This window comes from Tauraco erythrolophus, chromosome 7 (assembly GCF_009769465.1).
Source record: "Tauraco erythrolophus isolate bTauEry1 chromosome 7, bTauEry1.pri, whole genome shotgun sequence".
NCBI lineage: Eukaryota > Metazoa > Chordata > Aves > Musophagiformes > Musophagidae > Tauraco > Tauraco erythrolophus.
The window spans coordinates 37,476,707-37,548,795 of NC_141471.1; the positions used below are offsets into that span (position 1 = coordinate 37,476,707).

Below are 72,089 nucleotides of genomic sequence, written 5' to 3' on the forward strand. Positions count from 1 at the left end.
ATCCTGTGGAGTGAAAGATGCTGTGAAGAGTATTGGTAGAGAAGTTGGGCCCTTCCGACTGTAAATGGCTGAATCAATCTTGCAGCCCTATTTTGGTCAATTTTTGCTCATTACTTTTTCTCATCGTTGTAATTTCAGGCAACTACACCCTTCTCTGCTTTTATCATACAATTTTGTAATTATCAATATGAAAGAAGGAAACACTTCTTTGGCAGGCTGTTTAGAAAAAAACCCGCAAAACAGCAAAACCCACACCATAATAAATCCCAAAGTAGAAAGGTTGGGAAGGTTTGCTCAGCAGCATGGACTGCTGGAGGTGTTCCTTGCTTCCTGGGAGTAGGTAGGTGGGATAGGACAGGTGACAAATTTGGTGCATCATATCTCTGCAATGTGTCACATGGATTTTATTTCCATGCATGTGGTATGTAGCATGCATAAGCTTTTGGCTTTTGTAAGCAGAGAAAGTAAGAGATTGTTTAAGATATGGCAGTTTTCTTTTTTCTTTCTTCTTGTTTGAACATTTTGCATCATCATCTTATCTCAAAAAAAACCTTAACTTTTTTGTTCTCTGATACTAAAAATACTAAGAGGAAAAAACAGCCATGTGTCCTACAGGAATTTACTGAATTCTTGGCAGGATAACTCTTGGGATAGAGAAGCAAATCATGCTGTAGTTGCCTGTTGACTACAGAGAACTACGTGCACAAGTCTAGTGCATGGTATTGCTCTGGATCTGTTGTTTGTCTACACGGTACAGTTTGGGCATGGGTTGGTTGCCTGGGTGTGGGTGACCGATGCCTTTCATGGGGCTGTCCAAGGGGATCGAGGACGTCTGTATGAGGGTGGCATCATGACACATGGCCTCCAGTTGATCCACCTTGTTCTCGCACAGCAGCTGAAGAGTAAGTAGGACACCTTGTGAGCATCCACAAAGACATTGAATATTTATGTTGGTTATCTGAATCCTACTTGTCCAGATTTTCTGCCAGGACAGAGGGATTGGTGCAAGGTTTAACGAAACAATCCAGTAACATAATTGCAAATGGTCCTGCATGTCCCCTCATATCCATCCAGCGGTCCTCTTTTGACTTGGAGAACTTCAAAATAATGTTTCTCTTCTCAAGGTCTAATTAGTCATTTGTCTTCACAGAATCCTTAAATGCCCTTGGGGCTTCTGGTCTCACAAACCAGTTTCCTTTTGGGCTTTGCTGGGCATGTTATATTCATGCGGTCTTGCTAGTACTGCATCACAGTCAATTCAAAATGTCCCCCAGTACCACAGAGGAATTCATCAACAGACATGAACCCTGCAAAAACCTTTACAACTCAGTGGTCAACCTGTGGGCCTGGCCCAATAGGAAGGACTTGATGGGTTTGAAAGGAATTTCCTTTTTGCTCTAGCATCTTCGTGTGACTGACATTATGGATTTCCACAGAGTAGTTTAGCAGGATACATACGGTTGAGTTTTGTTGTTTAAGAACAAGTAAATCGATGATTTTGTTACAGATCTTCTCTCTGGTAACTCTTGTATGTAAAAAGAGAACACAATTTGCTTTCCATGTCTACTTTTGTGAAATGAAGAAATTTGTGTTTTCTTGGTATTTAAAGGATTTGCGGCTTAAGAAAATTACTTCTTCCTCTCCCGTTCTTCTCCAGCAGAGTTGTCTAGGAGGATAAACTCACTCACAGGTATCCTATGCCTCAAACCAAAACAGAAGTTTTTGCTCCTGCAACAAAGCATCTATTGTACTACAGAGCTGACAATGAGTAATATACCCTGACTTCTGTGTGTGTGGTGCGGGTGCTGCCAACACATCCTTAAAGTTCAAGTTCTTGCCCTTCCTCTCCCTCAGGGAAACCCTAACTGCTCACCTACCTGGCTCCATGTGTACCACAACAGTCACCAGGTTATAACTTTGTGCCTTCTAATAGTCTCATTGTTTTAATTGCATAATGGTGATGTGTGGTTTTAATTAGTCATAACTTCAGTACCCGTTTTAATGAGGTCTTCAGCTGTCTTCCCAGAGGGGAAGGCTTTGTCTTCTCAAGAACGGCGTGCCTCTTCCCAGAAGAAATGAATTTCTGCTAATGAGGCATGAAAAGGTGAGGTGGCAAGTGGAGTGTTGGGGAGTTTTACAGGGAGAGGAGAAATAACTGTGAGTTGTGGGTGCCAAAGAGTGTTTTGATAATGCCAGAGCCTGTGACCTGCTGGGCGTTCACGTGTGTGTAAGTAATTGCTTCGACACGTAGTGTCATTGCAATTGTGCTGCTTTGAGAACAGTTGAATGTAATAGCCTTGTCTCCACGGCGTGGAGGAACACAGCCCAACATACCTTCACGTATCTTCAGACATGTGAAATACAGAGACCGGTGTTTAATGGCTGTGACACCAGTTGGTCTGTTCCCCAGGAACTTATGACTGTGCTGCATTGGTTATGTCTGTCTGCTCATGGTGAAGACTATTGGAGTTGAATCAACAGCGTTGTTAGGAAGACAGGAAGGCAAATAACTCATTCCAGATGAGATAAAAACCCCTTGTCTTCCCCTCTCTGGGCAGATGAAGGTGGGGGCTACTGTGAAGATGGTGGAGAAGGCAACCAGGTGGCTGGCTTCAACAGTCCCTCCACCCGCCCGACCAAGATACTGGGTTTGGGCAGCAAGATCCAAGAATCAGAGAGGATTTTTAGCCAAAACTGTCCCTTTGGGGATTTTACAAAGAACTGTTTGACATGCATAAATACTTTGTGCAGAAACGAAGCCTGCTCATCCACAAGGAAGCTTTCTGGTTGCTATTTCGCTTGTCATCATGGATAGATTTGGAAGGAAGGTCTGACCTTCTGGCCAGGAAAAGCATGCCTACAGTAGATGTGTAGTTCTAGGCTAAACTTACAGAAGGGATGCAAGATTCTCTCCCAGCTGAGGTCTTTTTGGTGAGCTTTGCACAGCTGAATTGCAGAGATTTAATGCAAATCCTGGTTTAAAATGTTATTAGCTTTAGGTCAGCAAAGAAAGCATCTGACTTCTCAGGACAACTTCAGTATATGCATCAAACTGGTAACTACTGCAAGATAACTGTAAAGAGTATTTGGAGTACTGTGGACTATCTTTAAGACAACATAAAGTCTTCAGTCAACAGATTATTTTTTTTTTTTCTCTCTTTTGCTATTACGTATTTGAATTAAATACAAGATTTGAAAAGTAATACTAACATGCTGTACTATAGCATATGAGTATAAGCAATGATTTTCTTTCAAAAATGATTCTTACATATTCTCCAGGCTCTTCACAGCCACAGATCTCTGTCCCAGTCAAGTTTCTTACATTACATATCCTCTTGTAGAGTAACATATTTTTTTCTGCTTGGAAAAAATATGGCTTCGGGATGTATAGCCACTGAAACTTAATTGAGAAAGGCTTACAAACCTGAGAGCTATTTCTTTTTTTAAATATACTCTAATCTCTCATAAAAGCCTTGTTCTTAGGCCCTGACAGCTGTGACCACTAGTGTGTTTCTGAACACTACAGAATTATTTTGTCCACCTGAGAATCACTAGAGCTTCCATCATTCTAACCTTGGGTGTTAATTGACTTGTCCCAGGCATCTGAAATATAAGTCCGTTGGCAATGTGGAAAATAATTGGGTTGGGTATATATGATTACCTGTTCACTGGATTTCTGGGAAAGCTTAATTCTAAGGAGTGCTGTCTCTTCCCCATAAGCTCAGCTAAACTAAATAACTTTCAACCTCAAACAGCCTTATTCTCTCTGTAATGCAGATGAAATTCAGGTTTTCAGGCAGTCGTTAATAGCTCTTACAGTTACAAAAGATGTGTTGGTTTTGGGTTAGATGACAACCATTCTCCTTCTTGTTCTACCGCTAGATCAATAAAACAGACCTTGTCAAGGAGAGCATTATCCTTACAGAGTGCTTTCCAAGTGTATATAAAGAACTTGCCTGGATGTAATGCCCTTCAGGATTTGAAACTTGCCTATAAAGCAGAGTGCATCATCGGTAATGGTTATTACCATCGCCATTGGCCATAGTGACCCAATTGCCTCAGTTCTGCAGAAAAGTTACTGGCAGTGACTGAGTAGGCTGGACACCTGCAGCAAGGCTTTCCTCTATGAGCGTTCAGCTGCAGGAGATATGTGGTAACTGGTACCTTCTGCTCCTGCCTCATCTGAGTTGTTCGTTTCACTGTATTGCCTTGATTGCAGTTTTGTTCTGAGATGCGTGTGTAGTGCTGGACTGAAAAGCCATTGTCTCCGCAGCATCATTGTGTTTCTGCAAAATGATAAATCTAGAGAGGGTCTCTTAGTGGTTGTGAGGTCCTAGCAGTCATGTGATAGAGGTTTATTATGGATTTGCCTGTAGGACCACAAAGTAGGATTTCAAATATGTCCATACGTAAGGTTTTCAATGGGTTTAGCTGAAGGTGTGATTATATAAACTGACACTTGTTCTTTTTTAAGGCTGGATTGTGCTTTTTTTGGCCTGGAGTAAATATATTTAAGTGAACCTGGAATAAGCTTTACTTAAACAATGCAATCTTAAACCAGTTTCATCTTGGTCTATTGTTTTCCTGCAGGCTTGTGATACGGTCTGAACTGACCAGGTCTAAAATGAACTTAAATCTGTGCATTCTGTTTGTTTAGGCAGCACCTGCTCCGTGAGTGGGAAGTCTTTCTCCTGCAAAAGGCAGAAAAAGTCCTTCAGATTTAGTGGTCTGCTTGAATTCATTGTTGGAAAAATGTCATGTGGGTTTAGACGCTGTGAAAGCAAGCTGTAGGATGTATTCATCTTACAGGCATCAAGTTTTCTACCTTTATTCCTCTTCCTGCTTGACCTTGAGCCAGCGTTTGTTCCAGGCTGGTTGGTGACTCCTTTGACTTGGCTGTGATGGCAGAGCGGTCAAACCCAAGTTCTACTTTCCTTCTCTTCCTCCCATTTTTGTGTGTTGTCATGTCTCCTGCTGTTCTCTCACAACTTCTGAAAGGAGTTTTCTGTACCAGAAATCTGCCTCTTGTGCTGACAGTTGGCCAAGGGCTGATGCCCTCTTATGAAGTCACAGTGCAACAGTGGGGTCCATAATCGGGGCAAAAGTAACCAAAATCACATCTTAATGTTTAGTGGACACAAAATAAATGAGAAGCAGAAAATCCAGGGATAAATCACTGATTTTCAGCCAGCCTTTCTTATTGGTCAGTCTTATGAAGAGTTCCTCCTGCCAAATGCTGTTTGCTCCTCAGAATTATCTGCTTTAGAAATGGAGTAACGCTATTTAGAAGCTATTTACTTCTAAAATACTGTTTTCATGCCACTGGCACAAGCTAGCTCAGAAAGAGAACAAAGCCTATTGAACAAACAAGCTGCCCAGTTGAAATCACTGTTGAAGTTAATACATTCTTAAATGGTTAATTTAAGTGTTGATAGATCCAGATCATAAACCAGAGCAATATATAGCTGCAGCTACGCAGATGCAACACCAGTAGGTTTTTTTCAGTAATGATGTGCCATCTGACACCTTCTCCAGGAGAAAAGAGCCTGAAGAGTGAATTGCCATTGTGTGAGAGGCTGGATGGCTGATCCAGCTGAACTGTTGTAATCTCCCCTCATGGGCTTGGTCAACTTAAAGACCCAAGAAACAACAGTTTGAGTGGAGTTGATCAAAATGCTTGGAGAGTGCTTCATGTTGCCTGCAGTACTTTTTATCTTCCCCATTGATTTGAGCTGCGGTTGTAGAGACTGCTTAGGATTGGTCTGTCTCAGAACATTACTACTTGACTACTCATTCATTTTGACTGTGTCTGTGCTCGGTCTTTCCCAGCTGTCTCCTCGGACACACGTAATGAGGACTGAGACTTCTAATTATGGCCAAGACTGTTGCTTCTACTTCACTTTCCTCTCCAGGGACAAGACTAGCACTTCCTAGATGGGACCAGGTGGTGCTTCACAAAAACAGCTGTTTTGGTAGAAGAAGGAAATCCGCAGCAGGAAGAAAGCCAAGCTGAAACATGTTAGTGCTGCGTAACAGCAATTCAAACAGCGGAGGAAAAATCCTATCATGAATTAAAAGCATTTGAAATAAGCAAAAAATGAGAAGTTTCTGACATGTGAGATTAAAAATGTACCGGGGGGTCAGTCAGGAAGGAAAGGGTCAGGTGATGTCAGCGTTTGCATTTGACAGACTGAAAAAGAATGTTGTGATAAGCTGCATTGCATTTTGATTTTTTTGCTCTGCTTACTCAGCAGGAAAGATACAACTGCCATCAGCCCTTCTTTCCACATGATAAGTAAAAATTAGAGTGATACCTCGAGGAAGATAATATTTTTAAGGTAACTTAATTTGATTTAATGCAATGAAATATTTAATTCTTGTAAGAAACATGAAGTTTTTGGAAGAAAGAAAAACATACATTCTCTGAACGTAAACCCTCCTTCCGAATCAGCATTTAAGATTTTTTCTTAGGATTTTGATCAGTGTTCTGAAATGGTGATACTTCAGTGTCTGTTTACAAATCTTTCTTTGTAATCCAGCTTGTAGATGCAACAGTGTCTAATGTGTTGTTTGTAACTGGCATCGTATAAAAATACCTAGGGGTGGCTTATCTGTCCGTGATCTTATATTGCTGGTTCTCGTTGGTGTATCTAACAAGGTGTGCTGTGCGCACACAAACCGTATGTGTGTACATCTTCACTTGTCACTTCTGTAACTAAACAGAACTTCGACTTGGAAAGTACTTGGGTACGATGTCAGCAAGTGGTTTTAGCCTGGAAATTACATGCTGCTTTCCCTTTTGTTTTCGAAGGTAGTTTTACTGCCAGTGGTATGCCCTGTTTGTGTAAGAATCGGTAAGAAGTCTGGTGTCTATCCAGTATTTTCCACATTGAGTATGGCTATAGTTGAAAGATGGTTGCGCTTGCCAGATTGCCAATGTTGCTGTTTCTTCTGAAATCAGTTTCTCCTAGCTCAAGGTATCTCAGAACTATTGTGGAACAAGCACACTACTGAGACTTTACCTCGGAGGTCACCAATGCTTCCCTTCAAAGACTGCCTCCTCTCTTTGTTGGCCTTCTGAAAATGCACTGGCAATAAAACCTGCAGTTATTTACGCTACAAAATAATTTAGTGTAGTTTAAGCTACTCATTATCCACCGTAATGCTTGGAAAGGGTAGCAAAGGCAGGCTCTCATGGCAGACCTGCTTGACAGGCTGCCCAGAGAACACAGGAGCTGGAGAAGGGACCTTAAAGATCATCTAGTTTCCACCTCCCTGCTGTGGACAGGGACACCTTCCTTTAGATCAGGTTGCTCAAAGCTTCATCCAACCTGGCCTTGAACACCTCCAGGGATAGGGCATCCCCAGCTTCTCCAGGCAACTTGTTCTAGTTTCCCCTTCAGAGTGAAGAATTACTTCCTTAGATCTAATCTAAATCTGCCCTCTTTCAGTTTAAAGCCATTGCCCCCTTGTCCTATCACTACACACCCTTGTAAAAAGCCCTTCTCCAGCTTTCTTGTAGGCCCCTTTTAGGTACTGGAAGGCTGCAATAAGATGTCTCTGGATCTGTCACTTCTCTAGGCTGAACAACCCCAACTCTTTAAGCCTGCCTGCATAGGAGAGATGCTCTAGCCCTTGGATCATCTTTGTGGTTTATTACACAGGGCTGATGATGATCCGCCCTGAGTAATAACTAATTAGCATGACAAAGACTGGCACGTACTGTTCTTTCAGTGTCTTTACCCACAATTACCCTTCTCTAACCATTGCCTAAAAGCCCAGCCTGCCAGCATTAGCCTTACTGGTATTGTCTAATGGGAGAAAAAGAAAGTAATAGTTTCTCTGACATCAGCAGCCCACCAAAACTGCAGAATATACCTGAAGCCCTTTGGTTGAGCATATGTCTGCAGTTTGAGACTGGAGAGAAAAAAAAAAGTGAAGAAACATCTGATCCTCTCTCCTGCTGTGAACAGATTTCTTGGGACTTCTTCCTTGTTTATCTTTAGGCTTTTAGAGGTTTCAGAGAGGCTTGATGTGCGAGTCATGCTGCTGTCCAGCAATATGGTATTAAGATGATGCAATTCAAAGTGTCGTATAATACCACTGTAATTGGCAATGTGACCCATACCTGACACTGCAATCCATGTCGTGTATATATTTTGGAGAAGAAAGGGAAATTCATACGTTTGATTAACACTCTGATTCTCATGTCCTCTGAAATTAATGGAAATTTCTGTGATAATTTTTTTAAATGGACTGAATTAATTGTATTGATAAAACAGGTCTCAATAGCTAGGGAGGTTGCAGCACAGGGGAATGGCTGGTTGGGGAAAAACAATAACATATTGTTTAATGAGGAACTGTGTTATACCCGGTGGGCCATAAACAGCCGAATGGAGTGAAATCCTGTAGGAAAAGAGTAGTTAACTCAGCATTGTGGCAGCAGTGCCTGGAAGTCAGAATTTTAAGTGCAGCCAGAAAGGCATGATGTTGGCTACGTTTCTACATAGCATTGTGGTTGGAGGGAAGGTGTGTGAATTCTGTCAGTGGTTTGAAAAGCTCTTCATCTTTTAAAGGCGACTTAGACACTGTCCTCATTTCCTGCTCAGCAACAAAGTGATTCTGCTGCTACTATAATGCAGTACTGATGAAATGAGTACCTTGAGCTGGAAAGTGAGATGGATCCTCTCAAGGGATGCTTTGTTTTGTTGACTTCACTAAGTGGTTTGCAGACGCCTGAGTGCTCTGCACGGTTTAGATGAATCATATTTTTCTCTCTTCTAACGAGTGGACCCGTATAGTGATTTGCTGAGAGAAGGCGAGGCAGATTAAGTGGCAGGGCTGATGAAAGAAGGAAGGATGGTCTGTGACCTGCACAGTCTAGTTTCTGCCCTTGCCATCCTGTTTATGGACAGAAGGGAGCTCATTACTCCTCAGGTGAGCACAGTTGAGTTGATCTCGGGTATTAAACTGGACCAGGTGAAGTAGAAGGCATCTGCTTACACTGAGGCTGAATTACTCTGCATTGAGTAGAAGTCATTGCTTGGGGAATGGCATTTGCATAGGATTTTTCCCACCAACAAGAGCAGTAGTTCTGTGATGGCCATGTACCCAATTCCTGTAAATGCCAAGCTATGTTATGATGTAGTTAGTTTGGCATCACAGAATGATACATTTTATATGTATAAGTGTATGCTACCTATATATAGTTTTCACATTATTTTCTTCAAAACTGGGGAATAAGCACTCAAATTTTCGCCTGTTTCTTATACTGAGGTTCCAGTACGAGTCACCATCTAAGTCACAGCTGGACTAGATGGACCTTTCAGTTGATACGTACAGTATGGCTGGTCTTATGATTTCAGACAGTTTTGTTCCATGAACAAGTTAACATTGCTTTCTGCCACTTGTAATCCTTTCAGTTGAAACCTATAATATTTCATCCATGCTTCTGGCTAGCTGTGAGCTAGTACTAAGTGGGGATTTAGCTCCTCCATTTCGTACTTCCTTGCAACAGCAGTGGCACGAGTGTCTCAGGTTCTCTGCTCTGTGCAGGAGTTGCAGGAGATGCTCTTTCCCCTGCCAGAGACTGAACTTTCAGAACTAGTCCAGAACCTGAGACTTCTGGACTCCTCGAAAGAAATGTGCGTGATCCTATCCTGAATCTAAGTACTACTTATGTTTTAGCATGGGATTGAGTTTATTGTATCCTTTTTTGAACTCTTGAGAGCTAGCATCTTCTTTTCTTACAGCTCTATTCTTCTTATCCTTCCCCTCCCACCATCACCCCCTGCATGTGTATTTTCCTTACAAATCCGGATGGATGACTTGCCTTTCAGGAGCATAGTGTGGCTGGGTGCCCACAGGCATGTTCTGTGATAGTGAACTCTGTGTACCAATGCAGCTGAACTTTCTACAGGCTCTAAATTAAAATTCTTAGGACTTTTTTTTAGTGTTAAGGTAAGCAAAATGTAAAATACAGGAAAGATCTTTAAGTATTTAGAAGATTTAATTGTGATCTCTCTCTCAGGGTCACACTGAAGCCTTGAACAGAAGTTTCTTTTGATATTGATGATGGGAACAACCTTGAAAGCGCAGCTGAGGACTTTGCTTTTGACTGAACAGGACTTTCAGTCATCACCAAGGTCTAAAAATAAATCACTCTTCCCTAATAAAGCTTGAGGGTGGTCGTTTAGTTGTATGCTTAGAAGTAACCAAGGTGGGTGGATGGATAATTCTTGAGCCGAAGATCAAAATTTATTGCTTGAGGGGAGACAGGCTGCATGGAATCCATGAGCACTCCCAGAGCGGACAACAGCATTGCATAGAGGCACTGCCCAGCAACGGGTGAGATCATGAAATTTCAGTGTGGCAGCTGGGAGGGCTTGTGTTTGCTTGTGCTGTTCTTATAGCAAGTTGTTGTGGTTTTTGTCTGTGGTACTGTTTGAGTTCTATCTTTCAGTTTGGGATTGTAGGGGAGAAGTTACTTCCGCTTTTAAGAGCAGTCCATTTATGTGATAAAAGGGTATTTCCAAGTCATATTAAATTATTTATTTTAATTTAGATTTTAATATATTTAATCAATGCTAAAAATGAATTAAAATTATTTAAAATTAAATATTTAAATTTATTTAAATATACATTTATAATAATTTATTTATTATTTACATTTTAAATTATTTAAAATTTATTATACTTCATAGTGATTGTCTACTATCCGTAAGAGCAGCACTGCAATTTACCTATTATCCCTAAGAAAGCACTGCAATGCTCATTTAGCTTGGTAATTTTTTTTTTTACTACAGGAAGTATGAGAAGTCATCCTACGTAATCTTTTTGCTTTGGGTTGTTGTTGTTGGCGGTTGTGGAGGCATTCTGTGGCATTCATTGGTTAGCAATTAAGAACTGTCAAAAATATGTACTGCAAGGAGCAAGGTTATTAAGTATATGAAACTGAGTAATAATAATTAAAAGTCTTCAGTCTGATAACAGACCAGAAACAGAATGAAAACTTACTGAAAGCCAATGGGCTTTTTTCTCATTCACAGCAGAAGAAGCATTTTATCAAACTACAGATCTCTCACTACCTTTTTTGATTCTTTTCCCAGCACTGGTTCATTTCTCTGTCAGTGGAAATTTTTTATGAGTAAAAAGACCAGCAACCTTCTGTTCGTCATCTGAAGGCTGCTTCTTTCTGTCACCAGTATTTGGGTAGAGTTTTTCTAAAGATAAAAGGCATCTTCTTACGCAGACGGTTGAAGTGTTCTGCTTCAGTGACTTATGTGTGTTACAGAAGTCCTAAAATATGTCTTGCTACCAGACAGAATACTGCATTCAGTATGTTTGCAAGTGACTGCAGTGTGACTGGGGTGATCTTGGACTTGCTGAAGTGTGTATAGGAAAAGGTAGCTTCAGTGGGCTTGTCTTTTCTTTTTTTTTTCAAATTACTTGATGAAAAAAATGATGCATCCTAAATATTTTAGGAAGGTTTTTTGGTGCTGAAATATTCATTTTAGTCATTAAATATTTAAAATTGCAATGGCTGTTTGCAGTTGAAAGTGTGCTTTCTAACCTGCACCAGCACATAACTGGTCATTAGAAAGCTGAAGACAAATAAAATGTGTATTCAGACCTGTCATTCACTGACAGTGTCAGGAGTGAGATATTTTGGGCTTGCATAATTTCTTGCTTAAAGCAGTTAAGAGACAGGAGAGAAAGAGGCTGTAGAATCTGATAGAATAAAGATATATAACTGAAAAAAAAATTGAATTGTCATTTTAAAAACAAAACACATTCACAAACAGAGCAGAAAGGGAGAAAAAAGCTGTCGAACTATATAGGTTTTTAACTGTACCCAATGAGGAGAGGTAGCAGGCAGAAACAGCCCTTCCTCTTCTGACAGCCTGAGCCCTGCACAGTTTTTTTTCTGTGGTGTGGGCTTGTGCTTGCCAGAGAGGTAAAAGCCATTTATCTCCACCAAAAGAAAAAGCTCCTCACATACTTCCATATTAGCAGCAGTTACAACTGATGAGCCAAATTCTTGCCCCTCCTTGCTGAGCTGCTGGGTACTGCTGAGCCTGTGCAGCAAGAAGTGCTGAAGTGCTCTTCTGTGCCTTCAGCCCAGAGCATATACACCAGTTAAACATAAATATGTTGAGCAAAAAAAACCCCCAAAAAGTTATTGGAATGTGTTTTCAATAGTTCTCTGTGCTTTTATCAGTGCAATCCTAGCTACAGAAGTGAAATGGTGGCCTTATCTTTATGGAGATGGAAGCCATACTGATGGTATTGTTTGAGATGTCTGAAATCCCATGCGTTGACATCTCTATTGGATATAGAGTATCCTATTTTGATATAACTGGTCGTATACAAACTTGACAAAGACATGCTTGTTCCAAATAATTTATGGTCAAAGAAGTATGTGCACTTATCTTTGTGCTCTGTTTTGTTAAATAGGTAGAGTTGTATTTGAAAGTTAGGCATGTTTGTAAGAGGTGTTGGGCAGGGGTGGGGTGTCCAGAGCCCTTAACTAGGCTTGACCTGAAGCTGTATAATAACAAGAGTGGCTCCAAGCTCTGTAGCACTAAACCTTAGCAAACCACCTCCAAAAATGTAGCTGTCTTCCTTACACCTGTGTGAATGTTTTGCAGCCAGCTGACAACAGCTGCAGAGGATTGCCCAAGAAAGCTGCAGATCCACCTTACCAACGAAAGGTGCCTGCCCAGAGAGATGCCTGAGAGGATTTTTGCTCCAGCTTTTCCTACTTGAGTGGCATCTGTCCTGAGCAGAGGCCAGTGTAGAGAGCCGTACTTCTGGGGTGAAGGAGGGATCCTGCTTGGGTCCTCTCGGTTTGGAAAGAGGAGGCTGATGTTTAAAAGCTGAGATGGCAATGAGGATGTTTTTGTAGCTGGGGGGTCAATGCGAGTGTTTGCTGGCAGTGGCTGGATGGCATGTAGAAGAGGTAAGGGGGAAAGGGAAATTGCAATTCCTTTTTCCTGTTATTTTTAGGCAGGCAGTGTATAAGCAAGCCAGCAACTGAATAAAGCTGCCTTGCTCTTCCCATGTGGGTACCTGTCCTGAGCAAACCAACTGGTGTACAGGACTGCTGAGGTAGGTATTGGTGTTTCCAGTGAAAGAGTAGGTTTAAAACATAAGTTGATAATGGGATTTTTTTTTTATTTGGCCTAATTATATGCTTCCCTACATAGAGGTTTTAAACGACAGGTGCCATGAAATTTAGCCTGAGTTTTTGCTAGCCTACAGGATCCGAACAGTTTGTCTCTCTGCTTATCTCCATTTCCGAGAAACGGTTGAGAGAGCTTTTGATTCTGCTTGCTCAGATGTTTTAGTGGCTCCTGGACCTCAGCTGCAGCCACTCAGACCTGTGCTTGGGTGCCTGGGAGCAAGGCACCGGCTGCATTTCCTCGGCTCTGTCTGTGCATGGGGGATGCTGGCTGTGCAGAGCTGTCAGGAGGTGGGGTGCAGGATGAGCCCTGGGACAGCTCTTGGAGCAACGAAGAAAGCACTGATTTCCAGAGAGGACAGCATCATTGAACTGTCATGTATGACAATATCCTCAGAAGGGGATTAACCCAGTGCTTCCGAAACAGGATTTTTTTTAAATGAATGAATTCTTAGATATAGTTAATGGAAACATGTTTTCTGGTATATAGGCACTGAGCCTGGCTCTTTACACTGTCTGCTAATGTCTAGCAAAGTGATAATGACCTTCAAGTAATTACTAAATGCCAATCTGATGTCTGCTTTGTTGTTTTTTTCAGGTTGATTTTTATTTTAATATAAACCAGTGAAGATGACACCAAAACACGAAAAACAAGTAAGTCATGTCTAAGCTTAATAAAAAGGATTCTATTTGGTGGTTGTGGATTGAATTTTGTTAAGATTTGTCTGGGCCTGATTAGTTGTATTCTTCATGCTTTAAGTGCCAGGCTACAGAATATTCTGGAGTGATGCAGTGCCAGTTTCTTCTGTTAAAATTTGATGGAAGAATCAAATATTCATTGGATCAGAGAGAAGGAAATTAAATGACTAGTGCATAAGGGGCTCAGACACTGAGATAGGAGAGAAGGACTTGGATTTCAGTCTTTTCTTCATCAGTCACTGGGGAATTTTGGTTGGGACATAATGGTTGGAGCTGGGCCTGAGGTCTGATTAACAGACGCATGGACCACAAAAATCACACTTGCATGTTCTTTTACTCTGTCTCAATGAATGTTAAAAGTTTAAACAAATTATTTTGTCTCAGCTGTTAGCCTCTTATCAGCCTTATGTCTCAGTGTGTGTGGAGCAAAGATGCCAACACTCCCAGTGTGAAAAGCCCCGTGTCTGTTGTGGTTGATCCTTTTACTAATAGACGACCTGATGGGGAAACTTTTTTTCTCGGAAGCTTTGTGGAAAATGACTCTTTTGGGGTTATTGACTAATCAGATGTGTAACAGTGGCACCATGGAGCATGAGATTATCACCTGATACAATCCTGAGCAGAGATTTGAATTAAAATGCAGCAGGAATGAATGAAGCAAATAATCTTCCAATGCAAGATTACTTTTATTCCTCTTCCTTGTGGTAGATTTCTTCCCATATTAAAAATAGATGTTTCCATGTCAGATTCCTATTTTCCTAATAGGAAAATGTTAAAAATAAACTTCTCAGAAACATAGTTTTTTGTGGTCAAATTCTGTATAGGAGAGCTTCTGGCTTATCCTTGTCTCTGAGCAATCCATTGCAAGGTGCAGAAATATTTCCAACAGGAGAAAAGGGGAGGGAAAGGGAAAAAAAGAGAAGGGGGGAAGGGAAGAGAGAGAAATGCTTGTGTTTGCTTCAGTTGTTTTTATGGTATATTCTTCCTGTTGAGATAAATCCTAATGGGAGCATTTCAGTTCCTGGTGTTTGTGTCTACATGACCCCAGTGCTGCCCTTTTTCCTCTGCTGTCAGCACTCGTGCTCTTTGCACAGGACTTAACCAGGAGGGAGTAAGTGTAAACCTGCCTTGGGGGTCACTTTGGCCATTTTGTCATTTATGTGTGAGCCTAACTACTTGGGCCGCTCCAGGCCTTGATGACAGGGGAGCAAAATGCCACTGGTGCCAGGCCTAAACTGCCTGTTTTAACCAGGAATTAAAAGGCACATCCAGCTAGAGAAGCTGCTCTGTTGGTTTCTGGTTCTGAAGTAGTTATGACTACTATTTGTAGTAGTTATGAGTGGCTTTGGGGCAGATTTGAAGCTCTTCATGAGGGTGTTTGGACCAGTGTGGCTGCTGGGATTCATATCAAACTGTACTAGCAGTTTGGATAGAAAATGTTTTGCTTATGAGTTTAGCAGTTTCCAGGGAGAAGGAATAAATGGAGATGCTACTTTTCCCAGTAGCTTTCTGTTGAGTCTGTATCGTTCCCAGTGCAATAGGCCCCCACGACCAAGCTGGGGCACTTTGAACTGTCAGCAGTAAATTCTGTTTTTGAGATAATTGTTGCACTTAAGCACACATATCATTCTTCAATGCATTATAGACATGCATGTATTGTGCCCCTCAATTATAAAAAACAAAGCCAACAAACCAACCAACCAAACAAAAACCGCAACAAAATGGGAAGTATATATAATGTGGCATAATAGCTAGATCTGAAATTCTGGAAAAACCATGCAGAACTGGGTGGGGAAAGAAGATACTTGAAAAGGATTGCAGCTGATGAAAGTAAAAAGTCCCTGAAACCTTGCCTGTCTTCGGGCTTTGCTTCCTGGGTGGTATGGCTGGTCTGCAACGCAGTCTTTTGACAAAAGATGAAGTTAGTCTTCATGTGGGCTGTGGGGGGAGGAGGTCAGTCTCGCCTCCCCGAGGTGAACAGTGTTTTACTTGAAGATAGAAATGTCTATTTAGGGTACCCTAAGTTTGTCTAGCAAGATGGAGAGGGAAGGGAGAACATACAGAGGAGAAAGGCAGTTATTACCCCAAACTGATGTAATCTGGTGACTGTTCATGACCAGTGAATGCAGGATGGACTGAGTGAAAAACAGCAGTCTCCCAGAGGAATATTCTGCCACCTAACTCTGCCTGGATCCTGACATAGCCTATGTGTCAATATGGGCCTTTACAATACTACTTTTTTAGGGACAGGGAGGCATAAGCAGCGTTTCTGGAAGTGTATCTGCATCTATGCTGGGCATTTGATTAAATCAATGTTGTTGTCCCAGTGGAGTCCTATGTCCTGAGAAGGCTTAAAGGTCAAGAGAGAAGAGACAGTCTATGTGTGCAATGCCACTGTTTCAGAGCAGCAGAAACTGTAACGCGAACTGGGATTAACGCTTCCTGGATTTGAGATGTTTGTAGAGGAAGTAACCCTAGATCTTGAGAAAGGCTGTACATTTTTGGGTTTTATTTTCTAGTTGCTTAATGTTTATCTTGCTTCCTTCTGAACTCAGCCTCTATATTCTTTGGCAAATAAAGGAAAAAAAAAAATTCTCAGTCTTCTACTGAAATCATGGTGTTTCAAATCGGAGCCGACACTGTGCGAGGGTTGCGGTTTGCTGAGGTGCTGTGCTCTACTGCAGATCATTTTCACTCCTGAGTTGGTGATATACTGCCCAGACACCTGCCTTCCATGGCATGTACAGCAGGTCTCCTTTCTGCTACAGGCAGAGTCTGAAGGCTGCTTGACTTCCTCAGTATTGAAACTCTCTGACTATTGAACTGGAAATTAAAAGTATACAGGGCTTTTTATGTAAATCATGTGGTCTGGAATGATTTGCAAAGTAACTCATAGCTAATGCAACTTTTTATCGTAACACTTTGGTAAAATAGAGGTCGAAAGAAGCATTTTGCTTTGAATGTTATTTCGATTCTGTACAAAGGAGAGGGTTATAGAAGGTTACTTGAAAATGAAGTAATTTGGGGAATCTGCACAAAAGGAAGGACAACGAGAAGCCAGTACAGCAGTGGATGAGGGGAAGGGTACTGAGGTTGGGTTTGAGCAGGCTACCTGCGGTTGTGACTCCTGGGCTGCAGCAGTTGAAGGGAAGAGGAGAGTGGTGTCCCTCTAAAGTTTCCTGGCATAACTCCTCTTCTTCCTGCCTTGCAGGACTGATGTGTTTAGAGCTCAGGAAAAAAAAAAAAGTATGTTTTGGATAAGTGGTTGCAGCTCTGGGGAAAAGTGAAATGCAAGGAAATAGGAGACTGGAAAGACAAAAATTTGGGAGAAAAGACTATGGATACAGAAAGATGTTACAGTGGGTCTGAAAGTATGCAGTGTCTATATATGTATGCTAAATATGATAGTGAGGCAGGAGGGGAAAAAAACAACTGAAAAATGGTTTTCTGTCCTTAGTTCAGCACGTTTTTCAGGAGGGGAATAACTTTCTCCTGCCTCTAATGGAGTTTTCTTGTTTGTAAAGGTGTGGCCCGAGCTGGTAGAAGTGATTACAACTCTGTTCATTTGTTCCTTTCATGCCATGTTGGCATGGGCTTAAAAAGCTGCAGAGAACACAAAGCAGAGGACAATTGGGCCTCCGGTGCTCTTCAGCAAGGGCAGAGGTGATGAGAGCCTTTCAAACAGGCTTTCTTAGGCAAGGTGCTCATGGCACGCACCAAATGGGTATCCAGCAATGATGTAGAAAGCACTTCTGTGACCAGGGACTGGGCTAGGTGAGATAAGGAGCCTGTGGCCTGAGGTTTTATCCCAGGAGCAGTACCGCCTGGAAATCAACGTGATAGATTATTTTATCCAGACTGTGAATGCCTCTATGCCAGGTACAGAGTGCACTGGCTATTCAGGAAAAAAAATAATAATCTTTTCTGTCCAAGGTTGTCACTCTTCTCCTGTCAGTTGATTGAAGGTTGCTGCTGGTGGCATGCTGAAGTGTCTGTGGTGGGGGAAGAAGACTTGTCTGCAGAGTAAAGGTTTCTTTTCTGATATCTGTGGTTTGGACATGGAGAGAAACATTTTAAGAGCTTTCTGGTTCAAGATTTCTTGATTTATGCAAAGTCGTACTAAAAAGCATGTTATTTACCAAAGACACTGTCATTCCTCCCACAGTTGATTTCTGTACCTGAAGATCTTGCGCAGTGCCTTCCTCTCGGGGGGGGGGCGGGGAGGGGGGGGGGGGTCATAATGTACCACTTAAAACGATATGGTTTTCTTTAACTGAGTCATTGTTTAACTGGTTGGCTCAGCTCTTTGGGTGAATAGCTTATTTAACCGACTGAAGTAGGCAGCCTAATCATTTGCTTGGGAAATAGCACGTAGCTAGGCACGTTTTCAACCCTTTATATTTTAAAGAAACTTTTTCCATCCCAGTATGAATGTACAGATTTACCAGGGTTGGTTTGTTGTGGGTGTTTTTTTTGTTTTTAAACACAATATAACTTTTCACATGGCCATTATCTAAGGATACTTGGAAGCATGTGATTCTTCAGCCTTTTCCAATTCCTATTAGTGATGCCCAGTTACATTACAACAGTAATGCCCACAGGCCTCTCGCAGGCGTTTGGGATCTGTCTAAATTGTTTTATAAATGTAGGAATTAAAGGAAGTAGACTATATATGACAACTTCTACGACAAATACGGTACGTCATTGTTCCTCAAAGATGAGAAATTATGCTCTGCAGTGTGGCTGTGTTGCTTCCTTGGGTAGGTTGATGGTCAGACTGGGAGGGCAGCACCTGGATACTGCATCCTTGGGTGTACTTCGTGGCTTAAGTTCCTGGTGTATTGGAAAGTGTGGGTAGCAGAGGAGGATTCATCTCCTTTTGCATGGCATGTGCGACACTAGGCTTAAGACCTTGAATTCCCTGTATTGAATCTGTGGCCGGGGCAATTCATAGTGGTACATCCTTCTCCACTGGACTGGAGTGACTTGTTTCAGGCATAGAAAAAAGGTCAGTTCTTCAGCAACTTGTGAGGGTATGGAGCACTCACCTCTGATCCCTGAAGTCAATGGCTATAAATACTTGATTAAAAAAAATGTAGATACAATGTTGAAAGAAATTTAGGAGCAAATAAAATGCTAAATGTATACATGGGGTACATGGAGGAGGTTTGTAACATGTTCTTTGTGAATGTTGACTACGAGGGTGGGAAAAGCCAAAAATACCTGCCTAATTCTCTTACGTGTGTGACTTTGAATGCCAGGTTTTCAGCTTGTAGCTACTGAAATCACCAAATCTCCCATGCATGAAACGTGTATGACTTTTCACAGCATTACTTAATCTGAAATATTCCTTTTCAGTTGGCAGTTTGGCAAGGAATTTCCCAGACATGTGGTATAGCTCATATGATTCATTGCTTTTTGCTTCTCCTTTTACAGGGTTGCAAAATGCAGTAAAACACCAGTTCAGCTTTTAATCTGAGCACAGTAGCTTGTGGAACAGCAGAGCAATCAAGAGAGTCTTTCAGACTCCCTTTGTCTTCTGAAATTAATTACTTGATTTTATTATGCACTTGCAGGAATTCGTAACTGTTTTGGTGCGAGACCCCAGGACACAAAAAGAAGACTCATGGCATTCTTATGTAGACTATGAGATATTTATTCATGTAAGTATCAAAAATATCAGCGTGGATTCTTTGGGCTCTTTATTGCTGTTTCTGTCCAAGCCAGAATTCTCTTTGCAGTATTAATGGAATTTCTTTACACTGCTTCTGGGAGGCTGGAGGATTTTATTCTCCTGTTAACGACTGAGATGCAGTGGAACAGGTAAGGTGGGTTGGCCCAAGGCTGTGCAGAAGGTCTGTGGCAAAGCTGGGAGGTGTACCTGGTATTGTGTTCACGTGTGTACTCCACAGTGTCTTGCAACAGAGACTATTCTTAGCTTTACTTATCAATGAAAAAATTGTCATAGTCAGTGATGTCCTACCATTCTAGAAGTAGCTGGGTGTTCAGGTATTCATGGGAAAACAACTTTCTTTTCAAGTAATTATCTGATTATTTGTATTTAAATTCTCCTGAGTTCTTCTTTTTGCCAAGTTATTTGGTTGCTGCAGTGTGGTTGTTTTCAGTGTACCTTGACATTCATATTATGCTTGTTCAGTGGTGCTTGGATATGTCAAGTAACTACACTTGGGTTTTTGTATTGTAGTCTACCAAGTTAATGGGAGTGCACTTAGAATTAGGGTCCTCTTGTGTCTTAAATCTGTCCTATACATAATTTTGTTTTGTTGATTATTCTTTTTTGGTGGGTGACATATGGAAGAATTTATCCTAATTTCCCAAATCTAGATCCAGAGATTTTAATCACAATGTAAAAAAAAAAAAAATATATATATATAATTAAATCGTGAAGTGTATCAAGTATCAGGCGAAGAATTTGAGAGCAGCAAGTTACATGGTTAATGGTTGGCACAAGACCGAAAGCGTTTCCTTCCTGTATGGGAGAGTTAGGCATTCAGCATAATGACAGCAAGCAGTCAAGTGATGGCTTATTAAATGTCCATGACAAGTACTTCTCTCCTGTGTGACAATCAGAGCTGCAAAACTTAGATTTTGCAATGTGGTTTAAGTACTGGTTCTAAAGCAGTTACATTTTTTTTTTTACTTCTGGTAGATAGAAATTCGGTAGATTTGTTGGGGTGGGTGCTGTATTACTGTTTCACAGGCATTGGTGCTTTGGAATAGAAGTATATTACTGGGTTTCTCAGCAACTGCTAAGCTGGTATGATGTCATTTAGACCCAGTGTTATATGATTCAGCACTGGGCATCTCCAAAGCTGACAAGCATCGGCTCAGTTTCCTACCATCGTGATGCCAGGCTTTAAGACCAAGTCTCTAGGTCAGTCCTCCCATCGAGGCTTCTCAATGGATTCAAAATCTTCGGTCTGCCAGGCATTTAGACCAGCTGGGTTCCTTTTCTGCCCAGCTCCTAGAGCATTTGGTTTCTTAAACTGGAAGGTATCCCAGATACTCATCTATTCTAGAAAACTGGCGTCTTTGGGCCCTCTGCAATCTGCATTATTGACTGTCTAGGAGTTGTGGCTCTTGGCAGGCGATTGAGGGTGGGTTGGACTGCGGGCAGGTTTATAATGGAATCCTGTCTGGTGAGGTTTCATCTAAATATACGCTCCACAAGAAAATTTGGCAAAAGCGTTTGATTTCCCTGCATTGTTTCTCTTTTGATGAATTGGCATTTTTCTAGTGGACTAATAGCATTCTGTGGGAAAATTTCCAAATGCTGCTACTTGCAGAGAGCAGTCACGTTGGTCTCTTTGATTTGATATAAGTAGGATTGCACACCAGAAGAACTCTATGTAGTTAACTGCAGGATTATAACTAGAATAGCTAAACATGATTTCTCTTTTTTCCCCTGCAAAGATTGGCGCTATCTGCTGAAACTCTTCTGAGATCTCTCTTCCTGTTACCGCAAGTTGTACTATAATCTGGTTCTCTTGCTTTTAAAAAGAAAAAAAGCCAGGAAAAATATTTTCCTGAGAAGCAGTAGAAACTGTCACCAGCCCTGTCTGAGAGAAGTCGCAGTCCTTAACCTAAACTGAATCCGTGTCAAGCTTTCCGTTGGCGTCTCAGAGATTAGCATCTCAGATGTGTTTTTTAATACCACGCCTGCACTTTGGTTTAAGCTGATTTACAAAGTAAATGTTTTTTATTTCCCAACAGACAAACAGTATGTGCTTTACAAGGAAAACATCCTGTGTTAGACGACGCTTTCGAGAATTTGTTTGGCTTCGACAGAGGCTTCAGAGCAATGCAGTGCTTATGTGAGCAACTTTATATATGGCTATTTAATAATCTGTCAATCATGGAAGGGGAGGATTGTTTCATCTTAATACTGAGAATTACAGAAATTAGATCTGGAAAGTATCCTGTGTTTTTTACTAGCACAAGTTTATTCTGTACAAGGCATTTCTCTGCTTTAAACCCAGAAGAACATGGTTGTACTGATAGCCTTTGTTTGGTGAGCCCCCCTCTAATTTCTAACAGATTTAATTTGTGTTTTCTTTTCCTACGCACAGGTAGCAGAAATAACAGTCTAGTGTAGGTGTACGTACCTCCTCTCTGTGCTTTTAGGACATGCTTAGGTTCTTCAAGGACCATGAGAGGCCCAGCCAGACATGTGTACAGGCATAACAACCAGAACTAGAAACATCTGGTTTATTTTTTTTCCCTTTGAAATGTGTGGGAAGTCCTCCGGTTTCTCAACCTTGTGTTCCCAAATTTGATTTCATGAGCTTCTAGAATATGACCCATGAATTTCATGTGCTTGGAGTTGGCATTTGCTTATTGCTTTTTTCTCTACTCTTTCAGATTTGGTTTTAACTGTGTATTTGCTTCTTGTTTATAAAGACAGTTACCTGAACTGCCATCTAAAACTCCCTTTTTCAATATGAACAATCCCCATCATGTGGACCATCGCCGACAGGGTCTGCAAGAATTCCTGGAAAAGTAAGTACAGCCTGTGCTAGAGATGTTGGCATTTTTATGATGGCATCAATTTTCTGGTTTAAAATAGCCTATCTCTGGTACTTGAGAGCCACCGTGTGGTCATCTTACATGTTACACATTTGGCTTTATTTTTTATTTGCAAAGTCATATTTCATACATGTGACTTCAACTTTATTGATTTTAAGGAAATTTCAACTGGAGCTTTTCCATTATGTTTCATTGCATTGGTTATAAATAATAGTTTGGGATTTGAGTCACTTCGAAATTGTGTGCTAAGGCTGGAAGATCTTTCACCGTGATGTCTATTTCTAGTTTTCAAGAATGTGCTAGATGTTCTTATACAAGGAAACAGACCTCTCTCCCTCTTTATGTTCATGGAAAAATCAGTGGTTCTTTGGGCTAAACCCCTGGGAAAATTCTGTAGTGAGATCTAACACAAATATTTCCTAAACCGCCAATGACTTTGTTTACTGGTCCCACTAACATAAACAAGCTCTAGCAGCTGTGACAATTTTCAGTACAGCTGCAATCTGTATAAAATCATTCATCTGCGGGGTTATGTAAAAGTTAGTGTAAATGAATGGTGTAGTCTTAGCTAGAGGCAGGCCCGCGTTGCAAGGGAGTACTGGGTGAGTTTCAGTACTGCATCACTCAGTCCCGCTGCTGTAGCCATGTCACCTTCTGCAGTGGCAGAGACCCTGTTGGTCAGACACCTTCTGCCTTCTCTGCAGTCCTCATAGTACCCTGGCATCGATGGTGTGGGAGCAGGCTGCTGACAGCTGCCGGGGTAGGGATGGCGTGTGCGTTTGTAGGCTCTCTGTAGCTGCTGCTCGGGGTCAGGGCATGGTGAAATGCCGTGAGTGGAGACTGTTCATCTTCTTTCAGTATCAATGTTTCCATGAATCAGAACTGCATAAGCAAAGGAAAAAAGCAAATCACTTAAGTAGGCTTTAAGCCTTGTGGTCAGTGGGTGTAGTGGGATATTGGACCGGCTAATTTTCCAGTCGGTGCAATATAATTATAAGCCTCCCTAACAGACAAGAAATCATCAGTCCTGGGGTACGTTTGTTTGGCTTCACAGCTAAAGGCAGGGAGAGCTAACCACTGCAGGAATAACACTTCTGTGTACAGTTAAACAGGATCTGCGGCTGAAAGGATAGCAAATTGCTGGACAGCTGGATGAAGGCACGTGAGGCAGGGAAAGGAAAGTAGAAAAGGATCAGAGGGTTAGGCTTGGGTTTTTTTCTGTGTCTCAGGGAAGAAAGGCAGGGAAACAGTGTGACTGTGCTTCTAGAGGTGATAATATCAATAGCCAGCTGAAGGGTATGGTAGCTTAGGTCCCTGGGTCTGAGCAGTTCTACCTTAGCTGTGCTGCCCCATGGAGTTTCCAAAATCACTCTCATTTTAAAATGGCAAAGAGACTGACGTGGTAACAAGGTACAGTATTTCAGCATCAAAAAATATTTGCAACGCTGTCTCTGCTTCAGAAGGCAAAACAGAGAGGTAGATTCTTTCAGAACGCATCCTCGCTCTCCAGTTTGTGATGTCTGTAACTTAAATCATAGAATGGTTAGGATTGGAAGGGACCTCAAAGATCATCTAGTTCCAACCCCCCTGCCATGGGCAGGGAAACCCTCCACTACACCAGGTTGCTCAAAGCCTCATCCAGCCTGGCCTTGAACACTTCCAGGGATGGGTACTGACAGCAGAAAGCGTCAGTAGTTAGTCCGGGAGCGGGAGAAGGGGCATCTCTGTTGTAAGGTAACGATTTAACTGCTTGAACTTGGATGCCGTTTTAGAAAAGCGACAGGTTTCCCTCAGCCCTGGGGAACAGCTGGGAAGGGGTTTGCGGGGAGAGAGTGGAGTTCGGGAACGGGCCGGGCGCGCGCTGCTACTGCCCTCTGCTGGCGGCCGCCCCCGTCCCCCCGTCCCGCGCCGCCGCGGGCTGCGCAGGGGGAGTGAGCGCCCACCGGCCCCGCCCGGTGCCGGGGTGCACTCACACCCCTTTTTTTTGGTGAGTCGGAGCCAAAGGGGGGTGGCTTCTTCCTCTACAATTGGATTTAACTCATTAACAAGCGTGTGTGTATATATAGCTGTGTTTGAGCTGTGTTTTAGCATCATATAATGGTTAGGGTTGGAAGGGACCTTAAAGATCATCTAGTTCCAACCCCCCTGCCGCGGGCAGGGACACCTTCCACTAGATCAGGTTGCTCAAAGCCTCATCCAACCTGGCCTTGAACACTTCCAGGGATGGGGCATCCACAACTTCTCTGGGCAACCTGTTCCAGTGTCCCACCACCTTCAGAGTAAAGAATTCCTTCCTTAGATCTAATCTAAATCTCCCCTCTTTCAGTTTAAAGCCATTGCCCCTTGTCCTATCACTACACGCCCTTGTAAAAGTCCCTCTCCAGCTTTCCTGCAGGCCCCCTTTAAGTACTGGAAGGCTGCAATAAGATCACCCCAGAGCCTTCTCTTCTCCAGGCTGAACAACCCCAACTTTCTCAGCCTGTCCTCATAGGAGAGGTGCTCCAGCCCTCCTCTGGACCCACTTCAACAGCTCCGTGTCCTTCTTGTGTTGGGGACCCAGAGCTGAACGCAATGCTCCAGGTGGGATCTGATGAGAGCAGAGTAGAGAGGGAGAATCACCTCCCTCAATCTGCTGGCCACGCTATGTTTTCACACACACACACTTGGCTTTACTAAAGCTCTGGGTCTGGATGCTGCCTGTTCCATAGAGAGGAGAGAGGCAATGCTGGGGGAAGCAGGACCTCCCTGGTATGTTAGGAAGGGAGTGGGAAAGTGCAAAGCCCAGTGCTCTGTTTGCCCCAGCGATGACGGTGGTGGTGGTGCCCAAGCTCACAGCCTTGCTGGTGTTTCTTTTTGATGGTGGGAAGAAACGGCGTTTGAGCCTATATGGACCTGCCAAGGGAGAGATCCACAGATAACGTTCTTCAAATGCCTGCATGCGATGTGGGAACTGGAGCCTCTCTCTGCACTCAGTGCTTTGTGAGGTTATTGGCACCTAAGCCATCTCTGAAATGGAGTTTAGATCTTTCACTGTCTCAGTTTGTGCCCTGTGCCTGTTGCTGTGTGAGCAGGTTGCTGTAGTGTCTGCCCGGGCAGGAGTCACATGCCCAAGGAGTAAGGCTCGAGTGCTGGAAGCTCTCTGGCATTCAACTCCTGGCCCTAGGAGCTGTTCCGTGTTACCTTTATGTGGACAGCTATGGAGTTCTCTTGTCCTCCTTGACACATCACTCCGGAATAAGTTAGCATAGGGCAAGGTGTGCGTTTGGACAGAGCCTTTGTGAAGCCTCTCCGTGCTGAGCACAGTAGCATGAGAACTGGACTGACAGGTGGACACTAAAGCAAAGCACTAGTTTGTTGAAATCTGGAAACACATGTCCCACTTTGATCTGGCTTTACTGCACAAATGCAGGGTAAGACCTGCTTGTCTTAAAGGTCATTATCTTTGAGTGATGAACAACCGTAAAGCTCACTTCTTGTCTAGGCATAATTTAATATTTTAAGAGACCATTTGCATTAACGGAAGTCAGCTAGCCCTTTTCAATTATGAATTACTTGGCAAGAATAAGGAAAATTATGTGGTTTTCCTGGTAAGTATCCTCATACCTTTGAGGATGTCTGTAGATTCACAAGAAAAGCTTATTCTTAAATTGGAGGTCAAAATTAAAACACTATCTTATAATATTAAGTTCTGAAAGATCCTCTTTGCTTTCATCCCTTTTTAGCTGCACAGGTTTAACTTTGAGATTTAATTACCTTCATACCAGATCATCCTTGCTTGCTTATTAGAAAGCTAATTAACAAAACTATTTTAAACGAAGATGGGTTCAATTGCTGATGTTATTTTTTTTAATTGAGTACCATTGCATCCCAACAAATTATGTGGCTCAAGAAAATGAATTAGTTTTCAAACGTGCTCAAGATTGCAGTTTATGATGGGGTGGAAGACACACTAGGAGACTTGAAAAATGCAGTGCTCAGATCCACAGGAGATGAAGGGCATCCACAGCGTCACGGCTCTGGATTGCTGTCCGTCAGGCTCACTTGGTGCTGGAGTAAACAAGGCACCCAAAGCTTGGCTGCCAAAGGCAGAGCTGTTCTCTGGAGGCGGCTAGGGATTTTGGCCGCCTCCTCACACCTCCTTACCGTCCTCACCCCCGTCCCACAGCAGGAGCTGGCGTGGGCTCAGAGGACGCTCCCAGAGGTGTCTCCAGCAGGTGTTCTCTGAGATGCGGAGAGCAGGAGACTGGCTCCAAAGGGGATGGCTGCCAGCTTGCTGGGGCTCAGGTGGGAGCATCGACGGCCATGGGACAAGTGAGATCTCCTTAGGAGACCAGTGACTGCCTCTTTCCTATGGAGCCTAATATTTCCTACCTGGTGAATGAAGCAAGTAATGTCTAGCAGGGGCATGTCATTTAATCCTTTCTTAGACATACACATCATCAGATGCACAAAAGTTGCTTTGCAGTTGCTCACTCTCAGTAACGTTTCCTCCCTGATAAAAAATGAAGCAGGAAACACAGTTGGCCTTTTTTTTTTTTTGAGGAGGAGGAAACTGGGGCTTTGTCTGCTGCGGGCTGGGGCGAGGGGCTGAAGGCTGGGTGCTCAATAGAGGGCACCACAGCACAGGCTGTCAACCCATGCCTCTCGCTCCTGGTCTTCTCCTGTGATAGGATATAAACGGTCAGAGTAAATTTGTCGAAAACAAAATCGGAGTGTTAACCTTCCACACGCATGCAAGTGTGCATCTGTCATTGTATTAGGTTACAGTAGATACAGGAAATCTTTAGTTAGGATTAAGTTGTGCTGTTTGGCCATATGTTGTTCTCCTCCAGCAGAACAGTGTATAATATAACTAATAAAATCATGTTGAAGAAAACCAGATTTTGGACCTTGTCCAAATAAGACAAAACACATGTTTTGTCTTTTGTAAGTGTTCTTACCGTAACATGGGGAAGGAGAAATACTCCTCGTATAACATCCAGTGTTTCCTCAAAAATGACATTAATTCTTTTGGTCGTGAAGTGATGTTTTTTGGCCCTGCTTCTTTAAAGGTCTAGAGATCACGAGCGTTTACTGAAAGCTAAAAACAAAGATTCACATGGCCACGAATAAAAAAGGATTTTATTATCTCTAATTCAAATGTAGAGCCTTATCCTGCAGCCCCCTTAATCACATAAGTAGCCATTATGCATGTGAGAGGAGTGAGATCTCTGACAAGTAATGACTATTGATGGGATCAAGACTTGCAGGATTTAGCCTCCCCTTCTTATTCCAGGCGTGCATAGAAAGTCTGTTGTTCTCTTTAACGTGCCCAGTCAGTTCACAGGAATTATCACCCCATGGCTCTTCCATTAGCGCCACGGCAGCGAGAGCTGATTTACATCGCTGTGACCGCAGCTTTGTACTGGTGCTGGCTGTAATGAAACTGCTGGAGAAATCCTGGGAGCGCTGCTGGTTGCGTTGAGCTGCGCACGCGTTCAGCCTCTGCGAGGACATCCGTGTATTAATATTATGACACTCTGCCTTTCCTTTTGCCTTTTTAATTTGTTAGGTGGTGTTTTGTGATTTTCATTTTCAGAGTATTTGGAGCCAAATGTATTTTTCAGATGTACGACCCTTCACGCAGTGAGTCCCCAGGACAGCAAAAGCCCTGGAGAGCAACTGCTATATCGGCACTTAATACTACTAGTACCATCTGGTGACAAATGTATGGTTATTTCTTTAAAGAAGGAGTATTTTGAATGGGAAAGCATAATGCTTACAGATAGCACAGAATTTATTTATCATTTTGATTGCTTAGGATGAAATTAAAAAGCAATTTAACCTGTTGGTTTAGAGGGGTTGGGAAAAGCCAAAGGTGGGGTTTTTTAATTAAAAGAAAGAAGAAATGGTGCCTCAAGGGTATGTCTGGGTGAAAGGTATTCCTATATTTGTTTTCAGGATGCTTTTAAACGGTTTGCGAAATGCATCGAGTGTTTGGGCCCTTTCCCCACCTTATGAGCGTATATGTGTGTGTGTATATATATATACACACACACACGTGCGTGTGATTAGCTTTATGAACACCTTTCCATTTCTTTGCCTCGGTTTCTCTTCACTCCTTTCACCTCCAGATGGCACCATGAAGCAGAAGAGAAAATTACTGTGAAATAATGAGTCCAATGTAAAGTAAAATTGGAAATTGAATTATAGCTGCAGAAAAAGGACAGTAGCCTTGAGGTCCTGATCAGTCTGTACTCTTATCACTTTTGTTTGCTGTTCCATGTGTTAGGTTACTGCCGAGTTAATAACAGTGCTTCAGCAGTTCAAGGCTTAGCAGAATTGTACTGGACATGAAATAAAGCTAAAATGAATTTGTGTCCAATATCATTGACATTAGTGCTCATTACTTCTCTGGTGTAATGCCTCAAACCATCTAAAATCAATTTTAAAGATTACCCATTATTTTATAAAGAAAATAAAATACATTTCAAACAGCAACAGAGCTGTAAGTGTAGTGTAATCTCATGAACAGTTAGTTACTTGTGTTTTCGCTGGTTGGCAGGAAACTTTTGAAGGTACAGCAAGAGGAAAATCCGTGAAACTAAATGCCATCCACAGAATTTAATGTCTTGGGTTTTTGCTGGGTTACTTGGTATTAGACACGCAAATGTTAGAATTGCAGAAATGTGCATCCCCTCATTGTGCTCGTAAGCCTGGGAAAAACAGTAACTCTACAATAAAGTCCAGCATGTTATTTTTCATATTTTTTTAAGGGGAAGAAAAGAGGAAGGAGAATCTACTCCCCCCGAGCACATAAACTATAAATGTGGATTTATTGCGTGGAATGATACTTTTACTTTTTGTTGCAATGTTTGCCTTTGTTTGGAATGTGTGTTTATCAAGAGTCAAGGCTGAAATCCTCTTTTAGCGGCCGCTGAATGATGGCTTTTCAAACTGTATTCATGAAGCTGTTCCTGTCAAGGTGTGTAGACCTGTAAATTCTGTGTTTTGAATCATTTTTGCACAGCATTTGCTGGCTTCTTTTAGACTATGAAGAAGTTTTTCTGTATATTAATACACTGTGTGCATTGATTTTTACAGATGTCTATTTGCTATGTTTATTTTTAAGTAAATTCGTGGGAATTTAGATCGGACTAAAAAGGCTTTCTCTAGGTATGAAAGTGTGTTTATTTTGAACTTCAGTGAAATCTTGTCCTTCTGAGGCTGAATTTCAAATGCACCTGGTAGATCATTAGGGTCATTGCAGACGTTTCCTCATTGGAAGGTGTCAGAGTTTGAATTATTTGGTTGAGACTGTGTGCGTGCGTTTACCTAGGCAAATGAAATGTGCGTGTACACACATCCTGCGTTTTCAGTTGGAGATCTCTTATTACTTATTTTGATTTGACAGTTTTTTTATAGGCTTAGATGAAACCAGAAATCCTTTAGTGTGTTTATTAAACGTTATTGTAACATTGGCCACTTTAGAGAACAGTCTTCAGAACGTATTTGTGGTTTAAAACATTACAGTCCAAACACATCATTAATCTTATTTGAGAGAAGGAACTAATCAGTTATACTTTTCGTTTTAGTTAGAGTACGTATAGAATGCAATATTTCTTTCTGCTCTTACTAGTTCTTACACTAATGTAATCTCTTGTTTCCTATTGCATAGCCGTGACTTTTTTTTTAGTAATGACTAATCTAAATGGGTAGAAATAGGTAAATACTGACTCTGAATAGTTTCAATTTGTTTAAAGATATTTTAATAGTTTTCTGTGGAGCACTGATGGCATGCCTATAGGTTCTCATGACTTTATTACATGAGTAAAGTTATATGTACATGTAAACGAAAGTCTCTTGTTAATCATTCTAGGATTTGTGTATTAAGGAATTCCTTTCTTAAAGAAATGTTGTGGCAAAGTTGCATTTTTTCAAAATAATCATGATTTTCAATTCTCAGTGCTAGTAAAAGTATCTCTACAACTTTGTGTTACTGGAATGTATTGTATTTTGTTTATTCTCACTTCATGTAAGTAAATACTCTGTGCTAAATTTATTTGAAGACTTAATTTAAAATACATATAAACCAAATATTAAAATACACTTTTGAAAAGAATAGCTGCAATGAAATAGTATTTAAGATTCTCTGAAAACTGTTTGCAAGTATACTTAAACTCAGTGTTCCGTATCAGCATTTTCACTCCAGCTTAAATGTATGCATATTTGTAAAAGTGTAATTATTTTTGGCCGTGTTGGCTCTATTGTTTACTGGCGTTTCAGGGTCCTGACACTGCATGTGTCTGAAGTCCTCTGTCTCTACACACTTCTTTTCCCCCACCAAAAAAAATGGTGACTTGTAACTTTTAGAAGAGCTTAGTTATTTAAAAAAAATACTGAGTTCTTGATCGGGACCAAATTTTCATAAGAGTATATGCCTCCAACTGCCTAAAAATCATTAATTGATCCATGTGGTAATAACAGATGGTTAAATGGAAGAAGTGTCCTTGAAGTTATTCTAATAGCAGATGTGCCTAACTATTAGCTTCGTGTTTTTACTCACCTAAAATTCCAAATAACGTAATAAGAAAATAACACACCTAATCATTTTAATATGTTTGTTACCTTCTGTTACTGATTTAGGATTCATCTGAAAACTTAAAAGCAGGACGTCATTTAGAATTTGTTCTGGTAAAACGCTTCAGAATACGTGTGTGTATGTGCATCTACATAGAAACATTTGACTTTTCTCTTTCCAGAATTGTGCAAGATGCATTGTTGCTGTCAGACAGTAGGCTTCACCTCTTCTTACAGACTCAGCTAAGCCCAGAAGATATGGAGGCTTGTGTCTCTGGACAGACCAAATACTCTGTTGCTGATGCGATTCATAAGTTCGCCTCTTTGAACAGACGTTTTCCTGTAGAAGAGGAAGAGAGAAAAAAAGAGAAAAACAATGCGGACTCTGATTCAGAGAGGTGATTTCTGTATTTCCTTACTTTCTGAGATTATGTATACATACATACACACACGCGCATGCTTCACTTTTTTGTTGATGTAATACTAAGATAATGAAAAAATTAATTGACTGAGATTTTATTGAGCTGTGACAGCTCATCATAGAAGTCTTCACACACACCTCCACACTGAATTAATGAATGCAGTAGAAATTCAATTATCTGCATTCTGATTATGTGAATTTCATTTAGTCAGACTTGAATTATTCGCGTTTAAATTATCTTGCTAAAAAAATATCCAACTGCACTCCAAATGGCTAATTAAAAGTCCAAATTTCCTGTCTCTCTTTGTGACTGGAGATAATTAAAGTTCTCCTCTGTTACTCAGGCTTTGAGTGTGTTGTGAAAACCAATTTCCTCCTTTTATTTTTTTTTTTCCCTCTCCCCTTTTCTGCAGTTCATCCTCCGGGCTCGGACCTAGTGATGACAGCATTTCATGTGGATGTAAAGCAAGCTCAGCTTCTGAAGAATCATGAAAAATCATTCCTGTATTGCTATCTTAAGGACAGTGCAAAGCGGTTTCTGCTCTGTTTACTGGTTACGTGTACCACGGAAACACGGCTGGCTGGTAACGCGTACCTAAAAGACATATCGTCAATACAGCCATATGTCCTTACAAAATTTTCAAAACAGACCTTGGTACTATTTCTATGTTGATTTATTATGTATGTTGATTCAGGTCTACAGGCTACGTATTACGTTTGGGTTTTTGTGACTATTAAAATCTCAGTATTGGGTTAGTCGTGCTCTACTGACGTATGTGGTAGTTAAAATATTTCCCTTAGTGAGTGCATGTCTCGGATCTGGAAAATAAAGATAACTTAATTCCTCAGCTTAAAAGTTGGTATATCATGTCCAATATATTCAAAGCATCTTTTTGTAATTTGCATCAGAGAAGTTTCATCTTTAAAAGTCATTTGACATCGGTGATGAAATTACATACCCCGCAAGGTATTAACTTTTTAAAGTAGCTCAGCAACATCAGCAAAACAACATTTGTACAAACTATATGCTGCTGGCAATTTGAGATATAAATATATCTTCCTCTGGTCTTTCTGTAATGTTTATGGAAAGCTTGGTTTTATCATGCATAGGAACTGAAGGCCAAAATTCTTGAGCATGATTGCTTAGAAATCAGAAATATTAATAAAAATGGCATTATCTCTAGGCTTCCTGGAGATTCTCAGTTCCTAGGGAATTACAGATACTCATTCCCGTGAAAATCCTAGATGAGGTCCATTGAAACCAATGGCTGAATTTTGCATCAACCTCGCTAGAGCCAGGATTTCATTTTCAGCATGCTTTACTTTAGGCACCTATGTTTGAAGATGCCGGGAGAGATGGTTTAGTTCAGCAGCTGAAATGGAGGGTGTCTCCGTCCCTGAGATGATGATAATCACACGGCTGTAACACGCTGTACGGATGTGGACCTCTCCGCTCTTTGGGTGTTACAGGAGCTGCTGATTTCATTGGGGCTGTAGTTAACACGTTGGAATATTGACTTTTTCACAAACAAAAGGCAGGCTTGAACACAACTTTGTAACCACCAACACTTATTTTGATTAAATGTCGGTTTTGTTCCTTATTGTTAACAGCAGCTGTGTAGCGTCTTGTCCCAGATTCTGTCAAAGGAATATGTTTCACTGTGGTGTTGTATTTATATTTGACATTTAACTGCTATGAAAAAGAGTGAGGGGGTCTGATCACCCTAGCAAAGCTCCCATTAACTTCAGTGCTGTAGTTACCGGCCTACAAATGGAGTTGGGGGGGATTTTGTTTGGTTTTGGTTTGTGTTTTGTTGTTTGTTTTTTGGTGTGTGGTTGCTTGGGTTTTTTTTAAGAATTCAGTGGATATGTTCAAAGAAGGGGCATTTTAAACCTGTGAATTACAGAAACAATAGATTATTAAATGGCCAGCTAATAAAGGTTAGCATAGGCGTATGTGGGCATGCTTTTTAAAAGCATCCAGCTGGGAATCTGTAATTTTAGAAACATGTTTTAATAGCCCGAGGATAACATCTCTTAGGTAACTACTTTAAGCTGCTGTATTTTGTTGATGGTAGCACTTTTCTAAAATAAATATCCGTGTTTCTTTTCGTTTGGTCTTATTGAATTGCACAAATGTGTTATCTATTCACCTTTTCAGCTTGTGTGTGGGTTAGCAGCAAAGCTATTTTAATGTAAAAGTGATAACATTGAATTAAAGCAACAAGTTATCACTAAAAAGTAGCTTAAAAATAGCTGTTATTGCCAGGCAGAGATTTTGATTACTTGACTTTTTTTTTAAGATGACACATAACAGGAAAAAATGTTTAGGACATTTATTTAAAAGATGGGGAAAATATAGAAACAAAAACTGGAATAATGTCTGAGATTTTTTTTTATTGAACACAATGTCAGGGTAGTGGGTTTTTATTTTGTTTTAAAAGATCCAGCTAAACTGTTGAAGCACTTTACAATTCTGGCCTACTAACATGTCTTCAATATCTGACAAAAAATACAGAAATACAAAGTTTGGGGAGCCTTTGTGGCTATTTTTTATTTTTTAATTCTAGGAGCTTATCTGTATGCCAGTGCGTGTTTTCCAAATGAAGATGGAATTTTTGATGAAATTCCAGATGAATATTTCTGAAATAAATATTTGTTTTCTAATAGTCTTATTGTTCTGATGTTTTCTTCATCACTGTTCAAAAATTCTAAGACTACTGTAACAGAACTTTCTTCTCAGCTTTGACAGATTTATTTAAATATTTATCTTTTGAACGTTGCTTGCATAACTAGTTATACTGGAATTTTTCTTATTAAAAGGGAAAGAGAAGTATTCTATGCTCTAGTATATTGTCTTTTTGTATCAGCTGTATGTAACTGCATATAAATGTTTTGAGACACTGTTTAATTTGGAACATGTAAATGTAAATGTAACTGTTAAAAATTTAAATGTAAAAAAAAAATATTTTTAATGTCTTTTGTGATTTCAATGACTTTGTGATTTTTTTTTTTTCCAACACTATTTAATATATTTTGATTCGGCTAATCACTGGTATTTTGATTCTCATTTTTTTAGTTTTGAATAATGGTAATATTTCTAGTTCTTTAAACAGGCTAGTATCTATAGTATCATCTAATTGCTATAGCTAATTTATATCTAATTGTAATAATTCTGCACTCAAAAGCTTTGCTTTATCTTTTGCTTAGAACTTCATATTCTCATTTTTTCATGATGATTTCTAAAAAGCTTTTAAGTAATTAAATAAAACAATTTACTACTTTCTGTCTTGTGTTTAAATCTGCCTGTGAGGTTTCCTTTATTTCAATATCAATATCCTAATTACTTTGACTTACCATGCGTAATTACTCTTCGACTATTTTTGTAATGTGTGTGTATATATATGTATATGTGTATATATACACACTGTTGTGTCTGGGTCTTTTGTTATTGTTTTTGTAGAAAATATGAAAAAGTGAAAAAACTCCAGTCATATGTGCTATCAAATTCTGTAATGTGTAACTTCAGAATATTGTGAACTAGTATTAAGCAACCTGTTACTTACAGTGTAATTGAAATATACTTTAAAGAAAGATTGTCTTTTGGAATGAAAATGTTCATTTAAATATCAATGTAGCTATATAAGCATCGAGAAAATTTATACTTTTAAACAGCTCACTATGTAACACTGCAAACTTATGTGTCCATGTCTTTTTTTCGACATGTGATATGTTAATTTTTTCCAGAGCAATATTCAAATGATATAGGTACACGCTATCCATGACTTCTTCTGTTGCAAAATACAAGGTACAGATACAGTCAGCACGCTCAGGGGTGAGGGGAGCAGAACCTGTGTCTGTCTTGGTGGTCTCCGCCGCCGCAGGGCTGGGAGCGGTGATGAGGAGCCGGGGCTTTACCTCTTTCCCCCCTAGCTTTTACAGTGTTGCAAAAATGTAAATCATTACCGCCCTTATCAGGCTCATTCTTTTCACGAAAGGCCTAAGTGCTTTGGGAACGACACAATAATTCTCTTCTTCGGTGTTAAAAATACTCTGTAACATGTTACATCGCTTCTTTGCCTTCTGGAATAAAACCTCCATAGGAAATAATTCAAGTGACCTTCCACAGCGGACAGCACACTTTCCTCGGTGGGCTTAAGCCCCTTTTTCTCAGTTAGGTGGGGGTTTGCGTGTGTTCGCCCGCCGGCGCTGTCGGCCAGGGGCGGGCGAGCGCTTCTGGGTGCCCCGAGGGCGAGCGGCAGCGCCGGCTGCCCGCCAGCGGCTGCTCCCGGGGAGTAACGCGCTTAAAATAGAAAAAAAAGGGAGGGAAAGAAAAAAAAATAAAGAGAAAGGCAGGCACCATCCCCGGTCGCGCTCCCTGGGGCAGCGGGAGCGCCGCTCCCCGCCGTTGCGCCCCGGCCCTTCCCGCGACGCGTCCCCTCCCGGCCCTGCCCCGGGGCCGGCGGCCGCGGAGCGGAGCGGGGCGAGAGCCTTACCTGGGGCCGCCGTCCTCTCTGCCCCGCTCCGCTCCGCCCCTGCCGCCCCCCCCGCCCCGCGCGGCGCGGGGCTCCGGTCCCGGGGGTGCGCGTGCCCGCCCTCGCGGCGGGGGCGCGGCTGTCGGGGAGCGCGGCCGCCCGGCCTTGATCCGGTAACTCGTGGCAACCGCAGCCCTTGGCAACGGCGGGGGGGGACGGGGACGGGCTCCCTCGGCGCCCCCTCCCCATGCCCGCGCGCACGCGCGGCCGCGGAAGGCGCCGGCCCGCCTCTCCCCGCGGGGGCGGCGCGGAGACCGGCTCTGCGCCCCCCGCCCCCGCCGCCCCGGGCTCCCTCCTACCCTCCGCCCGCGCAGACGGTGCCGCCGCCCCGCCCCGCCACCCCGCCGCCTGCCGCGCCCGTCGCGCCGCGCCGCCAGGGGCGCTGTGGGTCAGCGAGTAGCGCGCAGCCGGGCGGAGCGCGGCGCGGGGCGGCGATCCGCGGTCTGGCAGCGCGGGGCGTGTCGGCGGCTTTGCGCGGGGGCGCGGGGGTTATAAAATATTGTTCGTTCTTTTCTCGATTTTACTGCTCCCCACCCGCCACCCCAGAGCCCCTCCCGCAGCCGCGCACCTCCGCAACTGGGCAAAACGGGGAGGCGCCCACCGCGCTGGGGATGGGGCTCAGCCGGGGCGCGGGGGGCTGCACCTGCCTCCCACGGGGAAGCCCCCGCCGCCCCCCGCGCACCGGCCCCACGGCACGGCAGCGCCGGGCTCCGCAATTAAAAAAAAAAAAAAAAAAAATTTTTTTTAATTTTTTTTTCTGGTTTTGATGCAAAAGCAATTAGGGGCCAGCGCAGAGCCCAGGCGTGACATTTAGCAGCCGCCGTGGCGGGCAGGCTGCACTTCGGCGGAGGCCTTTCTGCGGAACAAGAAGAGCCGAAAAGCCTGGTGTCACCCAGTTATGTAAGACACAATCTCGCCTGAAAACGCACAATGAATCGGGAAGGATTTATGTAATTAATTGACCAGTCTTAACCTGTTATCGTGATGTAAGGAATTTGGAACTCATTAATTTGGGCCCTGACAGATTTCATATTAGAGCTGGCAAATATGGATTGAGCCTCTTATTCTTGTAGCAGCTGGAATTTCCATGACAGTGAGGATTAGTGAAGAAGACCTATTGCTCGAGTCAAACTGCCTCTTTTGTAATCAGCAGCCCTGCTCTGCATTAAAGGGGTAATGGGAAAGAAAAAAAAATAAATACCAAAAGGGGAGGGAAAAAAAAAAGAGAGAAATGTGTTCATGTATGGAGTAGAGCAGGGGAGGGAGGGGAGGGACGTATCCTGGAGCGCAGAGTGGGGGCTTTCCCGGCCCCGTGGCAGTGAAAATGCCATGAAGGCAGCCCTGGCACAGTGAAAAGGGAAGGTGCCCGAAGGACAGGTTTGCCTCGTCAGCGTGAGGCTTGCTGCCTTTTGGCCAGACCTTCAGATGGAGCCTCCTGGGAACCCACTGAACACTTGCTGTGGCGTCAGAGATCTTGGGAACAGACTCTGGACTGCCAAGGACCAGAGGGATTTAGAGAGAGAGGTTTGGGTTGTAATCCTGGGGAAGTGGGGACCAGGAGGTACCTGTCTTCCAGCCTAGACCATGATGCTCTCCCCAGTAGGGAAAAGGATGCTTGGGGAGGGTAGGAACCAGGGATGAAGGCCTCCATGCAGCCATAGCAAGGGTGACTCCGCACATGATATGCCTCAAGTTCCCACGTATGAAGGCAAGAGTAAGAAAACTCCCTTTGTCTGCTGGTTTGTGATAACCTCTCAGTACGGTTTTTCATGGTGCCAGGCTGGGGAGGGCCCTCATCCCATTATCATTTCTAAGCATTGATGTAATAGTAATAACATCGAGTGCAGACTGTATGGAAACAGTCTAGGAGCTTTTATTTTCTCTCCTGGCAACCTGTTACTGACTGCCCTGGTAGCAAATATGGTTGTTAGAAATGACTTTAAAAGGTTTCCATGAGGCATCATCATATTTCTCTCTGCAAAGTGTTTACCTGCTCTTGTGACAGTTTGCCATGCAAAGATGGAGGGGTATTTTTCCTTTTCTCAATGTTTCTTTGCTTTATGCTTTTTGGTAGTTGAACATTTCCCCTCCATGATCACTTAGATCCACCGTTTGCTCCTGTGGGTCATTTCTGTATAATAACTGGGAGAAGGGGAAAGATGTAAAACAGGGGTATTGACAGTAAACCCACAGTTGTCTGCAAAGACTGTAGTGGCAAATGCAGATTAAAATAAAACGCAGCAAATAACGTCTATGTTGCTCAAATCTTCTGGACAGCTTTGTCGGTGCACATATTGGTCTTGTCTCCGATCATTGTGTTGGGATGATTACATGAATCCTCGGACCAAAACTCGAGCATTCAGTCCTAAATTTGGCAATCTCCATGGGATTGAGTGCTTGGTGCTGGGGACCTGCCCTTACCCAATTGCAAACTCTTTGGAGAAGGGCTACCATGTCTTCTTGGGGGCTAGATCTTGCTCTGTGGTAGCCTTTACATTGCTCTCATAACTGACAGCTAATAATCTGGATCATAGCTTTGATCTCTTTGATTTAAAATTTAAAAAAAACCAACACACAACGACCCAGACCAATAGATTTACAATTTGATTGTGCTCCTTCAAAGAATATCTTTTGTCTTATTGTCTCCTGATAAATTAAAAGCTCTTTGCACATGTCAACTAGCTGAGATTTCCCCCAAAAGTAGGGAATAATTTATGGTGGTACACAGACCCAACTCAACCATTGTCTCACTGAGTCTATCTTTTTTTTCTAGCTATCAGGAGTGGCAAACTGTGCTACTACTGCAGGTACTATTGCAGCTATAGGATTTGCTCAAATATTCCTCTTGTTAAAGTGTTGCTCAGGCACAGCTAATTTCTGTGTCAAATGTGCCAGCATATAGCTGAGCTTAGAATTATTTCAAACAACAAAGCAAAGCATTTTTAAAGTTTAAATAGATGTTGTATTTGCACTTGCTCTGACTCCTTCCCATGGATATATTTAAAATATGCCTGAGTGGTAGCACTTTCCTGTGACACCCATGATTCTGGGTGCTCACAAATTTAAAGTTAGTATTTACTACTAGTATTTACTAGTTGAGAGGGTTTTTTTGCTTGTAGGTAAGAAAATAATTATCAGCTGAGATGGGCATTTTGCCGGATTCTTACACTATTTTTATTCTTTGATGGTGGTTCAGAAAGCAAAGCAAAAACATGGTATAGAAAACCAAATACAGAAAAACCCCACAGTTAAACTTTTTTTTAAAAAAAGTCTTTGCTGCAGATATTTTGTAACTTATATCAATACAGAAAGCCTGTTTTAATTTATGTGCAAATACTAAGTGCAAATTTCAAAGTAGAAGTGGTTAAGAAATATCAAGTACTGATTCAACTGAAGTAGGTAAAAAACTTTGTGCTGCTTATACTGAGGGTGAAAAAATTTTGTCTTCCGAATGGCATTCAAATCAAAAATTACATTCTTGTTTGAGCCAATAGGTGGCCTTTTTGAATGTGCTATAGTCAATTTTTTCCTGAAAACATAAAAATGTCTGCTTTGAAGTAGAGAACATTTTCAAACAGTAATTTTCAAACACAGTGAAAAAGTATTTTTGTTTCTGAAAGACAATCAATAGTAGATGAAGTTCTGGAAGTATTTCCTAGTATTCTAGAAGTTTTCAGTATACTTATGTACAAAGTCTGTCCTGTCTTTTTCATATGTTTGTGCTCTCAAAATGCCATATATTTACAGTTTCTAAGACCTCTCATAGGTTCTTATTTCATGTTATTTACACAGGTAATTAAAACAGTTTTAAAAGAACAGTATCTTCTTGTGCTCCAGAAAAGGAGCACTTGTGATTTTTCAGAAGTCACACCTCTGAACTGAGTGTCAGGAATCTTGATTCTATTTTATTTCCTACATAAGCAACACATTCTTGAAAGGGTTTCTGCGAGGAAAAGGCAGTCAGCAGCTGTAGGTGGCCAAGCTCTCTTTTAAGAGAGCCTGGGTCAGGTGAGGCTATTAAACACTTGGGAACAGAGCCCTGAGTTCTTCAGAACATCCCTCCCTTGGGCTTGGACCCTCTGAGATACTTTAGCGGCTTGCTGCCCAAGTTGGTTTTTTTTTTGTAGATACATGACTATTTCTTGGCTTTTGACAATTTTTGAGCTTGTCTTTTTGCCCCTGTGAAGGCACTGTGAGGCTGAGAGCTTGGCTGGTATCCCAGGAGGGAGGCATCACCCTGTGCCTGTCCTGCCCCTGTGGTCTTCTCCCAGTGTTTGCTGGTCGCCCCTGTCTGAGAGTAGATTCAGAGTCACGAGGACCATTGGTCTGACCCAGTTCTTACCCTCCTTGAAGGCAGTGGCCATCAGGTAGTAACATACAACTTGGTCTGCACCTAGCACTCTCACCATGACATTAGGCTTTAATTTGGCTGGTGGGAATTTCAAGCCCTCAGCGTGGGACAGGACCCACGAAGTCCAGTGTACCTGTGTTCCCATTTGTGTTTGCACACTGTTTTTTGCTTCGTATGTTCATCTGAAGGCTCTGTGCTTTGAATTATGAGATTGAGGTACCTAAGGTGTGGGGAGAGTTATTCTCAAAGGCCAACGTTAGCCTAGAGAGGCTGGTTGCTAACTAAACTTAGTTGCTCTGACTCTTCCCCTGGAGGAGCCCGTCACTCCCCTGACATGTGAGAGCCTTGGGAGGGCTGGTCCTATGACAGCAAAGTAACCCTACGAATGTCCACCTCGGGACAGTAGTACTTAGCCCCAAGAAATAACTTTGTTGGAAGAGTAACCTGTATATAGCAATAGGCTGGCTTCTTATTATATGCCAAAAAATGCCTTATAAGTGCTGTTTATATGAATTTTCTCTTTTATTATGATTTTCTGCCCTATAAAAGACCCACAACTCTTGCTACTTCTAATGATCTAAGACACTGGGAGTGGAGGTGGGATGTGATTGTCTGTCCATCAAAATGTTGCCAACTCGGTCAAATGAAAAAGGAAGTCTTAAAGCAAGTTTGGCTCCTGGATGGTTTGAATTTTGCTGGCACCAGAGTCAGCACATCACTGGCTGGATATAGGAAGTTAATAATTCATCTGTGTTTATGATAAAGCTTTCCTGTCCAGAGCCTCAAAGCCTTTTGCAATGAGGGATTAGTTCAGCCTCACAATAAACAGGATCTGCTATTTTACAACTGGGGAAACTGAGGAACAGTGAGGCGACGCATGGGGGTGTATCTGGCGTCTGTTGCAGATAAGGGAGGACCAAGGATCCTCTCACTGCTGGGCTCCATCACTTTACCTGCCGGGAGGGACAAAGTGCCACGCTCCTTGTGAAAATCTCAACCCAGCTATCAGCACAAAGTATTCCTAAGAGGTAGCAGGGGGGCCCTGGTTTTTGATGTTTGACTTGAAACACCTGAAAGGGATCTGCTTTTTGCTTCCAAGCACTGTGCACTCTGGCACTCAGAAACCAAACTCCCTCTGAAAAGTTTGGACTAATTATCCTTTGGGCTGCAGCGTTCAGAACAGAGATTTATGTCTGTTTTGGAAAAAGGGGGTTACTCACTCGTCTCGCTAATTAAAAACCAGGAGGTGAGAAGAGAGAGGCAATCAGGGTACCTCGTTTAGACTGGTTAAATAAGCAGCACTGACAGGATTTTCTCGGAGGGACACTTGCAGAAGCACCACTGTCTTGTTGATATCAGACGGTGTTATCATTGGAACTGCACTGAAGGAAGCAGGGATGATGTTGACTGAAAAGTATAGGAAAGGCTGATTTTGGCTGGATCTTTCAGTCTTTACTCATCCATCCATGACAGTACTTCTTAGAATAATTTGGGACTGCTAGCATGAGTAAAGACTGTTCGTGTGAATGAGCACTGCAAATCCTGGGCTTTAAACTTCCCCTACCAAAGTCGTGTTGCCTGTTCAGCTGGTTCAAGCAGACCTCCTCACACCATGTGAATTTATTTTGCTAATGGGATGTGTGACCTGGCCTTCCATATTACCGAAAAAAACAAGTCTCAAAAATTGACTTCAAATACAAGCATCATAGGTAAATATAATTTTCTAGATTGCAACAATGCGTTTAATTAAACCCAAGCAGAATCTTTGAAGGCTCATATTTTGCTTTCTGATCAGGTCTTTTTCTCGAGGCGGTGACTGAGACGCTTCACCAGAAGGGTCCGTGAGCTTATCCTTGGTTCTGCGTTGTTTGTACAAAGTGACGATGACTTCTGAGCAGGAGATGAAGACTGTGCCAAGGACAGAGCATTGTGCCATGCCTGGAGCTTTACTGGCTCTTCCCTCCCACCCTGTTTCTTGCTAATCGCAATGGCTTCCTACAACACATTTATCAGCACAGGCCACTGCCTGTAAATAAGAGAGTTCTTGTCCTTTCCCAAAGCCAGAAGTACAATGTTATCTTTCCTCTTTCCCACAGAAGAGAGCCATTAGGAAATTCCTTGATTTAGTTTGTCCCTCCTTGTTCCTGGATGATGTTGGAGCCATTGTAAAAAGACAAGGCTTACATTTCCTTTTGAAGATGGCAAACTCATTGATGCATTGGATTGATGAGCTGGATGTGCACTGATGTGTGGCATCCTGTAAGCAGCAGAGTGTTCTGCGCTACTTGAGGGCTTGGGAGACCACAAAGCATTTTGCTGGTCTGGGAACTGAGTACTGGGGATTTTCCTGCGTGAAACACAAAGAAGAGTAGATCTGAATACTAAATTTTGTGAAAAATGATTTGGGGAATCGGTTCATGGCAGCGATGGTGATGTACTTACACTCATTTGTGACCATCACCCTCAGCAACCCTGGAAATTTCTTTGAAGGCAGTACCCTAATTTCCATGTGGGAATAACTCAGGAAGGAGACCTCAAAATTTGGCTTTATAAAGTGGAACGCAGTTCCTAGAGAAGGATCTTCTGGTATTTCTGCGTTTCTCTGTTGCCATAGCAGACATAGCTCAAGCTCTCCTGCCACAACTGAGGAGGACCACTTTTGCTATGGGTGGTGTCAGGGATGTCACCAGTGGGAGGGTCACCTGCTCTTGCTCATCCTCTGTTTCATCACTTTGGTGTCGTTTGCCCTGCCCAGCTTTCCCCAGACAGCGGTTCTTTGGGGCTGGCTGAGAGATGCCTGCCGAATTCTGCTGCTGGAATGCATGATGCTTTGCAGCTCCCCTATCCTTTGATAGATCTGAGCAGTTCAAGCTCCCCTCTCGGTTGGGCAGGTATTAATACTGCACACATGCAGAAACTCTACAGACAGGTAAAGGATTTTACTTTTCCAAGTCACAGATTAACAACCAAACCACCCTCACTTACAGGAGTCATCCCCCGGGGTCAGAAGAACCATTTGTGTTAGCAAGAGAGGCGAGACCTCCCGAGATGCACCAAAATGATCCTGAGATGAAATTGCTCCGCTCTTCCCGGGAGGGCCTGCAGCATCTCGCAAGGTCGGCTGCATAAATTGTATGTTCTTCAGGGCAAGGACCTTGCCCTCCGATTTGTCTGGGAAGCACGCGTTCGGTGCTCCGTACCGCAAATAATAAATAACCGCTTCGGCTGCTGGCTGGGCTTGGGATTACAAGTCGATTCTCCCTCCTGATTCATTTCTTGTTCTGAGATGCCAGTGATGCAGTTTTACCAGAGTATGTCAGTCGCTGGTGTTAGCCCCCTGCTCTTCCCTTGCTCACGGTAAGGCAACTGTCATCTCATGCCTACAGCACACTTTACAGCACTGAGGAAGAATATTAATAAGATTTCCAAAGGGCTTGCTGCCACTTTTGGTGGAAAGGTTTCCTACAAAGGACAGGCAGCAAAACTCCCAGGAGACAGACGGAGAAAACCCTCCCACCAAGAAGCGCTGGTGCTGTCCCATTTAATTGTCTCTGTGTCACTGTAGCACCTCTGTGGCTCTGACATGCTTCTCTGTGCTGCTCTAGCTTGTGCTGCTCGATGTGGTTTCCTTGCTTGAACATCTTTATTTCAGATTTGTAATGAGGTGTTAACTAGTTTCCCTGTGCCTAACAGTGAGGTGTTTGCGGTTTAAGGAGCAGTCTCCTTCCTGGTAAAGTCAGCTAGACTTTTGCTTTCCTCATTTGTTTTTGTATGACATCACATTTGAAAAAAAAAACCTTCTTATGTGCCATATTTCCATCCAGGTTAAGGTCTCAGGATCACAGCAGTGCATCTCACAAGGAAACCAGAAATGCACCTTGTCAGTGAGCAACAAACACATTTAGCCCAGCAGCCAAGAAAAGAAGAAGGCAGATGCAGAGAATAGCAATGTTAGGTGATGAGGCCTGCAATTGAGTAGAAGTGATTCTGCTGGGTGAGCCGGCAGAGAGGAGATGGTACTACGAAATTACTAGGAGTGCTCTTTGAAAGCAGTGGGCAGCCCCGTTGTGGTTTCTTAGCTGTGTCTCACTTGCTGCCGTTGCACCTAAGCCCATGTTGGGTGGTTTGAAGGATGGCCGCCACCCCTGCCCTGCTCTGGCAGGGTGTTCTGTGCTCCCACCATCCCTTGCCAAGGGAGACCCTTCCTCTCTGCAGGCAGCTCCGGTGGGGTGTGAATCTGCTGGACGTACCTTGTTGGGGCATGCCTGGCGTCAGCGATCAGAAGGCAGGCTGCCTTTTCCAGGTCTGCTCCTGAGGACACCCCTTAAATGTGATCTGAGCATCCTCTGTAAGTCTGTGGACATAAACAGAGTTGCTTTCTAAATGAAGAGGTGAAGTGCAAGGGAAGAAGGTTTTTAAAGCAAAGCCAACATAATGCTAATTGTGGCGGAGCTCCCGTTAGACGTTAGGCATCCTCAAGCCAATCCAGCAGCTGCCTTTGCAGATCTTGACCTTTTTTATTTATATCTTTGAGTTCAGGGAGATGACTCTTAAATGGAATTAGGAGTCTGTGAGCTGGCTCTGTATTTGTAAGTGGATGCTCATCAAGTGACCTCAGGGTTGACCAACAGATTGCCATACCTTTTATTGCTCATTCATGCATCATATATATTTATATAGTTGAATAAGTGTAATAGTTTAGGAAGTTTGACTAATATATCAATTGCATCATCCAGACATAGTTTTTAATACGGAACAGTGATATTGCTTGGTGTATTCAAATAACAAATCCCTAACTACTGCATAAGGCACATTGAGGTTTTGTTTCATTTTGTTTTCAGATTGAAACTGGGAATCTGACGTACATGAGTTGGCCTGTTCTGAATCTTTGTCATCTTAGACAGCTCTGCTTATTGCCAGCTCATTTCACAGAGATCTATTTCAAATCAACTCATAAATTATTAATAGTACATGTGTAGGTCAGAGAGACACTAACCCTGACGATCACACCCTAATATTCTCTCTTTAGCATCAGAAATAAGAAAGGAGATGTGAATAATCAATATTCAACAACCAAGGTACATCTCATACAGATATGGTATATGCACTTAGAAAAAAAACCACAGATCTTTGCAAAACCTGTCAGGCTGGCATTAATCTTGCATGATGAATAATGTGGCAATCTATGAATTTTTAACACCTTTAAAATGATAAAATTGTGGGATGTGATATCCAAAAGTAAATTTGTTCAAATTGGAGAATATTTTTGATCAAATGGAGATATTGAATAATGTGTATAAAAATATTTAAACATCAATTTAAATTGCACAGCAGGCAAGACAGTTCATACGGGTTTGTGACTGGGAGCAGCTTTCCATCACAAATAGTTCGCCTGAAGATTTAATTATAACTCTAAGCTTAAGCATTAGCTTTTCTGAGAAGAGACCTAACTCTGGAGGCGCCAAGTGTCTCCCAGGGTTGGGGGTCAGCTCTTGCCTCCCGGCCACTGACGGTGCTGGAGGGGACACATGGACCTGGCAGGCTGCTGGGCCAGAGAGGGTTGCCTTGCCTGGTTCCTGCCGTGTGATGTCCTCTACGGAAAACCCCACCAAAACTAGAGAAGGTTGCTTCAAAGAGGATATACTGCAGCGGCAGAAAGTGGCAGGAGCATAATTTCACCTTCTCTTCACAGCAGGGCTGAAGCCCAGAGGTGCTTCTTACACCAGGCTCTCAGCTACCCCCAGACACTGCCAGCCCTCACCAGTGAGCAGGATCGGGCCCTTGCTCAGATAATAGTCCTTGGTGGGAGGGGACGAGTTTGGGTTTTTAGGTTGGAAAAAAATGAACCTCTCATATATAGGAAATAATGGGATGGATGCTGTCCTACCTGAAGTCAGTATGAATTTGCTGTTGACATTCATGGGGACAGGATCAGACTTTACATTTGAAGTCACCTCCCTCTGAGATTGCCTGACAAACACTGAAGCAAAATGTTTCATTTAGAAACTGTCAAAAAGGAATTACTAACCTTTTATACTTATTAAAATTGCTATATGGGTTCCTGTAAAGGGACTAGAGAGCAGCTGGACATTTTAATTTTCACTCTATGCAAAATAAAAATGACACTCAAGAACTTTACGTGGTTTTTAAATCCTTCTAATGAAAGCACTTTATTCCATTTTTATTGAACAGAAAATAAAATGTGTTTGTTTCCCCAGATTTGAGGAGAATTAACATGTATCTGATTGTTAATATTTGATCCTTCTTTAATTATTTATGGTATCAAGGAATGAATCTGTCAAGTAAATAATGAAATGCGTACATGCAGCATATGTAATTAGGTTAGGTGCATAAATCCAAAGTGTTCACTTTATAGTTGTCAGTGCAAAATTTATTAATAATGAGAAATGCTAAGTGAAGAAAATCCCTAACAGTCTACTCATTAGTGTAGGTTAGAGCAGTTGCTGAAAAGGAAAGTTATCATTCTTCTCTTTGAGTATTTCATCATTTAAGAATGTTAGTAAATCATTATACATTTTCCTCATCCCTGCTTTAAATCTGTAGTAAGAGCAGTCTTTAAGTTGAGCAGGGAAGATGCGCTTGATCATCACGCTGCAAATAGACAGCTGTCAAAGTAGAGGTTTTCTGCAGCTTTGTATAGTTTAAAGCCAATGTTACACCCTGCGTCTTCCTGTCTTTCAGACACAGGAGTTCCTATAGATTTTAGAAAGGAAGAACTGCGCTGTGTTTATCTCCTGGTATTTTAGGGCTGAAGGTGATGAATGAATGCTTATACACAAAAGCAAATGTGACCGTACGTTTGTCAGGGGGGTAAAACACAGCCAGTTCAAAACGGTGGGTGATGCGGCATGCATTTGCTTGTGTCATGGGCCATCTCCTGTGTTAGCCTCAGCTGCGTTGCCACCATCTTCACACAGTGCGTGTCTTCCTATAACATATATGTAGCATAAAAGCTCATCGCTTAGAGGTCCTAGTTTGCACCCAGGTGTAACAATCATTGTACCGTCTGTTTTGAGTGGAGAGCTGCATCTAAGTGTTTCCTGGGTAGTGGGTGATTTGGGCCACGCTGTCACAAACCTGAGTGTGTTGCCAAGGGTGGGTGACCTGAGTGAGGAGCTGCGTGGCTGTGCCTGGACCTGGGAGTATGCGAGCCAAACAGCGGGGCTTTAACAGCGGGGCTATGGCCCACGTCACTCTTCCCACTCCCTCGCCTTAGGTTGCCGTCAGGTCGTTTCTGCTTTTTGTAGATTAAGGAAGAAATGATTCTAGTTAATAAAAACAAAACAAAATTAATCTGCGAGTTTATGCCTCTTGGGGTCTGAGAAAAATGTGTGTGAGAGATGAAACACCTGTTTGAGACAGATAACTGTCATTGTGGGACCACAAAGAACATTTCTCGATCCCAAAAGGTACTTTTCAGAGCTCCCTCTCTGGAAGAAGATTTGATTGCTAAATGTATATTTAAAACAATATTTCAATATCGTTTTGAAGCTTATCATTAGCACGAGCACTTCATAGGCTAATTCTCTATATCCAAGGATAAGCATTCACCCCAGCTCTCTTTCGCTCTCAAAAATTAGATATTTAGTCTGAATTAGTCGTCTGGGTTCCCTCCACAGTCATTGAGATTCATCCCAGCCTGAAACTGGTGCTTGAGGCTAAGCCTAAGATATAGGAGGTGAATCACCCTCTGGAGACACTCGTTCTCTTCTTGGGCTGCAGAAAGCTCAGGCTGGAAGCCCGACTCTTAGGCTGCTAGTTGAGATGAGTTGAATGCCACGCTACACATCTGCATGGGATCTGACTTCCACAGGGGAGTTTGGAGGGGAGGTCATCATGCAACGACCCTAAGGAAGACAAAGCTCTTGGAGACCGACCATGCGACCACAGCAAAGTGCTTATGCAGGCTGTGCCTTATTTTTTCAAAGCATTAAAATAAGGAGGATGGGATTTGCTGATCAGCAGAAGCTGACCTAAGTCTGGGCTGTCACTGAAAGCCCCCAACCTGAAGCTGCGTATCTGTATCCCTTGCTTCTGCTGGCCTCAGCATCTGCGCGGCGCAGCGGGCAGCTGCTTCGAGAGCTGATTTGGCTGAGCGCTACTCTTTGGGGGGTGTCGCAGGGTGACTTTCCATTTTTCGAGATCTAGCTGACCACGCAGCCCCACAGTTGCTAGCGCTGGCACAAGGGAGAAGACGGGAAGGCAGAGGTGCCGACGCTGTGGGGTGGGAGGGCTGCTGCTGTGGGTAGCGGTGCAAAATTAAACGGATTGTGAAATCCTGAGCGAAAGGATACTGACAGCAATTCATTAAGTTTTGCATCACGCTGTTAGATTTTAATCACAACGTTTTGGATCAGAATCACAAATCCTCTTATCTGCTGTAAGAGCTTCTTTCAAGCTTAACATTTTTATGCCCCATATAGGATGCAACAATATTCATCTCTGCTAGTCAAGCTTAGAAATGCATTAAACTGCCCAACCAGAAAATCGGGAACAGGCATTTAGTGATGCAAAATGGTCATTCTGCAACCTAATGCCTAAGGGACAGATCAGTCATCACAGACTCCCACTTCTGCCTGAAAAGACCAATTAGGTGACTCTGCCTATTCAACTATCAATACAGGATTGCTCCCAACAGGATATTCCCCTGTGCTTTACCCACTCTAATTTTAAATTACTCAAGTGCCAAGACTTCTATCCTTTCCCTGGGGTGACCATTACACAATTGAAGGCCTCACTGTGAGGAAATGTTTCCTGATATTCTGTCACAATTTTCCTATGCTTAGACTCATCCCATTTTACACATTCTTCAACAGCTCTACCTTCTTTCATAGCCACGTTGTTGAAAAATATAATGACAGCTAGATATTCCTCTTTCTTTTTTTTTTTTTTTTCTTTTTGTGTAAACATTCTTGCTAGGCATTAAAACACATAAAGGAAAAGTCAGTTATTTCAACCACTGCCACCGTTATTGGTGTTGTTCCAGTGCTGAGGTGCCCTGATCACTCAGCATTGAACAAAGCTTCTCCAAGAGGAACTGTTTTCTCTGCACATTCTTTGAGGAAGGATGATAAAGGCTTAACAAAGGGAAGTCTAGGAAAAAACCCACAACCGACTTGAGATGTTACACACTACTGTGGAAAGAGGAATTTTCTCTCACACAAAAAGTCCCCTAATAATGAATAATGACAGTGAAACTCCTCACAAGAAGAGCTTAAGGCTTACTCTGTAATTCCAGGTTTTGGTAGGTAAATGCCAGCACGCAGTGTGTTGAGGCGTGTTCGGGCAAGAGGCAGCAGATTCATGCCACAGCCCAGTGCACTCAGGCACTCTTCAGTGTCATTGCTCAAGGGAATAAGGCTTGGGGTCATCTTGTACAGCAGAAAGACGCTTGTCTCCAGGCATCTTGGGCAAATGAATGGCAGGCCTCCTCCTCATCAGTCTTTTTATTCTTGATAAAGGGGAAATAATATTACGTCGCTGCTCCTTTCATCTGAATTAATGCCACCCTGAATTTCGGGTTGAGTACGTTCAGGATGAGCTTTCCCAAGGTCGTCGCAGGACCTCTCAGGCTGCTTTAAGTAGGATTTCCTTTTGAATTTTTCCCCCACACAGTGATTGTCGTATAGTCAAACCCTTCATCTGTTTCATCAGACAAGCAGAACTGGGAGTCTGATATCTTTTAAAAAAAGATACAGTTCTCTGATTAACTGAAGAGTAATAGCATGAAATTCTAGTCTCCAATAAGTAACATATTGATGCTTATGTCTAATTTAATCAGCATCAGGGGGGACGAGGGTGCCCATTCCTTCACCATCAGTTATGCAGCAGTTCAAGGTGATAAATCCTATCTGCGGAATGATATTCCGTCGACATTTCTATAATATTAATTAGATCACCGTGTCAGGCTGTAGGAAATTTGCTTAACATTCATTAGAAATTTCTTTTAGATAGATAGGCATCCCTCCCTCCTTCTCCCCCCTGCTTTCTTTCTCCTGTGATTGACAGATGAGGTCAAAGCTGGAGACAGCCCCCCTCCCTCCCCGTGCTTGAAGAGCCAGGTCACCGGACTCCATAATGCATGGGGAGAGGGAGGGGAGGATTAAGCCTTGAAGAGATATCCGATTAAATTGGACAAAAGCTCGTCTGCCTCCGGGCTCCATCGCCAGGTCTCCTCGGCCCGCAGCCGGCACGCAGAACGCAGGCGAGTGTACGATGCAAAAGCCATTTGCATTACCCCGCAGTCATTTTTATATGTGGAGGTAATGAAGTTGTCAGCGGAGCCCCGAGTGTGGCAGAGCCTGATATTCAAATAGACCTGCCAGCTCCCCCCTCCTCGCCACCGCCCACCGCCCCCCGCTCTCCCCCCACCCCTACAGCTGATCTACCGACTCCCTGGATTACTGCTTCGCTGGCTCCCCGGCTCCGACTGTGCTCGCACTCTTGCCCCTGTCAACCGCTTTTGTTTCCAAGTCAGGGAACAGGCAGCTGGGGCTGCCTGCGTGCCGCTGCCCGTGCTCCTGGGCTGCCCATGCGCGCCCGCGCTGCCCGCGTGCGCGGGGTGCCGTGGGCTGACTGCTAACGAGCAGCGAGCACCTCGGATGGTCATGCCACGGCCATGCCTACAGTGAGGCTGCGGCAGCGGTCCTGCCCAGTTTGCAGGGAGAGCTCCCCAAGGCACCACATTAATCCCAGGTTAATCGTCTGGGGCGCTTTGCTGCGGTCAAACGGAAGAGAAGGGCTTCAAATTTTGGTAGATTTTCTAAGTAAGGTGGAGGTGAAAATTGCACGTTCGTGTTTTGCATGCCTTCCATGCCCTTCTGCTGAGGAGCGGCAGAGCGCGGTGCAAACTCTGTGAGCGGTGGGGAGGGAGGCAGCGGCCAAGTGGTACTCAGCCGTCACATTTGCCGGTGTTGAGGAGGTGTTGGCAAAGGGCCTCGCAGACATAACCTCGTCCTCATAGAAGAAACCACAGGATCATAAATAACAAGGCAGTCAGAACTGCCCTTTGGTAATTTTTAAGTCCATTTTTGGAAAAAGAAATAAAATTCCCTGTGGCAAAGCTGCCTGATAAGCAAAAGGTCTGAATCAACCCCATTAGCCTTGGAAACTAGCTTTTACTAAATATGGGGCTAGGCTGTCAGCTGGTGTTAATTGGCATAAACCCACTGAAGTCAACGGAATGACAGTGATTTATACCAGGACGAAGACTTGGGGGATGGCTACTTAAAAGGAGGGCTGTCTTTCCTCTGCTTTCAGTAGCTGGACCCACTTGTGGTTACAAGCCTGCAGGAGCAAATGATAGCTCTTAGGCTTGATGGGCAGATGCCACTAGGCAGCTAGACATCTGCAAGTTGTCAAATGTGCATTGCTAAACTGAAGGCGGCTTAAAAAAATTCATCACACTGGTAAATATTTAGCTGCCTCAATAGTCTCATTTTTGGATGAGCAACTCATTCATTATTTGCAGAAAAGGATACTTTCTGTGCTCTTATGAAAATGATCAATGATCCTTTAGCACGGAAGGCTCATGGGATTAATTTATTTTGTAAGCAGCATGTTAAAAAGACTGGTTCAAGCATTTTTTGAGAACTTACAGGAGGGTCAAAACCACACAGGTTTCAGCAGCACCTTTTTGGGGCCTTTTTTCTTACAATGAGATTTTGAAAGATTCCCTGGAAACCCAGCAAGCTACAAATTTTCATGGCATGATACATCATTGCACCACTGGAATTCATATGCCTTCAGGAGCATCTTTTTAAGCAAACTGAAATTTATTTAAGAAAGTGATCTTTATGTTTACACTATAACAGTTAGTCTACAACTATTTCCAGTATACAGGGCTACTCTAAATGCACCAACCTGCAGATTAAAGGCTCCCTGAGTATAAATTGTCATGATGCACTGTAAGGGACTCACAAATGGAGGAGTCCCTAAGTGTGCATTGACTCGCTACACCATAACATCTCCTACAGAGATTTTACAGCATCATATGCCAATGGTCCATGGATTAAGGACTCCCTAAGTGCACATTGACACGATAGACTAGAGCTGTTTTGGTCTATCGTGTCAATGATCCGGGGATAATGACAGTGTCTTGTGCAGATCCACTGAGACCAGAGTTGTTGTGGTTCCTAACGGAAGAGACAAAATTGTCCCACTTAAGCCATATTGACCTTTTTGGGTGCTGCAGGAACATGGACGATGTTCTTATCCTTCATCCCAATTGAGGATTGTCTTCAGCCGTGCAGTTCTGTAGTCTGAGCGGCTTCTGTTTGTGTATGTACATGCATATACAGGTTCGTATAAGAAACATGGACAAGCGCACTTTTACACATTTTATATGCATATATCTCTCTTCATAGAGAGCAGGACTCTCACACTAAAATTTTGTCACTGTCTTCGAGGGCACCAAAGCTCAAACTGAAGAAGAGCCATTCTAGATACAGATTGACTTCGTCTGCAAAAGACCAAAGCTCTCTCTGGTACAGAGCGGGATGGGAAGGGGAAATGAAGACCCAAACCATACTAATGCCTATTTATTCTGTGACATGCACCTCAAAGAATGCCTCCCCAATAGTTGTAAACATCCCCTTGCACAAATGGGGAAATGAGGATGTAATGAGTTTAAATGATTTAGCAAACCTGTGACCACAGTGCAGCTGGGACAAAACCAGAGTCTTTTCTATTATGTTTCAAACCCAGCAGCAACGGCTTAACAGGTTGGAGATAAGCCTGTGTAGTTCTTGTGCCATATTCGTGAAGACTATGCAAGAGAAGAAGACTGGAATGCCTTCAGACACAGGTAATACGAGAGTGTGAGGGAGTGTTTATCCTCCAGAAATTGTCTGTCATTTGTGGCATCCTGGGTCACTGCCCTCACCTTCAGCTACTCAAGCTTTAGACTTCCTAGGGCAGAGGAAAAGTTAAGATGACAAAAACTCAGTTTGCAAATGCAACTCTGGGAGAGGCAGAGTCAAATAAAAAATGCAATAGACTGAAGATAGAAAAAGGTTGTCTCACGGTCATGATTATCTATCTGCTCCACATGGCTGGTTCTACCTGATCCCATCCAAACAGCAGAACCTTCGACCACGCAGTTGAAATGAGTCTGATGTCTAAGCCACACTTCATGTGGGGAATTTCCCTCCTGAGCCTGCTAAAGCAGATATTTCAAAGGAGATTTTTGAGTTGGCTTTGCATTTTAAATCTTGGAGTTATTTCTTCTTCAGAAGAAGGAATGACACAGATGACTGATAGAAAAAGACCAGGACAGACACTGTGCATGTGATGGGACCATGAGGAGAAGATGGAAAAGGAGCAGGTCTGGAAAAAGGCAGCTGCCACAGATACAGTGAGTGTTGTTTCTGTAGAAAGAAACATGGGCACAATTTCAGTGTATAGGAGAAGCAGCTTTAGTGAATTATAAGAAAGACACTCTTTACGTCCCAGTGAAACATTATTTCTGGTTTATATAACCTCTCTGCCTTTTCCTGTGAGTTTCAGCAAGAGTTAAACTGAATTCTACAGTAGGATGAAATTGGAGGGGTTGTATGGCATCCAGTCATTATTAGCCAGCTGGATTGAGTTGAATATAATGAACTACTAATTACTAATCAACTCAAGGTACCGATCCTGCCTACAAGAGGCAGGCCATTTCCTCCTGGCTGTGGAAGATGCAACAGTGTCCCTGGTGCCGCAGCCCAGGCTGGTGAGCGACAACTGGTGACCCCGACGTGATACATCCATGAGACCCTGGGAAGCCCCGACTCCCTCGCCGGAGCCAAGAGCCTGAGCCAAAAGAGCCGGAGCCGGGAGCCCGAGTGAGAGTCCTTTGGAGAAGAAGGTAAAGCCGCAAGCCCCGATGTGGTATTTGCGGGAGGGAAGCGTGCTGGAGTTGGATGAATGGGCCGAGTCTCTGCTCACCATAAAGCCTTTGTGAAAACAAAAATTGTAAAATAAAAAGGGGGAATTATGGCAACCAGTCATTATTACCCAGCTGGACTGAGTTGAGATAATGAACTAATTAAGTAATCAACTCAAGGTACCGACCCTGCCTACAAGAGGCAGGCCATTTCCTCCTGGCTGTGGAAGATGCAACAGCGTCCCTGGTGCCGCAGCCCAGGCTGGTGAGCAACAGGGATGTAGCACAAAATTAAATGGGATGAAGTTGGCACAGGACAGGGCTATAACCATCAACAAATGTATCTTGGTTTAATGTGACCAGGTTGATGTGCCGTTTACACAGAATGTCATGAGGATGTTTTATGGAAGAAGAAGGAGAACTAAGCACAACTGATGTTTGTCCTGAGTAATAAGCCTTGAAGGATCTCCAAACAAACATTCACTGGATACCTATCCATCTAAACCACAACTTTTGGATTAAGCTCTTTAATGTTTCACTGGGCCTGTCAACAGCTCCACATGCAGTCACTAGCAGATGTGACAGGAATTTACTCTACAGTAAATTCCTAAAATTAAGTCTAAGACAACTACTGCCAAAGGAAATCAGCTGTATGTGTGCAAACCCATCTTTTTTTCAGACTGAGGTCATTCACACTTCTTTCCCTGCTTTTCCTGTAAGAGGAGGACCTATGGAAAGTTTTACTGGAACAGCAATTGCTAAGCACTTTTATCTGTTAATGCACTTGGAGTGGGCCAGATATTTTTATATATTTTTTATATTTGTAGGTAGATTTGTCTTTAGAGTTGGAAAATATGTTGGAGAGCTTTATTTTTTCAATAAATAAAGATTATATTGAAGCTTCCAGGAGATGACTGAAAAAGAAAATATAAAATTTTAAATACACAATTAAAATTGGAGTCCCATCAGCCTCCACAGAGCTCTCTCAGAAGAAACTCATAATACTCTGAGTACATTTGATTGAAAAGGAAAGTCTTTGACTGTGATTACAGTTTAAATGAATACATTATACATTGACAACTGGACCATTTGGTGACAGGCTGCTTAAAGTTGCAATATATTGGCTTCTCAGGTCCACTGACGTTCATTATAAAAATTTCCATTATAATATAGTATTTTCTGAAATGTTTAAATTCTTTGATTCCTGACAGTCAAGAGAAAAGGTGCATATTAAGAATATTAAGAGTATTTCCATCTTCTGTATAATTTTACTTTCATAGAAAGTGAAGTCTGACCTCATTTTATCTTCACAGGTAAAATACATGCGACTGAGACCCAAAGAAAACTGAGAAAGTTCCAGACATCATCACCAATGTTTGAGAACTTAAATTCAAATCTGTTTATATACCTGGGATGACAAATTAATGAAGTTTCCTATTTTATTGAAAGATATCACTTTATCTCTAGCACACATACCGCTACTTTAATTGTGTTCAAAATGATCAGGAATGTCTGATCAATTGCCATGTTTCTTTATGTACGAGGTAAGAGTTTCCCTTTACTAGGATTTTAATAGCTGATTTTCAAGAGTGAGCTACTCCAATCTCCCCATTCCTAGAAGCTGCCGCTCCATGAAGGTCTGAGAATTTTTGATGACAGGCGTGGAGATTTTGAGAAACAGAAATTATGGTAAATATCCAGTACATTAATAATTGATTTCAAGAAATATACATAATATAAAACATAAAAATTGTAAGCAATTGTTCAGTCAGCTTCTCTCTCTGCCATAGAAAGTCAACTGATAGATGGTATTTAGTGCTATGATAGTCACAACCCCATTAGCTCCTGCTTGGACAGCAAAGTACAGCCACAGCAGGAAATCGGGGTATTGGATGACCTGTTTTGGGCTGCAGCACTCAGCACGGGCTGCAGAGGGTAGAAGTAAAGGGGACATTTCCAAAAGAAGTACTGGGAATACGGAAAAATACAGAAGAACTTGGTGGTCTTCCAAAATGGGAATACTTCCTTGGAAATGCTCTTCATAAAGTCTAACTTAGCTGCTTTGCAATCTACCTCCACACAAATGCTGAAGGCAGCCTGTCTCAGCTGACTATCGATGATTAGGCTGGTCTTCAAGGATCCCAAATACTGGGGTGATGTCCTTGTTGCATTTAGGAAGAAAACACTGAACTATTCACTATTGTTAAGTTCACTGGGGCCAGGGTAAAATGCGACAAATTGTACTTGTTTCTGTTAAGAAAGATGAAGAGCATGGGTAGTAGGAAGATACAGCTCTAAGTTTCTATTTTCTCCTCAGGGCGTCTGAATTCTTCTATTTTTTTAGATATGGATAGTTATCTGTGCTATGTCTAACTGAGCAAGTAGTGCTGCCCAACAGGAATGGATGTGCAGGGTAAAACAGTCAGTGCTGAGGACCTGACATGGACACTTTATGCTATTCAGGGTTTTACTTAAGATGAACTCTAGCCTGACCCCCAGGATTGAACACCTATTAGCAGCTGGAGTGTATCAAGTGCACTCTTGGAGCTTATCTTCTGGTTTGTTTTCCTCCAAAATTAATTCCATTCTCCAAGACTATTCTGCAGCATGAACCAATATGAAGTAAATGAGGACAGTCAAGAGATTTTTGCATCTGCATCTGCACTGATCCATAAGTGGGTCCCTGCTACAACCTGAAACGCTGCCATAGACGAGCCCTGCAAGTGTCACGCAGCCCTGATCCGGCTGAATCTCAGCACAAGCTCCATGATTTTATCTCGCTGTAGTGCATAGTCTCTATGGTTTAGCACAGCTCACAGCTATTACTGCCCAATGAAAACCAGCACCCTTAAACCACTGGCTCTGCACATCTGGGTGCATGATACGCCATCAAGCCCCTCTGGATTATGGCATCCCTAGCACCTACTTGCTTTCTGCATCGATCTGCCATGGCTTTAGCCTTCTGCCATCATCCAGACAGTTTATTCTCAGTAAGACACCTACGAATGCACACACGCACCCAGACACATGCATATAATTTTACAGCAGATTCCTAGCTTTCTGAAATAGGTCCCTGAAGAGATGCTGGTATGCTTTCAGTAGCACCACTTAATGTCTGAACAGGGCCAAATTTGTCCTCATCAGTAGCTGTGGGATACACCAGGGACAGCCACTGTCTGTTTCTTGCTGAGGATGCTCCTAGCTATACTGCACACTTCAGGCAGTTTGGGGAGAATATTGCTTTTGTTTTCAATGTTAATGGGAAATGATGTAATAGTGAAACCTAACACGGACCTGATGCAGCCAATGCAGGAGTTGAAAGGCAGGAAGAGGAAGAATTCTATTGTTTCCCTTTCTTGAGAAACCTAGCCAATGCCAGTTACTACTGTGCACAAAATCATGCTGCAAATTAGAGCACTGGCTCTGAAATTGTTAAAGAATATGGCCACAGTCCTGATATATGACAGAAGGATGAAAAGTCCAAGTAGGAGAAATGGAGAAATGAAGGGATGAAATGGATAGGTGGAGAAATGAAGGGGAAAGGGAAAGGAAAAGTTCTTTGTTAATTTCAGTTTGGCAGTCAGGATCTAAATGTATCTGAGAGGGTCAGATCAGGGGAGGATCTGAGGCTCATTTTTCCTCAGAAGTGAGGAAGGAGAAAGGGACATGGTTGGGGACTGAGCAAAGAATACAAGAAACCCATCTGTATCTCAGAAGTGTTTTTTTCTCAGATGGTGAGACCCACTTTTCAGTGGATGTCTGGGGAAGAGAGCTCGCCAGGGACTGAGTTGCATGATGCCTTCTGGGATAAAGCTGCATGAGGGGTGTATAAAGAAGTGAAGTGAAACTGGGTTGTCTGCACATAGTTGTCTCGTTCCGTTGGAGATGTCCTTGGCCACTTGAGGGGTCTGTTCAGGCTGACTGGGGTGACACAGGACATGCCCTTCTGGAGTGGCAGCTGAAGGCTAGTGCAGCTGCCCAAGGGCATCTCAGGTGGCATCAACCCCCTCGTCTGGGTAACAGAATCAATCCCATAAAAACTGCATATCTTGTTGCAACTGGTGCTTTGCATGTGCAATTTATAGCTGTTCTAAGAACCTTTAATCCCTGTGCACACACCTGAGATAAATATATCCTGAAAAAAATCCTTTTCTTCTTTTTTAAACTCCCAGATTTTGACATTTGTACCCTTAGAATTTAATTTTGAGATGAAGGGAATCTGACTTCTTTATACAGATGAAAGGTACACTAAACTTTTCCCTTATGAAAGATCTTTCAAACATTAGCTGAATAATTTTTGTCCATTTGACCATCTGAGTAATTACTTTAGAATGTCCTCTCCTGCATTTCTTTGCTAGCAGTCAGACCTCTGCAATAAAATATTATGTTCAAAATATATTTTAGAAGAAAGGTATATAATCCTATTAATGGATTTCTTTAAATTCTCTATATGTGTTTTGCAATGAAATAAGCATATCCATAGCAATTTTTAAAGTTCTGCTTCAGGATTTATGCACTCTTAATGGACGGAGATTATTTCTTTGGATAATATAAATATCCCGGAGATTTAATGAAGCTATAAAGACATTCATTAGACTTCTGTAATTAGAATTATAGTTACAAAAGCTTCAGAGTGCTAAATATACCTGCAGTATTTCATTGTTTCAAGTTTTCAGTAAACAGCTTTCATGCAGGGGAAGAACTCTGAGCTGTGGGGGTGGAATTCACCTCCAACCTGGTGAGAGGGCCCTGAATGTCACCTCCCCTCAAACTGGACAAATAACCCATGAAACTACATTTATGGTGACCAACTCCTCCAGGCCACTTGCAGCCTGCCAAGATCTGCTTTTTGGGCACTGTTGTGGAGCGTGCTTCAATTAAATATCATCTCCAGCTTGCAACAAAGCCTGAAGATAGATTCCTCATTTCTCAGTCTGATGTTCCCTTGGTGTCAGATCAGGACCACAGACTTGATTTGGAAATCACTTGGAGGCCTTGCACAACCACATATGTAAATGTGGTTGTGGGACTGAATTTGGCCCTAACTTCTCACTGGAGAAGGGAAAGGTAATACTTTTTAATGAATCTTGCAAATCAAGCCATTTCTGGTTTTGTTCAGGCCACTTTGCTCTCATGCAAATGTTTTCTGTTTTCTATGCAAAGAACAGCAATGACACAGAGCCCAGTGATGACGTCTTGGAATCCAATCAGAAAACCTGCATAAAGATGAAAGGTCTTACCAACGAGAAGTGAGCTTGCTAAACTACACCTTTCAATGAATTCGGACAAAACTGAAAAATGTTGTTGATATCAGATCCTTAGGCTGATTACTGAAGCGTTCGATTTTTCAGCATGTCAATTCATCACTGTCTACCTGGTTATATTTAACACTTTCTCCTGTTTCCATCCTGTCTGCTGAGATAGGCAATCTCTGTCACACGGTATCTGCTTCACCAGAAGGTCAATAGACCATTGTAGAGGCCCATGAGTCCTTTTCCCAAGTTGCCTTGATTCTCTCCACGATATTGCTGACAGCAGATGGAGCTTCTACGTCTTGTGGCATCTAAAATATTAATGAGATTAGAGCTTCCATCCTTCAAACAATTCAGTGTTTCCTTTTTGGTGCTTTGCAATTACGCAGCTAGTCAGTGGAACGCAAAACCGCCGTAGTGATGTTTGTTACCCTGTGCTGGTATTGCCAAAACGTTGCATTAGTTACGCTGCTGTTCATTTTCTTCAGGAAAGTGCCACTTTGCATTTTACGCTAGCCACAGGTTCAAAATTTTTGTGGAAGATACTAAGCTTTGGCTAACTCAGTCTGGAGCTGAGAGGTTTGGGATGTACATATAGAATATATGTTTGGTTACAGTTCATCAGTTCTGGTCAATTACACAAAATATGTATAAGGAAATGGTGGCTTACAACTTCCATGTGCACTAGCCTGGTTTTGGGATTACCTGGGAGTAGTTCTCAGGCTTCCCTAACTCAAGTCTGTTGGAAGCTACCTGTGGTACCACAGCTGTGGTGTGTGGGACTGAAGAGGATTAAACAACCACCTTCTCTGCTATTTCATTGTCATTGAGGGGGACAGAGCAGATGCACAACCTGTTTGGCTGCCGCCTTCTTTCTGGCAGATTATCCCTCACTAACTGGATCCTGGATGCATATATGTCTACATACGCAGCTTTAAAGATTGACATATGTATTCAGAGAACAGTCACTGACTGATTAAAGGATATTTATTAGAAATTGCCAGAAGTGCAAAGTGGCTTCACTGATTTCTTGGATTGTCTTTATTTTTCAGCATGAGTCCTGAACCAGGCTCTAGATCTGGATCCTTCTGGAGTTTAGAGAAATCAGCTTTTTGATATTTGGCTTCTCCACTTTGTAAAACAATAATCACGCAACTTGCCTAGCTTTGTAAAGTGCTTTGAGATCTATGGGTGAGACACACTATAGGCATTCTAAGCATGATTTATTTCCTTGCAGAGCCTATCCCTAAGTGGCTCATTGAAGAAACAACATTTATAAATATGCATAGCTTCCTGGTATAGAATTTTTCCTGTTCTTTTCAGAATATACAGGCTAAGCTGTTATTATTCACTTTTCCATTTTTAGAATCAACCATTAAATTGCACCACACTGCTGTGTTGTACCAATTAAAATAACTACTGTCTATTTGGCAGTCCTTTAATGGGAAATGAAATTCACTTTTAGGCATATATCATGGTAATACATATATCATATGGTATACAATTTAGATCATTTTGGAGGACAATAGCTGTATCAGTTCTATTCCCAACCTAGTCCTCGTTACGAGCATCGATTTTGTTAATTAAGAATTTTAAACCCTGTGAATTTATAGTACAATTATGTTTTACTTCATAAGTAGGTCTTTACCCCTCTACAACTATTAACAAAATGTCCACTTATATTATTTGCTGGTGGCTTCAGATGCTGATGAATTTGGGGATGAAGATTTATCCTTTTTTCTAAGCTCTGCTCACCGTGTGTCAGCTGTTTGTCAGCAAAACGTAACAGTGAAGACTTTTGACTTAAATCTTATTTTTTTTTTAAAGAAAAGCCAATTCATCAGGTAGGAAAGACTGCTGCTCACACTCTCAAGTCCTGCCAAAGACAAATGGCTGTAAAAATTTAAAATCAATCATTAACAGATTAGCTGTTGGTCCAAAGTAAATAGCAATCAGCTTATTAGGCATCAGGCAGAGTGAGATAAAGGGGAAGAGTTATTGAAAATGAGGATGTTTGCAGGGGCTGTGCTGATGGAGCAGAACAGGGAAAGGCTGTTTCTTTGTTGCTCTAATTACAAATGGAAAATAACCTAGAGTGCTGAACAAGTTGAGCTCCCTAGCTGAATTGAATGGAGCATAGTACTTATGTTCTACGTCATGGCTTGATTTATCTTGATTATCAGTAGTTTGCACTACTTCTTCCCTCCCCAGAAGATCCCGTTTGGCATTCTCTTGTACTGAAATAAATGCAATTTTTGGCTCTGCAAAGAATAGGGTGTTGGGGGAGTGAGTTGTCACAGGAGAAATGTCCTTCTCATCCAAAAATAAAATTTCCATACAGGAAATTCCTCTCATATGATGGAATTTTGTTTGCGACAGGGTTTCATTATAGTTAAGTGACAGATTGCTGGTGACTGAATCACAGATGGCTTTGTGCCACGGTTGTATTCGGACACGGTGAAATTCTGCAGAGCAGATAAATTCAGAAGGAGGAGGATGTTGTAAGAGGAAATGGAGAGGGAGAAGGAGTGGAAGGGGAAAAAGGCTGAGAAGACAGAAACAATAGACATTGGGTAGGAAGCGAAGCTGAGGGGGAAGAAGACGACAATAGCTGAGTAAAATGAAATAAGGAAACAGAAAACACAAAGAAGTGAAGTCGGAACTAGGAGGAAATGGGTACAAGTTAAAGTCAATGGCAAACGCTCCCTTTCATCATGTAAACACTGAAGTGTTTACATAGAGAGTAACTGACCATTAGAGTGATTTACCAGGAGCTGGGGCCAATTCTTCGTGGCAGGGCGTGTTAAATCTAAGCTAAGATATTTCTTTAACAAAACAGAATATCTGAGAATTGTCTCTTAAGCAGTTTGAGCCCAGCAAATAGATGGCCAGCCTGTTTGTATGTGAAGATACCTGGAAATGGTACGTTTCTATTAATGACTTGATTTCACACGTTGTAGTTGTGAATCCTCCCGCAATGCATGGCCTGAAGGTAACCTCAGTAAAATCACTGCCCACCGGCCGAGCGCAGCTTGTGGTCCCTTCTGCTTCAGGCATGGGCATGAGGTTACACATCGCTGCCTCCTCCCTGGCATCCACACTGTGTGACTGTCCTCTCTCCTCTGACTGCATGAACGTGACGCAGTGCCAGTGCTGGCTTTGGTCCCTCTCAGTGAAACAGTCAGGAGCCCAGCAACGCTTCAGCCAGCTTGATTTGAGCAGATGCCCCTCCATCTAAGCCCCAGTACAGTTACATCCTTCTCAGTTATGCGCTTGGGGCCACCACGCAGCCCTGGAGGAAGGCGGGAGGTGTCCACTGAGACACACTGGCACTGAGATGGTTTCTCACTCTGGTGCACAGCTGTAGGGCTACAAGGACACATCTCCAGCCAGGGCTCCTCTACCAAGGTTTATACGGAGGTCAAACACAAAAAAGTGGGGATGCTTTTTTCAAAGTTTCTTATTAAAAAACAACAACAACAAAAAAAAAAAGAAAAAAAGACCAAATGAGTAAACTCCCATATGCTCTTACTGTTCTTTTCCTTAGTAGGAAAATATACCTAGGGCCTGTCAGAAGAAAAACTGTTCTTTTACTCTTTAAACTTACTTTTCCATTACCTAGCTGTGGAAAAACAGGAGAGTGGTTATTTTCTTTCCACTTTTTACATTTATTTTTGTCCTTCTATTCTTACTTCTCATGTGGTGTAAAAAATAAAGTATCTATCTTTCGTTCATTTTCTGCTGCATTTGCTTTAAGTTACTGTCAAAGATATCCAAGCGAAAATTCATAAAATGACATAAATGTGATTTCGACAGAAAGAAAAAAGTGAGAAGTCTCAGAACAAATACATCCTAACGATTATTTGCCAACGTTTTCACAGAAAAGAACAGTCAGCTGAAACAGCAAAGTAGCAGAAGTCTCTTTTCCACGTGCTGAAATGGCTGAATAAGCTACACAGAGCAAAAAAGACTTTTCTGCCTGCAATTCGCGGAGTCCCAGGACAGCAGCTCACACCTGGGGGCGACAGAGCTGTGGCAGTCTGTCATCCTTGAGCTGTTTCTCCATGCTCCAAGGAGGAGAGAGGGGTGACGCTGCTTGCTTTCTGTCTACAGCAGGAATTGTTTGAATTATTTACAATGGGCGGAAGGACAACTTGGGGGGAGAGGATGGGGAGGCTGGTGCAATGCTATAGACATTGATCCTGCCAGGAAAAAGGGCAAACTGACTCGCGATACGAATGGTGGTCTTGCAAATGTGGAGGGAGGGCCATTTTCCAGTGTCACCTCCACAGTCTAAAGGAGGACTCCATGTATATCACTCAAGTGAATGCGGATTGTAGTATTGTCTGGGGGTGCCGTATCTCAAGACAGCTTCTTGTAACCTTTGTTTCCTGTGTCCTCCAGTCTACAGTACGATGGAAGCTGTGCAGCCAACTTTGTCCATTTGCAAAATTTATCTCCCTGAAGAACAGTGTCAGTTTTTCACCGAATTGCTTGTAAGAACAGATCAAAAGCAGAGGAAGGGTGGAGGGCTGAGGGCTGGCCAGTCACTGGGATGCTCTACAGAAAATTGAGGAAGGCAGCTGCAGGACTGGATCTTAATAACAGAGGAAGACCAGGAGCAGTTGACATTAAGACTGTAAAGAAACAGTTACACTGGTGACACATCTTATACAAGGACTGCCTTACCAATTTCTCCACCAACGTATTCCTGTTATACAATTTTTGCTTCTTTTAATTAAGTGTTTCAAGAGAAAATAATGGGATCTTAAAGCCTCATGTATTTTGGAAAAGGTAGTAGTAAATTGTGCAGTTTTGACCTTTTCAGCTTTTTGTAATTTGATTGGCTGTCTGTTCTTTTCCCTCCACTATTTACAGCTGCAGTGAACTGTGCAGAAGGGGTAGGACAGCTAGCCAGCTGAAATACGGAATATTTAAAAGGTTAAAATGCTACAACATACTGATGCCTTCCATAGAGTATATGGGCATTATAAATTTCGCTGCATTGATCACATAAAGAATTGAGAAATTAAATGACTTCATGAATCACTTTTTGTGGGACAACAAAGGTGACCAAAATGGGGAAAAATGGTATCACTCTGGCCCCAGATCTGGGGAGCATTTTGTTGTTGTTGTTGATTATTTCCGCTGCAGTAATAGATGAAGACCCCCTCTGAAGCACAGGATCATTTTAGCAGCCGCTGAGTATCTAAGAGTGACACAAAGACAAGCCCTGCCCCAGAAAGCTTGCCATCAAAGCATCTCAAATCCTTTCAACAGGTGACTAAATAGAGGTGGTGACCTTCTTAGGAATAAATATTTCTTTTTTTAGCGTACCAGAGGGAGATCTTAGGGAAAACACAGTATACTTTGAAAGTAATTTCTTAGCAGATGGAGATGGTAACATAGAGACATTAATAGCTATGTAATGAGTCAAGAGGGCATCTGAGGAGCAATGTCAAATAATTTGGTACCCAGGCAATATGCTGAGGAGATTGACAGAAAGCTAGCAGGGCAACAGGAGCTCAGCAGAATCTCGGACCAGGATGACAGCTGAGACACTTAATAACTGAAAGAAAAAAATCTTCTGAGTTTGGTACTTCCCTTTGTCATCAATAGCAAGTCTATGGAACAGCATTTGGTTCTATGCAAGTTTATTTTGGTGGAAAAGAGTGATTAAGGCAAATGTGAAGAAAGGCTTCTCAGGGGAAAAAAAAAAAAAAGCCCAACTTGACTTCTCAATCTTTAATTTCTTTAGAAACATAAGATCTGCAAGAATGTTTCTTCTGTGTGCGAGAGAAATTTGAAAAGTGATACCAAACTGATTAGGAGTCGGGTCTCATAAATGCCGGCAAGATGTTTTCTGGCACTGTGTGCACCATTATGGCAGAGCACCAGTGGCTGGACCTTTGCACTCAGGCTGGAGGAGTGAGGCTGCATCTCGGCTCCCTGCCCCAACCCCACACGAGTCCACACGTGGCTGAGCACAGCAGGGGGAACACAGGAGCACTGTAGGTGATGGAGGAGGAAACAGATATGGGCAGAAAGAATTGACGAATCAACACGAATCACAGACGTAATTCAGAATTCGGGTTGATTGTGAAAATTTCGCTATATTAGCTTTAGTTCGTGTGCTCTTGGAAGCGGAAAGTTTCATCTTGTTCCATTTGTAGCTCTGGATTAACGTCAGAAGTGTAGGGAGAATGACTGCTACCATGCCGAGATGCTGGGAAAATTTCTTCAGAAGGAAATGCCTGTATTGCTTTTGATCCATCATTTGAAACAAACTCATGATCTTGAGGGATTTATTTTCTGCGGTCATTAAAACTGAATGTTTTCATTGATTCGGATAGCCTCTTTCTGGAGGAGCTGCAGCTGCCACCACAAACAAGCCCCCATTCTGCTGCGCTGATCCCTCTGGGAGCCGGGAGTGATTGACAAGGGGCTCTGGTTTGGGCAGACTCACGCCTCGAGGTACGGGAACCGGTGCATGCATTTTGGCGAGACCAGCCTCTGCATCACTGAGACCAGGGGGATTTTCCTCCTTTCCACGGGCACTGGGAGGCGAAGGAAAGTGTTTCCAGCCTGTCTGTGATGACGAGGCATGCAGAGACAGCCCATGACGCTAGTCCCAGCCTTCCGTGGCATCTCTCCCACCCTCCTTGGGCCATCCTCAGTAGCAGCAGCAGGAAAACCGTGCCAGAGACAGAGATCTCTGGAGTTAGCTTGGGCGTCCATTGCATGAGGGACAGGAGGTCCAGAACAAACAGCCTCACCTCTGAAATTGCTGAGGAGCAGATTTGAAAGGCTGGACTTGCTGTAGGGAGTTCTCATGCCTAGATGTCCGTGGATGCGTCTGTGTGCGACCTCCTGATGCCTTGCTGCTCTGAGAGCGGGGGAGTATTTTGGTGGCTTCCCCAAATGTTACAGCTGACTCGGAGGCTCAGGGACCTCACCAGCCGGGCACCCGGCTGCTTTCTTTCTCCTCCTCCATCTGCACCACAGCTGGTCTGAGACGGCCTCCGTATTTAACCTTCTCTTCGAGGAAGATGGGAAGACACAAGTGAGGCAGGCTGTGAGCTTTCAAAGGCGCTGAGCTCCGATGTTCTGCTCACTGGGCGCAGGAGGCCGGCTGCTGGGGGCTCGGTTTGCCCGAGGGGCTGAGGGAGGGTGCCGTCCGCTCCTGCTCAGCTCCTGCCGCTCCCCCGAGGTGCCCTCACAGCGGCTGCCCTTGGGCGAGTCTCCCTCAACAGATGGGGACCGTCCCTGGGCGGAAGAGGGCAGCCACCCTCCGCGCCTTCCGCCCCCGAGGCAGAGCCGCGGGCAGGCGAAGGCGGCCGTCCGGGCCGGGAGGGCGCAGCCCCGCGCCCAGCCACCCCCATCCGCAGCGCCGGGCCACTCCATTTTCATCCGCTGATCAGATATATTTACTTCTCGGGCATTTCCCTAACCAGAATTGACTGCGCTATAATTGCCTATTTCTTTGGTCCATTGGCTGTTAACCTTGAGGCGCGGCGGGCGGGGGCGGGGAGGCCGGCGCTGTCAGGGCTGACCCCGGCCGCGCCGCGGGCTGCCATGACAACCGCGGCAGATGTCAGCCGCGCCGCCCGCGCCCCCGCGCCGGGAAAATCGATCTCGCGGCGGCGCCGCCGCGCGCAGCCGCCGGCCTGCCAAGCGTTCCCGGCTCAATCGTTTGTTTCATCTAGCGGGGAGAGGAAAACATAAAAGAAATGGAATGAATTTGACCTCTGTCTTGCGAGTGACTCCGGTGCTGCGCTGAATCCTAGCAAGCGCCTCTTATGAATTTGAAAAAATTACATTAGGAATAACATTTTGAAGTGAAATGACTCTTGTAATGTCAGCCCTCCAGAAACATGTTATTTCAAATGTCAGATACGTAACAGTCATTTGCTGTCTTCCGGATGTGTCCGGAGGTTATCTTCACCTCGGGTGCCTTTCAGGCAAATTGTTATAAAGAAACTGCCTGTGAAGTACACAAAAAAGTATTGCCTATTTTTTCACACCGCCCTGGTGAGGAGACCTCCTTTGTGGCTGCACTGTAGCGTCACCACAGTAAGAAGACAATAAACAATGCTCCGAATTGACAACATCTCTCTTTTCTCAAAATGATGCCAGGGTGGAAGGACTTTCCTGGTCCAGAGCAGGATTCCCTGGCATGGTGGCAGGTCCCTCGGCGGGGACAGCAGATCCCTGGGGTGCAGGGATGGGCCCCGTTTCCCTCCTAGTCGCCTGGGGTTTGCTCGCCACGTATGCAAATGATTTCATGACCAAACTCTACAACTCCATGCTAACCTTTGCCAATACATCAATGTCATCCCGGCAATGTTACGCATGTGTCCGACAAATAGGGAAAAACCCAAACCCCATGGGGTTTGGTTCATGCCTATTACTGGATGGATCTGCTGGCAGATTTTGGAGGCAGCCCCTCCCAAATCTGTAGAGATGGACAGATCTCTAAGATAACCTTGTTCTTTAAAAAAAAAAAAAAGAGGAAAACAGTGTGCTGCTGAAGGTGATTATAGTAAAAAGGATCTCTTAAGATTTTCAATGCGATACGTCTGTCTCTCTGCTGTGGGATATTTTATTGCGTTTTTGCCCTCAAGTGAAGCTGACGGGAGCCAGGCTTGCAATTTAAATCAATAAGAACCCTTTACCATGGCCATAAAATACTTGGCTAAACCTTTGAAGTGGCCACAGTTGAATGCGCAGTGAACACAGCATAAATGCTCCTTGAGATGTATTGTGTCAGACCACTGCTAAAGTGGTGCTCCAAGGAAGCAGTGCTCACGCACCTTCTGGGAGCAGGGCAGAGTGGCCTGACCTCTCTAGGGCACCGTTGGGGTTGCCATAAACCAGTGCCCATAACAGGCATGCCACCCTGCATTGCACGTGTGTGACGTAGAATCATAGGATCATAGAATGGTTTGGGTTGGAAGAGACCTTAAAGATCATCTAGTTCCAACCTCCCTGCCGTGGGCAGGGACATCTTCCCCTAGATCAGGTTGGTCAAAGCCTCATCCAGCCTGGCCTTGAACACTTCAGGAATGGGACATTCACAACTTCTCTGGGCAGCCGCACTCCCAGCTCAACAGGTTTCCTGGGGTGGGGGAGGTCAGGCTTGAAAATCCCGTAATGTGCTGTTGCTCCTCTCGGCATCGGCTGGGGAAACACAAGGCAGATGTGGCTGCCTCAGCAGTGCTTCCAGGGCCAGATTCTCAGTTAGGTAGATCAGCACTTTTGCACAGAGGAGCAGGTCTGAATGACCCCAGATGAGACATAGTCTTTGCAGGATGAACAGTGTCTGTGTGAATGTATGTCTATCTAGCATTTGGCATGTGCGTGTGTGTATACGTGTTTACATGTATTCAGGTAAAAGCCTATGTAAAAGCAGAAAACTCTCCGAAGATACAAGCCTAGTTCAAATAACATGAAGCATTCAACAATTTTATATTTAATACTCACAGTTAGGATATCGAAAGTAAAGATTGACACTTCACCCTTCCTGCAAAAGCAGTAAGAAAACAAGTAAAGTTTAAATCTGTGCCCTGATTTTGCGGTTGTTTATGACAAGTCCTTGGGATTCTTTAAAGAGAAATCTATGCTTTTTCCTTCCTTTTGTAAAGAAGGTTTTCATTTAAAGAAACTGAGGACGAAGCACTACTTTATTATTGGATAAATTATACTTCTAAAATCTCTGGCCCAGTAGCAGGACAGGAGAAGTGGATGAGTTATATGTTTTAAGGACATAAAAGACTGGTTCTTCCAGAGACATAGGGAATATATTCAGAAGCAGCATTAAGTGCACATACTACAAAGAGCACTGTATGCCCTCCAGTTGCAGCTCTCTGGCTGTAGGAAGAGTCCTGCCCCGCAGGTCTGCCCTCAGGCTGCCGAATCTTGCCTGGTTTGGGACAAGCAGTCCAGCTGGGTGCACTGTTTGTTCTGTTTCATTCCTTTCAGTGAGGGTTGGATCCGGTTCAGTGAGGTTCAACTCTTCAGCAAATATGCTAAGAGGGAAAAGGACAGTTTTCCTTTCTGTCCTGTACGTTCACAGTTTGGTATTACGCTACTCCCAGTGTACATTAATATCACAGAGGTAGCAGTGGCGTGTGTAAAAATACGATATGCTTAGCAGATTGTAAGAATGTGGGCTAAAAAACTTCAATGTGTATTTGTAATAGATCCTATGTCTAGTAGGTATAAGTCTATTTAGTGTTTTTTTAAATATATATAAATTAGGTTCACTGTATTTCAGGTGCCTGATCAGGTTTAGAACTTATCTCTGATACATTGTATTATATAATCCTTTTGGAAGGAACATACTTGTTTCCACAACCCATGAGCATGTCAGCATTGTCACAGGTGTATACTAATTGTAAAATATGACCTTCTGTGCCAATTTGTATGAGTAAAAGTACTTCTCCATGCATCCATATTGTAAAACATATGCTGTTCACATAGCGTTCATATAGAGGCTGTGTATTTCTTCTGCACTGAAAAACACAGTACATGTGTTACCCACTATTTTGACCTAAAAATAGCTGAAATCGAGTGGCTCCATTATACTCCACTGAGAAGTTTTTCTCAGTTGTAACTAGTCTGCTTCAGTGCACTTTTGTTGGCTTCTCTTGCCTTTACTCAACCTATGTCCTTCCATTCCTTTCAGCTAAACCCCAGTGTCCTCAAAACAGGCAACGTTTTGATGTCTCTTGTATCAACGTTTTGATGTCTCGTGCCTCAATGTTTTGATGTCTCTTGTCCTGGATAAATTCAGCAGCAACACGTCCCTGGGTGCAAATGGGAGAAGTAAAACCCTCAAATTATCTAGATAGACTCAAATTCATTTCTCGTATTCTAGAAAATATCACCGAGAGCACATCCCAGCTCGGAGTCCTAAACTCGCAGTCTGCAAGGATAAACAATATGATGGGGAAATAATCAGATGGAGGATAAAACGTGATTTGTTTCACTGTATTACATCTGACAGTAAGTATTTGTCCTAGCTCACATCTTGTTTACTAGTTAGGCAGCGTTAGTTTGGATATGTGATTGTGGATTTTAAAAAAAAGTCTTCCTGTTTCATCCTATTGCTGGAGACTCAACATGTTTGGGCACTGACACCTGGGAAATTTTTCAAAAAAATATACATCCAGACTTGCAGAGAGTTTATCTGTTTAGATTTCTCTCTCTACCTTATTCCTCTTTTTCCTTGGACTAGACTGGTAATGAAAGACATTTCTCTGTCATGGGACATCTGACAAGAAGACAGACAGAGCTTTCTGACATGGACACTGAATGCCTCCCTTCAGTCTCTGGCTTACATAGACATGACTGTCCAGAGAGAGAGACTAAATAAAGGTCTAGATTTTACCATCTTTCATTAGATATAGTGGGCTTTTAAAATTAAGGAAGGAAATGTTCCATGACTATGCTATTTCTTCCCAGGAATTTTTCTGCAAATCTGTCAAACCAAAATCAGACACGATACAAGAACAGAAGGATCCCCAGTTCCTGCTGTCTGTGCTGGGGTAAGCTGCCTCAGTACCGACTCTGGCTTGGGGGCAGTTTTTTGGCTTCCTCCATAGCAGGACAAACAAAGGATGAAAATGCTCTTTTAAAACGGAATTTCTGACTCTCTAGCCTGAACTCAATCTCACAGGTAATGGCTGGGAGCCCTAGCAAGGACACCAGGGAGACAAATCCTATTGCAGAAGGGACTGTTTCACTTTATGTAATTCAATAGTTTCTGAGTTGTCCCTCAGATTTTGCTAGCAAACCTCACTGGTTCTTAGGCAGCACAACTGGCAGAAGGAAATTCCTGAGGAGCAGTGTTTATGGATTGTCCTAGACCTTCCTGGTAGTCATGACTTGTTACGGCCAGGACGGCAATCTACAAACAGTCCCCTTGAATTAGACAGTACTTCTGTCTTATTTGTTTGAACAATGTGTAAATGTCCTTTCTCTGCTCACAGGAGCGCAAGGTGAGGTTCTTGTTTCAACTCTGAAGGCATTGCTTTTACCTGGGATGCACGGTCTGGGAAATGAACAGTGCATAGGCAGAGGGGCAATGGTCAGAGCTGTCTGCAGCAGCTGATTACACTCTTGGGAAATACGTTGTAATCATTTTTTTCCCTAAATCTTCACGATACATCTCTAGAAACTGGTCTTTTCCTAGTTCTGGGCCTTGTGGCTGTGATCCTCTGAGAGTAGGCACACACATCAGCATGGTCTTTGCACCTCTCTATTGATCCCTCTGCTTTCCCGATTCTTTGGCTGGTTAGACCCCTTTCCCTAGGCTCTACATGCAGGGAAGCTCTAGCAGCATCCCAGGAACAGTGGATCAGAAGGGAAGGATGTTCTTAATCCCAAACACTTAATTGTTAACAAATTAATCTAGAAAGAGTACAAATCCTGAGCACACCTCTCCTGCAGTCTGATCTTGAGAAAATCACAAACCCAAGATTCGGTGAGTTTTCTTCCAGCCTGTCTGCGTTTGAACTCTGCTTTATTTTGTCCATATGTTCCTTCTTCCAGGGTTTACCATCAACCTCCTCCTTAGCTGTGGTCGCCAGAAGTACTCAAAGACAAAATCCAGTAAAATGCATTTGTTCCCATAGGAAAGAGTTTTTCATGGCT

The 72,089-nt window shown here is 42.9% G+C and overlaps 1 protein-coding gene across 1 annotated transcript; it reads left to right on the forward strand.

The window, feature by feature from the left end:
• The first annotated feature begins 13,813 nt into the window (after positions 1–13,813).
• SNX10 (sorting nexin 10) lies at positions 13,814–31,923 on the forward strand. Its single transcript, XM_086614804.1, has 6 exons — positions 13,814–13,837; positions 19,459–19,545; positions 21,617–21,717; positions 22,304–22,402; positions 31,171–31,386; positions 31,823–31,923. The coding sequence occupies exons 1-6, from the start codon at positions 13,814–13,816 to the stop codon at positions 31,899–31,901; spliced, it is 606 nt and encodes a 201-aa protein (XP_086470930.1). The 3' UTR covers positions 31,902–31,923.
• The last annotated feature ends 40,166 nt before the right edge of the window (positions 31,924–72,089 follow it).

Bases quoted from the DNA above. Each gene is read 5' to 3' on its own strand.
- SNX10 (XM_086614804.1), top strand. From the start codon at position 13,814: ATGACACCAAAACACGAAAAACAA. The intron at 13,838-19,458 runs GTAAGTCATGTC...ATGCACTTGCAG, and splicing joins CACCAAAACACGAAAAACAA to GAATTCGTAACTGTTTTGGT. The intron at 22,403-31,170 runs GTAAGTACAGCC...TTCTCTTTCCAG, and splicing joins CTGCAAGAATTCCTGGAAAA to AATTGTGCAAGATGCATTGT.